Source organism: Peromyscus leucopus, chromosome 1 (genome assembly GCF_004664715.2).
Source record: "Peromyscus leucopus breed LL Stock chromosome 1, UCI_PerLeu_2.1, whole genome shotgun sequence".
NCBI classification, from domain to species: Eukaryota; Metazoa; Chordata; class Mammalia; order Rodentia; family Cricetidae; genus Peromyscus; species Peromyscus leucopus.
The window spans coordinates 186,327,841-186,399,929 of NC_051063.1; the positions used below are offsets into that span (position 1 = coordinate 186,327,841).

At 41.9% G+C, this 72,089-nt stretch overlaps 1 protein-coding gene and 1 long non-coding RNA gene across 3 annotated transcripts; both read right to left on the reverse strand.

Annotated features, from left to right (window-relative positions):
- Positions 1 to 8,613: 8,613 nt before the first annotated feature.
- Positions 8,614 to 31,919, reverse strand: LOC114686727. Of its 2 annotated transcripts, XR_005090729.1 has the most exons (6): positions 31,755 to 31,919; positions 31,572 to 31,607; positions 30,686 to 30,991; positions 19,981 to 20,019; positions 19,653 to 19,837; positions 8,614 to 8,681 (listed from the first exon to the last, which is right to left on the reverse strand). It is a non-coding gene; the product is annotated as an uncharacterized LOC114686727 (long non-coding RNA). The 2 variants fall into 2 exon arrangements; XR_003733611.2 differs by lacking the exon at positions 8,614 to 8,681 and having other exon boundaries at positions 16,377 to 19,837.
- Positions 31,920 to 39,180: 7,261 nt separating this feature from the next.
- On the reverse strand, positions 39,181 to 45,420 carry LOC114686724 (leukocyte immunoglobulin-like receptor subfamily A member 5). The gene is made up of 6 exons (XM_028861391.2): positions 45,136 to 45,420; positions 44,950 to 44,985; positions 44,478 to 44,762; positions 44,033 to 44,338; positions 39,811 to 39,861; positions 39,181 to 39,682 (listed from the first exon to the last, which is right to left on the reverse strand). The coding sequence occupies exons 1-6, from the start codon at positions 45,167 to 45,169 to the stop codon at positions 39,501 to 39,503; spliced, it is 894 nt and encodes a 297-aa protein (XP_028717224.1). The 5' UTR covers positions 45,170 to 45,420; the 3' UTR covers positions 39,181 to 39,500.
- Positions 45,421 to 72,089: the final 26,669 nt, after the last annotated feature.

The window sequence follows — 72,089 nt, forward strand, 5'->3', positions numbered from 1 at the left end:
TAACTGTCAGGCTTTATTTATGACTCAAGGTGGGAGTGACTTGTAAGAGCCTCAGTGAACTGTTAAAGGGAACAGGGTGAAATGGAAGAATGGAAGGGAGTGAGACCTTAAATCAATTAGGGAAATCTAAGAAGGAAAAAAGGGGGATTCATGTGTAATACTGCATTTTTAAGTGTGGTTTGATAATAAGCTAATTAATAAGCCAAGATGAGAGTGAGTACAAGGAGTTAAGAATTTGTTAGCATGAGGTTAACTTGGGTCAGCACTTTCCTATCTGCAAGCAGGGTAAGCCCAGGGCACGTTTGTTCTCTATCTTTCTAAAAGCTGTGAACCAACAAATTCAGACATGTTATAATTCTATGTTCTTGGGTGTCTGAGAATGTCTCAAATGAGATACTTTTGCCTGGACACTTAACACTGGCCAAATGCCTGCCAATGAAGATAATTGCAAGAAGGCAGGTCTCTATGTTTACATTGGAGAAAGAAACAAAGACTTGGGTGTGGGAAACAGGTTCTGACTGTGTGACTGTTTTCAACATAGCTAGGGAATATTATCAATATACCTCAAGTGCATAGGGGAAATTGTGCCCAGTAGATGATCAAACACTTCTAAACTGTGGAAAATAAATTCCAAATTTGTAACAAATGAAAAAAGGCTACAGCACAAACCTACAGCAAGAAAACAGTCAATTCATTCATTCAAAAGGCAGTCATTCCAAAATGACTTGTGTGATGGTTTCCTCCAACAGAACCTTTAGTTCTGACAGGTTGACCTTTATCAATGACAGCTGAATCCCTACTGCATATTCCTACTGCCTGTAATATCTCATGATAATGGCTCCTGACACAGGAGGTTACTTGATTCTGTGGGTTTCTTGTGGTCTCCTTGGCCCCTCTGGCTCTCAAACTCTTCAGAAGATCTCGTGCACAATGCCTTTATTCTGGAGTTCACCTTTCCCTGAATGAGAACTCTCTGACCAAAGGAAAATATGCACAGGTTGCTATAGTAAGAATATAACCACTAGGTAGGTAAGTGGCAAAAGTACTGTAATGTTAGACAATGGATAAAACTCCCATAGCAGTCTGAACACAAATGCTGTGGGCATCAGTATTGTAAATGGTGTGTGGATTCCCATGTGTACTCAAAATTATAAGACAAGGTACATGGACACTTTTATGCTTGAGCAGGTGTTTAACCCTTATCTCATTGAGGATGTTGGGGAGGTGTTTACTTTACTCCCATTAGCCTGCCACAGCCACACAGTTTGTAAACAATATAAGTCTCTGTGTTTACTTGGTTGGGTCTGAGTGGCTGTGGGACTGGCGGGTGACAAGGATTTGTCCTGACTGTGGGCCAGGCAGGAAATCTCTAGCTACAAATGGTGCTCAACGGCTCGAGTTTCCACCTTAAACCTGATAATATTTAATAACCAATTCTAAACAGAGCCAAAACCAGGTTCCTGCTTCTTGTCTCATATGGACAGCTAGACGCCACAAAACTCAGGTTTGAACACTGGCGGGTTCCTGGTGTGTGCGTTTGACCGGCAGTATGGCGGGAATGAGGCATCTGCCAGCGACACATTAAGCTGTGTGGTAGATTTAGTCTTTACTAGTATTAAAAAAAAAAGAGGTTTCTGGGCTACACGCTGCTTTGATAAGAATCATAGACCCACTATTTCTGAGAATTAATGGCTCCCGGAGCTGGCAGAAAACATACCACCACCATGTTGGGAAGCTGAAGTGGGCAGAGCCAACAGCCACAGCGCCATTTCAGGCTTAAAAGGTTACAGTTTAAAGCAATAAGTTCTCAATAAGACTGATTCAGATGAAATAGTTTATAATACATGTAAAAATGTACGTAGGCTTAAAAGAAAAAAAATATATACCGTTATATAAACAAATAGTATCTAAAAATAAAGTGTTTAAAAAAAACAGTGAAGGTAATAAGCCACATAAAGATGGCTATCACACATAAAATCTGGATTATGTTGTCTTTGATATTCGTAACTAAAGAAAAACATTTGATTATAAAAGCTGTTCAGTTATGCCAAAATGTAAATTTTAAAAGTACCTTGACTTCAAAATTTGGATATAAGGATATGTTACTTTGGAAAAGAGGTTCTGCTTTTGTTTCCACAGAAAGCCAGAGGCTATGGATTTGTTCCAGATTAAGATACATCAGGTTTCACCAGCCAAGACCCCCTGAAAGATCTCCGATGACACCATGGCCCAGATGATCCAACATCCAGAATGGTTTCAAGGCAACTGGCTCCCACAATACAGCCTCAAGGACTACCCCATAGGCCTAAAATTTTCTTTGCCTCCCCATAAAATACAGCGCCCCCCCTCCAGCAGGAAGTAGTAAGAGATGCTACGCCCAAATTCCCAAATATACCAAGCTGGCTTTAGAGGTGGAATTGGCTCACTCCCCCTCTAAACCCAGACATATTGCTTTAAAAAAATGGTTAAGAGATTCTTGTGTCCCAAATCAGAAGAGGCCTCTGGTGTGGGACAGAGAAAAACCAATATTTTTATTTAAAACAGTTTATATTTTAAAACAGGTTGATTATAAATGTGATCTCTTTCTAAAAAAGAAAAGGGGATATGATATAGATATATAGGAGGATATAGAAATGATAAGATAAAAGGATAGATTAATCAACCTACTTTTAAAGAACAACTTGTTTAAAATGTTTTACATTGGCATAAATTTTAGTTTATTGATACAAACTTGAAGTTAATTTTGTTATAATATATATATATATATTCTTGTTTGAGGTATTATGTTTAACTCATTTAAAATTGTAATGGATAATTAAAAATAGATTAATAATTAGTCATCTATGATAATCATATTTGTAGCCATGTTAGTTAAGTCTTCTAGGTATACATAGATATATTTCAGATAGATAGGTAATCTTCAAACACTTCATAGACCTAGAGAATATGGCATTTAAATAACTTAGAATTCTGTTGACATGAGACACAATTGCTCCTGGCTGCACCATTTGATCCTGAGAGAATGTTGGGCTTCTAAGACATTTCCATTTGGAAGTTTGTCTTCTTGGCACAAAATGGCCTACTGGGCAAAGAACTGCCCTTGCCTTGACGGCTGACAGTACGAATGCAATGCTGTCCTTCCTGGACAAGTGGGACACAAGGAAAGTGACCACTGTACTCTGCCAAGACAGGGTAAGATGGTCTTTCAGAATTCCTGCTTCTAAAGATGGTCTGTCAGATGCTCTAGGCCTGTAGCCAATTTGAATGCACCAACAATGCTGAGAAACATTAGGTGACTGTCCAGGCTGCCAGCTGTCTTGGTCTACTCTTGCAAGATTCCCGAAAGTTGCTTGCATGCATCTACCATTTCTCAGGTACCATTATGTTCCTTCTCAGGTCTTTGATGTGGTTAAAGACTAGATAGTTGTAATTTCCTCAGTTATGATAAAAGATAAGTTAGATATAAAACCTTAAACTCACAAATATAAAATAAATAAGACATCTTCTTTAATATTGTAACTGTAATTCTTGCTTGATAATTGTTTTGTTATATGTAATTTTACTATGTTAAAGTTAAAACCTTCCTTTTTAAAAAAAGAAGAAAAGGGGAAGTGCTGTGGATATCACTCTATATAAATAAAACAGTGATGGCCAGTGACCAGACAGGAAGTATAGGCGGGACAAAGAGAGAGGAGAATTGGGGAAACAGGAAGAAGGAGGGAGAGACATTGCAGCCACCGCCAGGAGAAGCAGCATGTAAAGATGCCGGTAAGCCACCAGCCACGTGGCAAGGTATAGATTTATAAAAATGGGTTAATTTAAGATATAAGAACAGTTAGCAAGAAGCCTGCCACGGCCATACAGTTTATAAATATTATAAGCATCTGAGTGATTATTTTATATGTGGATTGTGGGACTGCAGGGCTTGGGGAACCTGGAGAGAAGCCCTCCAGCAACAGGAGTATATTCACTGATTTCCCTTAAGATATGGGAGGAACATTTATCAATACATAGGTAACAGCCTCCATTTTTCCTCCCAAAAGCCATGATGGTGATATCCTTTATTTCAGTGATAGTGTGAAGGTCAGCTCTCCAGTGATGTGGAAGACTTCACTTCTGCATACTAATCACTCAAAAATGAAACCAAGATACAATATCCAATGTGGTGGCAATGAGTCACTGATGTCCCATATCTGTGCCTCACTTCTACAAGGGGACAGCAGAAACAAGAGCACATCCTGGAAGCAAAGGCAGGTGATCACAAAGACTTACAGTATATGAGAGTACTGGACACTCAGGGAGGTCTGCATTCAGAGAATGATCCATCTCTAGTCTAGAAATTGCCATCACCTCCAAGAGAACCACATGCAAATTCCACATTCACTTCTATTGCCTACTCTGCTCAGAACCTAATTTCTGCCTCTTTGGTTCTGAGTATCCTGGGTGTGTCATAAGGCTGTACTTACCCATATGTGACACTGTGTATTCCAGTCATTCATTGAGCACATTACAAAGCCCACCCTACTTTAATATGTAACAGTGTTTTTCATATTTTCATGCTTCATATCAACACTTTTAGCAGTTTCTGAGAACAGAAAATCAATGTCTAAAACAGAAGACAAACTGACCTTTCCCCTGATAAGACATCATAAGCAGACGGTGGCCTGCCCCATCTCATGAAACTCATTATGAGAACCATACAGAGAAGACAGAGACTGAAATTTCTGCAACAGAAACTTCCTCTTCTCTGATCTCTTTCATGGAACTGGCTAACTTGGTTATAAGAAAGCCTGCCTCCCCCTCCCCGCCTGCCACCTGCAGTAAGTAGGGAAGCTGACCCAGGCTCTTACCAGCTGCAACACTCAGGAGATCAAGCCCTGCACTTCCCCTGGAAAACACAGTAGACTTTGCAGGGGGAGCTGGCAGTAGAGCCCACAGTAGGCTAACCAAGAATGTGAGCATGGAAGATCTGTTCCCCACCTCATCTGCCATATTGTGTTGTGGGAAAGGGATATATAACCCTCCTCACTGCCTGTGGTGGGAGGGAGAGCAGGCCCTGAGGTCATGAGAGCAGGAGAGCTGTCCCTGCCCCTCACCAGCTGTAGCACTCAGGAAAGTGGCACATGAGCCTGGGCTGGACAACACAGTAGAGCTGGCCCTAATGGCACAGCAGTGGGTGAGCCAGTCCTGAGAGCATGAAAACAGGAAAACCAGCCCTGCCCCTTGCTCCTTGCTGCATCGGTGAACGAGCCGGGGCAATGCTGGAGAGGCCACCCTGGTGGTGAGGATGGGGGAGATCTGGTGGGCTGACCAACCAACCCTGCAACTGCCCAAGCCCAGATCCAAGGCTTTTAGTTGGCCCACCCCAACATTCACCCCATCTATGATCTACTGGAGCACATGAAGGGGCTGGATCTCCACAACACAGGGCAACAACAGAACATCCAAGAGGAGTCCCAGTATTGATAGTATAGCAGAAACCAGAGGCAGTGAACCAGACCAATGACTCTTTGGAAAGAACACTTAAAGTAAAAATATATGAGTACACAGTGTGACTCACTGTGTCACACTACTGCTTATACGATGAGAGAGTTTTAGCCGGGCGGTGGTGGCGCATGCCTTTAATCCCAGCACTCGGGAGGCAGAGGCAGGTGGATCTCTATGTGTTCAAGGCCAACCTGGTCTACAAAGTGAGTTCTAGGATAGTCATGGCTGTTACACAGAGAAATAATGTCTCAAAAAACCGAGAGAGGGAGAGAGAGAGAGAGAGAGAGAGAGAGAGAGAGAGAGAGAGAGAGAACCCAGTTTTCTCTTTTCCATCAATCCATCCCTTTGTCTCTTGGTTCACTTTGTGCACTCCCCATCCCACTTTGCAAGGCAGTCTCTGAGTTACTAAGAAGTGTCAGAAGTGAGTAAAGTTAAAATGATTTTATTTTCTCCCTGAGACAAAAACAATTAGTTTCCTCCTTTCACACACGTTGTGATTCTTAGAGACATGTTCTAACCATAAAGTGGGTGAGGAAGACCACAGTCTCTGGGCTTAGTGGGTCCTTTGTGGAATCCTTTTGCATCTACACTGCTTGTTCAAAGGTTTGTGTTTCACAGAGTCTATTAGAATTCATGGCCATGAACTGTGAGGTGCCTCCTTCCTCCACAAGATCAAAGTATGAGACTTCCAGCCTCTGAGTAAATTAGGATAGTATCAGGAAGATCTTTCCATAGAGGAGAGTGCATGGAAGGTGCCCACAAGCCTGTCCCATTTGGGAAAGATCTGGCCAAATGATAGAAGAAAGCCCAAGAAGATAACTGGGCACTCAAAACCTACAATAAATACACATAAGCTAACCCATGTGAGGCCATCATCTTCTAACACCAAATCCATACAAACACATTATAAGAAATGAAGATGGATGGTAGTGGTGCATGCCTTTAACCCCAGCACTCAGGAGGCAGAGGCAAGTGGATCTCTGTGAATTCAAGGCCAGCCTGGTCTTTAGAACAAGTACCAGGACAGCCAGAGCTACACAGAGAAACCCTGTCTAAAAAACTGTATGTGAATATCTCCTATAAACATAAATACAAATACTTGTCCTCAACAAATATCATTTATATGCCACTTAACAAAATCCCAGGAAATGACAAACCACTCATAAAATGGAAATCCTGCAGGATCTCATCACCTGTCCAACTGTATCCCTGTGATATTCTATGTTTACACAATGAAAAATATTCCCTAGTGTGCTTTTATCACCACATACTCTAGAGTACATCATACAAGTTTAATCCAATGATGTGTAAAAATATTAATACATCAAGAACAAACAAGATTTATCCTGTTATATAAAGCTGGTTCAACATCCCAAAAGCCAATGAATATCACCCATCATAGCAACACAGTAAAAGTGGAAATAAACATGATAAAGGTATGAAGAGAGATAAAGAAATAACATCTGCCAATGCCCCAAATCTGTTTATTATGAACACTCACCATAAACTAAGGATAGATAACTTTCTCCATTGAATAAGATCATATTAAAGAAACCTAGAATTAACATCATATTTGGCAATGCAAAATGAGAGATTTCACTTTAAGTTGGGGAAAACACAGAAATGCCCAGTCTCTCTAGGAAAATTCAGCCTTGTACTTGAAGTCTCAGCTAATGAAACAAGACTGGGAAATGAAAGTTTACATACTTGGAAGGAAGATCTACAACTGTGGTTGCACTGCCACTGAGCTACACCTGTCCTGGGTGCCAGAGACTAGTACCTATCCCTAATCCATCTTTTGTTTAGCAGACATTGTTTGTCTCTCTTGTTGCCCTATATGAATCCTGTCTTAGAGTTTCCCAAGGATACAAAAGCCTATGCAAAACTTGGTTCAGGAAACCCCAAAATTTGCACTTGGCATTATATTTTTGGGAGTTTCTTTCAGGTTGTTTTGAACATATAAAAATCAACTGGCTAAACTGTAAATATATAGAAAACTAAAAATGTCCTGTGTGAAGGGACTGGATCCTTAGAGACTGGATCCCCTGCAGCCATGAAGGCTAAATTCATTCTTAAGATGTCTCTGAATTTTCCTTCCATGGATCCACTTGAACCCACACACCAATGCATCTACACTTCAAAACATTTGGCACCAAACATTGCAAATGGGCGATAACACATGGTTTGAAGGAGGATAAAGGATCCACTGAAGAAGTTCAGAGGAGCTGGTCTGTTATTCCCAGATCTTGGGGACTGCAAAAGGCCATATGGAGACTGAATCCTGTATGCGAAAGCAAAGAGCCTTTATTTTCAAGCTCAGAGCCTGGACTCTCTTTTGGACACAGGAGTGAGAGCAGAGAGTCAAAAGTCCAGAAAGGGTGGGGGTTTTTTTATCATAGCAGAGGTTGTGGTGAGGGGATTTCCAGGGTTCTGGACCCTGATTGGCTGATATTTGTCTAGGGGTAAAAGGAATATTTGGAATGTCAGGTATTTCCCCTTAGATGCAGGCACTCCCTGGGTGGAGTCAGGTTATGACTTTTCCTGCATGCAGGTGTTGCCTACCAGAAACTATGTCTAGGCCTCTAAGCCTGTCATTGCAGCTGTGTGTTCAAGCTGTTTTACTGCCCACCACTATATTCAACCCTTCACAAATGCCAACGACAGAAATCGATCATGAGTTGTATCTGACCAGGGGTTTAAGGGTATTGGACCTAAGAACTATTAGCTAACAAATTTTTCTAGGGCACTGACATCTGTGTATATTGCCACTCTGAAGACCCTGTAGTTCTGATCTTTGAGTCAATTGACAACTCTGAACCTGTTTTCCTTGTATGTCAGTGGGCATTATACTTAACCATTTTGTCCCCTATGCCAGGGAGTTTCCTTTTTGATCCAGCATTTCAGATTATTCTGGGCAGGGAACATGGGATGATGTATTCTCTTCTGGAACTGCTTTGAGCTGGCATTGGGACATTGGTGTCAGGGCCTCAAAAATGCTGAGAGGCTGGTCAAAGGCTGGGAAATGGGACATTGCTCAGGAGCACGTGGCTATTGGACCCAGCTGTAGAGACAGGGAACAATCACATTGACTGGGCTGGTCCACATCAGCTTTTCTCAAGTCCAGAGCTCATAGTCATTCAGAGCAGTGTAGTCAGGAACCGAAGCTTGGAGGTGTCTGCCAGCCAAGTAGAAACCTATTGAGACCAATTTTAAACTAGAAACAGAAGTTAAAAATTATGAACTTTTTTGGAACTTTTGGAAACTTTTACTATTCTTAGTAATTGGGAAGAGAAGGCATACCAAGATCAGGAGAGGGGAAAAATACCATCCTTAGTAATAGACAAGTGGGAAAATGTAAGCTGTACTTATCTGGAGTCCTTCCGACCTCTGTGAAGTGGATCCAGGTTTTATGACTATTTTAATCCTCTGAGGCCTATATGAATTATCTTACAAAATGACATAAAAGTTTTAGATACATTACTATTACCAATCTGTACTGAAATCCACATCATAGACAAAGCAGGTGATGGGTATCTGTAAAACAGCAGAAGTGGACTCACATCTTTGAGTCCCAACAAAAACTACAGATTTGAGTTAAAAGCTCGTGCATTTTCCTTCTGTCCAGAGAGCCAGGTATAAATTGGACAGAGATTTCTTTTGGTCTGATAAGAAGTACCTTTGAGTTTATATTTAGAAGATAACCAAAATAAATCTAAAATGTTGAGCCTGTGACTGAACAGTAAGTAGTCATTGTTCTGCCAGCTTATCGGAACTCTATTAAATGTTAAACTCTGAATTTTTATATGATAGAAAGGAAGATCAATCTGAAACATTTCTCATAATTTAAATCATTTATTTACATCTTTACAAGTTGCATTTATATCTTAAATCATTTTCTGAGATCCCCAAAGTTTATAAGCTTTTTCATATCCTCAGATATTAATATATATTAAAACATTCTCAGTCCCTCAAAACTTGCACAGGCTTTCATGTCTTCAGACCTTTATATATCTTAGAACATTTTTTTAAAAAATAAGCTAACAAGCTGGATATAACGTAGTGGAAGGATCTGGTGGCCTGATGCTGACAAACTGACAAAGTTATAGCTAGCCTAACCATCAGTACTATCAGAGATCTGAGAAGGATAAATTTGAGTGAAGACTAAGCAGCTTCTGATTCTATAAATGACAGGGACCAGTCCATACCCAGGTCTCCATAGCATTGGAGGCACAAGTATCAGAACAGAATCAATTTTCTTCAGCCATCAGGCATATAAGGGAGAGTGTTTCCTGTGGAAGAACAACACGGGGAAGACTGATCTTACTTTGTCTAGGCAAGTGGGGTGCAATCAATGTTCCAGTGTTCTACTGCTTGTGCACAGTTTGGGCTGGGTCTTGGCAGTAGGTGCTGCATTAGGGCATCTTGCCCTATGGTCAGCATTGCCATAGTCCAAGTGAAGATGTTGTGGTGCCCCATACATAATCTTCTTTGAAGACCTTGGGTCACTGCTAGGATATGGGTGCCTGTCTGATATAACAGGCTTTTATATCAATACTTTATATGCAGATCTCTGAAGTACAAGGGCTGTCTAGGTATATCTGAATAAACAAACTTTGTTTCTAGTTACTTGTGTTTTCTAACAGTCTACAATAAGTGGCCTTAAAAACAACAATTTTGAATTGAAGCTCTTCTAGTATCAAATACGGGTTCAGTAAAGAAACAAAAACAAAATAGCCATATGTTAATGAAAGTCCTAAGTTCCTATTACCAGAAATAATGAAGTTGACTCTTTTTTAGCAAAGAGAAACTTTCTATCAAGCACCTGAGGTAATGGGAGCTTTTTCTGAATGCCAGGCATTAGGAAAGGGACTTCTTAGTTTTATCTCTATTAAGTATGAGCCTTAAAAAATAATTTCTCAATTGAATGTCATTTTAGCATTAACACAAAACATTGATATAACTCAGTTTATCCAAATAGCTTAAGTTTAATAAATTTAGCAAAGACAAAGTGGCTAGACATACATTCTTAAGCCTGAATAGACATTGAGTAAGGAGAAACATTCTCTAAGTCACTGGTTCTGAACTTCCCAAGTACGATTTCATAACTGCAGTTTTGCCACTGTTATGAATATCAGTGCAAACATCTAACATACAGGTGGTCCTAGGCCACCCCTGTAAAAATCTCCTTTTAACCTCCAAGGGGTTGAAACTCATGGAATTAGAAGCTGTTCCCAGCCCTTTGCCTAGGTCATTGTCTTGCTGCATCACAAGAAGTGAACATCCCAGTTTCTGGTGACTATCACCTGAGTGACTCTTAAATTACAAATTTTAGCTGCTAGAGCAAGGTATATTCTTGTGTATAAAAGTATTGAGGTGCAGCTTTAATATTTATCAAATGTCTTGTTTATTAAACACTTGTAGCCATCTATTTAAATTCTCTAGAAGCTTGCTGTTGAACACTTGGTAGAGACATAAGTACTTAGGTGTTAATCTCTAAGTTAGCCTTTGTTAATCTGAATAGATCTTTATGACCTTAGTAAAAGATGGCTACCAGCCATGTGGCAACCTACATCATGATGAGGTCACCAGACAAGATTGAGTAAAGTCACATGATTACTGTTTAAAACATGTTTTTCTAAATAATTATTGCACACATACACACAATTACATACACATACATACAGTTAAAGCTTACATACATTCGCACATATAGAGTTAAATCCAAGTCACATACATGGCCACATACATACAAATGTGTCTCCATTTTTACCATAAACACCTTGCAGTGAAGAATCATTGGCTATTGTTACAATGAAAACCAACCAGAATTAACTTCCCAATTGCAGGTATGAGAAACCACAACAGAGTTCACATCCCCTCTGGCCTTCTACAACCTTCTATGTACCTTCAGTCTGCTATTTTTTAACACAGAAACTCTTATGTAAGTCTTTCTTGTGGTTCCTCTCAGCAATCTAGAATATATTGTATAGCTACAATATTTTAAACAAGAACAGGAATACATACATATACTAATTTGCATCAACACTGTACCAACAGGAAGAATCTATTGGATCTGAAAAATCAAAGCAGCTTGGGCTTCAGCATTATAACATACCCATCATAGCTAAACAACCATAGGCAATGACATTCCATTCTGCCCTTGGAAGCAAACTTTGGTGAGCTTTGGTAGGCAGCCCCCAGGGCAGGTCTTGGGAGCCCCACCCATCAGGATGGCAAACATTGTGAGAACAAAAGATTGTTGTTAACTCCAGATTCTCAAGTACACAAGAACAGCAGACTGGAGGTGACCACATGCCCTGGCCAGGCCCCTCTGGGGGAGGGTTTCTGTAGGACACTCCTCAGCTGTCATCCCAGAGGGGTAGTTCTCCCCCAGGCCCAACTGCCTCAGTGCACCTGGGTCAGAAGTGCTCTGAGCTATAGGAGGCCTCTGCTAGCTCCTGCTGAGCCACAGTCTCCACCCTGCAGATCCCCACATGGGGGCCCAGCCATGAACCTGCTGTTTCAGGGCTCTGTGGTGCTGATAGCCCACCCTAGTGCTCAGCCACGCCAAGTCTTTGTGGCAGCCTCTGGGCTGCCCTGGCCAATGCCTGTCTGACAAGTCTGTACCACAACAGTGCGCTACCCCACCTGCCGCTGCCTGTGTTCCCGGACAAAGAGCAAGGAAGCAATGGGGGTAGGAGAACTCGTAGTCAGTCCTAGTTCTACCAAAGGGATCCTCTGTCCCTTCTGCTGGCCATGCAGCCCCAAAGGCTGTCCATGTACAGTTTCTATCAGGAGTCACAACAAACACAAAAGCCCAGGCATAAAACACGCATGCTTTGTTGCACATTTTTTCACAAATTCACACATTCATATCAGGAAAAGAAGAAAATTACAACCTACAAGACAACATCTTGGTAGTGAGTTAAGAGTAAGCCCAGAGGAGAAGAAGTCATCTGTCCCATAGTGTTCATCATGGTCAGAAAAACAAATACAGGGAAACACAAGACACCACAGAAGACCAAGGGCACAAGAGAAAAGCTTGCCCTTATACACCCAAGTATTGTCCAGATCTGAGGCTCTCCATCCTCAAAGATGTGGGGCTCTCTTTCCCATTCACTGGTATCTGGAATGTCTTCCAGCCCCTTTTGATCATGGTTCTCCTTTAACCATTTCTAATTACAACCACTCACTTGGGTGCTGTGGGATGTTCTGTATGTCCTGTGGGAGCCCTTTCTCGGGTTCCTCGTGGCTTTACCCAGCAGGTCCACATAAAGGGTGATTAGGACCATCGGCCTGAGTGCAGGTGTCTGAGATGGTCTGCGCTTGGCTGTGCTAGGGGATGGTCTGTATGTCAAGTTGCTCTGAATGGTCAATAAATAAAGCCTGAATGGCCATGCCTAGGCAGGAAGTATAGGCGGGACTAACAGAGAGAAGAAATAAAAGAACAGGAAAGCAGAAGGACTCACTGCCAGCCACCCCCTGACAAGCAGCATGAAAAGATGCCCATAAGCCACGAGCCACATGGCAGGGTATAGATTTGTGAAAATGGATTAATTTAAGCTATAAGAACAGATAGCAAGAAGCCTGCTACGGCCATACAGTTTGTAAGCAATATAAGTCTCTGTGTTTACTTGGTTGGGTCTGAGCAGCTGTGGACTGGCGAGAGACAAAGATTTGTCCTGACTGTGGGCAAGGCAGGAAAACTCTAGCTACACTTAGGTGTACCACAGAAATGAACACAGACAGACAGAACAGACAGACACTTAGATACACTAACTAGCCAGCTTCAGGCTCTACAGGTGGTGATCCTGATGGGCTAGGGTAATCCCTGACAAGCCCCCAAATGTTATGCCCAGATCATGTGGACCCCCAAAAGACCACCATGGAGACCAAATCCCATATATAAAAGCAAAGAGCCTTTATTTTCAAGCTCAGAGCTTGGCCTGTGATGCAGAGGTGAGAGCAGAGAGCCCCAAGCCCAGGCAGGGTGGGGCTTTTATCATAGCAGAGGTTATGTGAGGGGATTTCCAAGGTTCAGGACCCTGATTGGTTGACATTTGTCTAAGGGTATAGGAAATGTTTAGAATGTCAGGCATTTCCCCTTAGATGCAGGTCCTCCATGGGTGGGGTCAGCTTATGGCTTTTCCTGGGTCCAAGTGTTGCCTTCTGGAAGCTGTGTCTAGGCCTCTAAGCCTGTCATGGCAGTTCAGTGATCAAGCTTCTTCTGGGCCTCCCCTACAAAAACTGTAGGGATGTGCTCTAAGGTAAGAGGGCTCCAGGATCAGCGGGGTCATAGTGAATTTAAACTCCCCATTTCAGGAGCAACAAAATGAACAGTTGTTAAAATGTCAAAAGAAAAAGTGGTAATTGCATAATTTTTAAAGATAGAAATAGAATGACTCTGTAGACAGGAAATAAGTAAAGGGGAAAGACCTTTCACAATAGAGAAGGGGGAAGGAAAGAAAAGGGAGAAATGCTTAATCAAGAAAGGAGGATTTCCGCCATTTCGTGGACGCCAGGGAACAGAGAGCATCTGCGGATGCAGATCCCGAAGGGCGCGGGTGGGCCTGTTGGAGTGTTGGAATTTGAGCTTCGGCTTTTTGAACCCAGGATCTCAAAATGCATCGTGATTCCTGTCCACTAGATTGTAAGGTGTATGTGGGTAATCTTAGAAACAATGGGAACAAGACTGAATTAGAATGGGCTTTTGGCTATTAGGGACCACTCTGAAGTGTGTGGGTTGCTCGAAACCCTCCTGGCTTTGCGTTCGTTGAATTTGAGGATCACCGAGATTCCACTGATGCTGTCCAAGAGCTAGATGGAGAGCTTACAGAAGTTGTTTTTCCATTAAATACAGGTAAATTCTTTGATCCACACTGTTAATAATTGCCAAGTTGCATTAACATGTTACTTGGGATCTATGAAAAAGGATCCTCTTTTTAAAATTTTATAAAAATACTCCAGAGTATTGCCCAAAGTTACTCTTAAAATCCTGCAGAGATTGTCTTTAATGTCTTTATAGATGGCATATGTAAAAAGGCCCATGGAAATAGAAGCCAGTGGTAAATGTGCTCAATTTTTATTGCTTCCATAGCTTAAAGGCAAAATGACATCTATATGTAGAACTGGAGATTTTGGAAGTACAGGAAAAAAGGTATTTGGGCAAACAATTATCAATGATGAATGGCCTAAATTAAAGATAAAATTAAATGGGATTTAGGTTGAAGGATTATTGGTTTCTGATGCTGATGTATCTATAATTTCACAAGAATCCTGGAATCCCAAGTGGCTTTTTCAAGAAGTCTCCAATCAAGTAAAACAAGAGTGTAGAATAGATTAAATGTATTGGGCCTGAAGGACAGGTAAGAATGTTAAAGCCTTATGTGGCTGATAGAGCCATACATTTATGTGGGAAAGATTTGTTACAACAATGGGGAGTTCAAATTAATATTCCTACAATTTCAGAATCAGCTCATAAAATGATGTTTAAAGTGGGGTATGTTCCTGGTAAAGAATTATAAGGGAAAGTCACAGGCTATGCAGGTTGTACAAAGGCAAGTTAAGACGGGAGTTGTCTATTCAAATTTGGAGTAGGGGCCTCTGCCAGTAGCCCAACTACTGTGGCTTTAAAAATCAGAGCTGTATGTCACTCTGATGGATTTATTAGACTTTAAAGAACCTCTCAACATAATTACTGATTCTCAATATGCTGATAGAGGGTTGTATTACATATAGAGACTGCTGAATTTATTCCTGATAATTCAGAATTAGCTTTATAATTTGTACAACTACAACAGACAATCCAAGAAAGAGATTGTCCACTTTATGTTACCCATACTCAGTTGCCTAGGCCATTGACAGAAGGAGATGTGGAAATTGATCAATTATTGATAGGATCTATGTTGGAAGCCTCAGACTTTCACTAAAAACACATGTTAATAATAAAAGCTTAAAGAAAAATTTCAATTACTTGGCAAGAGGCTAAGGAAATTATAAAAACTGTCCTGCCTGTTCTTTTTATAATCAAGTTGCTTTACCTGCAGAAACTAATCCTAAAGGTACACAAAGGAATGAAATTTGGCAAATGGATATATTTCATTTAGTAAATTTTGGAAAAATTAAGATATGTTCATCATACTATTGACACTTATTCTGGGTTCCAATGGATATCTGCCTTAAGTTCTGAAAAGGCATATTTTATAATTACACATTTATTAGAAACAATGGCCATAATGGACATACCAGTACAAATTAAGACTGATAATGTCCCAGCTTATTTTTCCAGTAAAATGAAACAACTTTTTGCACATTACAACATAAAACATGTTACTGGGATAACATGCAATCCTACAGGACAAGCAATTGTTGAGAGATCTAACTGCACCCTAAAAGAGATGCTTGCTGAACAGAAGTGGGATATGAGGACCCCCAGAGATAGACTGCATAATGCCTTGCTAACTTTAATTTTTTTAATTCTAATGAAACAGGAACAACATTGAGTTTTGGAGAGAGTTGCTGAATTGAGTCAGCCCATGTATTATAAATTTTAAATGAACCTGACTGGCTACATTGGCAACATTATAAGAGTGAGAAACCTCGGGTGCTAATTAATATTTGATATTATTAATATCAAAATAGTTCAGGAGACGCTCTAAGTTAGGGCCAAGGTTATGTTTATGTTTCCACCAGAGATAATAAATTGTGAATTGCATCAAATTGATAAAAATCTCAGCATGAGCAAGAGAAATCTCCTGGATGCTGCAGCTGCAGAGATGCCTCTGTGAAAGACAGGACACAGGAGGCCTTTGAACCAGACAACAAACTCTCCCCCCCACCCCCAACTGGGGACAACTGAAGAGTTTGAGTGACAAAGAAGAGATGACACCTTGCATGACTCACAAGCCTCTAAATGCTACAAATTTATTTCTTGCCATGCTTTCTGTGTTAACAGTGCACATGAAAGGGATGGATCATAATCATTGGGCTTTATTCTCAATCCTCCAATTAACATATCAGTAAGTTGGGGAGATATGAATATTTCTGTAATGGTTAGTGGATCTTCTTGACTACCTGGCTCTTATGACAACCTAGGTCCTGCCCAGCCAATGGAGAAGGGTAAAGTGATTGACAATTACATTGTTGGAGTACAAGGAATTTCTGTTTGCATGGTAAATGCCTAAATATAACCCCTAAAATATGGATATCCATGGTCAATAATACCCAAGATTATCATAATAAGTTTTATATGCTTCATGCATCCAGTTTTAAAGGACAAGAGATTAATACTATTAATTCCATAAATCTGCATTCTGTGAAATGAGGGTTACCAACAAGGAACCTGACTGGGTACATTGGCAACAGTGTAAGAGTGAGAACCTTGAGTGCTAATTAATGTCTCCAAGGGAGACATCACTGATTGGAACCCTTTTGGCTCCCCTCAGGAAAAATATTCTCACTCAGAGTTAAGATGGAAATGGTATAATTTGAATGGAACTGTGAAAATCAATGCTTCTGTTAATGAACCTATTCAGTAGCATGGAGTTGGAATGGCAAGTCCTCTCCTGCAATTTGACAATTCAATTCAGACTAACTTATAGAAATTGGCAAGTGCCTTCCACCCACTTAAGTCATGGGAAAAAAATTAAACATTAAGTAAAATAAGTATACTCTGTCTTTTAGACTAAATTAAAGCCATCCTTTTATGTCATGTGTACTTACTAGCTTTTGAAAGGGCCTGTACAATGGAATCCTAATAAATACAGCATCGCTTATGAATGCTGTACCCTTTGTACCTGTGTTAATTCTAGTATGTTTTTAAATTTGACCTTTGAAAATTTATATATTCTTAGAGCAAGGCCAGGAATCTGGATACCAGTGAAGTTGTCAAGGCCATGTAAGAGTCTCCTGTGATGATCCTGGTACAGAAGCTCACTGAAAGAAGAGTAAAAAGAACATGTTGAATGGTTGGACTGGTGGTTGTAGTTATTATGGGAATCATTGCATAGACAGCTGTGGCAGCAACAGCTGGAGTGGTGCTTCATAAAGAAATTCAAACTGCTGAATTCATTAGAGACTAGCATAGGGATTCAGAAGAACTTTTGACTGAACAAAATCAGATTGATAATGAGATAGTAAATGAATTAGCTGAGTTAAAGCAAGCCATTGTATTATTGGGGGATCAATTAGAAATTTTGAAGTAGCAGGTAAAATTAAAATGTGATTGGAATGTTTATTGTTATTGTATCACACCCTTAAGATTTAATGAAAGCAAGAATGATTGAGATAAGGTTAAGATGCACATGTTGGGTCACCCTAATTCTTCTCAAACGATTTACAGAAAGAAATTAAAGAAACCTTTGAAAAAGTTACATGATATGACAGGAATGGACATTATGGAATGTCCAGCAGATACCATAGCCTCATTCAATCCTATGAATCACTTTAATAGATTTCTTATCCCAGTAGATGTTGCTCTTGTTCTAACAATAGTAACTTATTGACTTTAAAATGTATTTTGGTATAGTTGCATAAGATTGTAAGACAGATAGATAGAAAAAAAGCTGTATTTACTGTGAGGCTGAATAACCTTCAAGATAACTGATTTTTGTATAAAAGAAAGGGAGATCTGTGAAGACTGCATTGCCACTGGGCTATATCTGGCCTGGGTGCCAGAGAGTAGCACCCATCGCTAACCCATCTTTTGTTTAGCAAACACCTTTTGTTTGTCTTGTTGCTCTATGTGAATCTTGTCTCAGAGTCTCCCAAGGATACAAAGACATGTGCAAAACTTGGTTCAGAAAACCTGGAAAACTGTGGTATCTGATGAATTGAGTAATTTGTACTTGGCATTATATTTTGGGGAGATTCTTTCAGGTTGTTTAAGAGATATGGAAATCAACTGGCTAAACTGTAAATATAGAGAAAAATAAATATGCCCTGGGCAAAGGGAAAGTGTTTCAGTCCTTAGAGATGATCCCCTGCATCCCCAAAGGCTAAATTCATTCTTAAGGTGCCTCTGAGCTATTTTTCCACAGCTCTGCATGAACCCACACACCTGTGCCTCAACATTTCAAGACATACAACTGTCATTTTTGCTTGTTTCATGATTGTTTATGTAGACATTATAAATTATTTTACAAATTAACTTTATAGAATTGAGCAGTGATTAATTTTTCCTATTTTATTTATTTTTGTTTGTGTGTGGGGGGTGTTTTTTCTGCATGAATGTTCATAGCCACAAAGGCCGGAAGATGTCAGATTCTATGGAACTGGAGTTGTGAACCATCAGGAAGATGCTGGAAATTGAACGAGAATCCTCTGGAGGAGCAGACAGTGCTCTGAACCTCTGAGCCATTTCTCCAGTCCCCAAAGAAATGATTATATCAAAGGCATTAAATGTTGATTTATTTACATGTTAATTGCTTTTGCATGTGGCAGCAATTAACAGATAAATTTGATTAAAAGTACATCAATATCACGTATCATTTCCAAACTTCTCACACATGGTTTTACGTGTATGTCATGAAGTTGGCCAGGAGGAGATTATATTATATACAGCAATCAATAAATGTCACATATTGGAACATGTTTAGAAAATGATATTTACAAAGCCCATGTCAACAGTACCCTTCTAGAAAACTCCTTCAAACACCAGTGTGTTGATGGCTGGTAAGTCTTTATATTTTAGGAGAAACCATACAATGACCATGTAGTGAAAATTGCAGGGTTTCAGGATTTGACTTTTTTGTTCAGTCATTTTTCTTTCTAGAATCTGATTTATGCTCATAGTTATTGTTATTGAGACAGATAGCTTGTTATCATTAGAAAAAACAGAATCTCACAGTGCAATGGAGAATATGATGATATATAATTAAGGAAAATGTTACATTAAGCTGAGAGAAATTAGAAGATGGTTGAGGTTAAGAACCCAACCAGGCTTTAGGACATGATTTTTCCTGTGTCTTGTAGTAAGAGAGGAGGCATCACTCAACAAAAGCTCCCAACACAGTAAATAGAAACTTAATCTGGTAGAGGAAAGCTCTGTACCCCAACATCCAGACCTCTCCTTCAACCCAAAACACACTTGCTCCCTGAACAATACTGAAAACAGTTTCAAACATAAACCCCAGATTTTCTTACAAAAACCCTTTGAATCCTCAGACCTATTTCTCAGAATCTGCCAACAAGAAGGATGCCGCTGTCTCTTCTGTTCATCTCCCAGGTGCTTATCAGATCTGTCTGTGGCTGTACCAAGTCTTGAATTGCAGAATCCCAAAAACCAGGAAGACCAAGCCAACCATAGCCATCCGGATGAGGTTGTCCATTGTATGATCCTGGGGTTTTGAGGCTGGAGATTGTACACAAACAGGTCAGGGCAGACCAAAGTCACTCCCAAATGAATAGATTTCCACCCTCAGCCACTGACTTCACTGGAAAAGGAAAACTTGATTCTCTGCATCCATCCCTTAATGACGAACTCCTATTACTCACCTATCTTGACTTTTGATGAGTTGATCATCTCAGATGCTCCTGATAAACAAGGAAAAGAGGTAGGCTGTATGAAGTACTTAAGAGACCTGAGCCTTTCTCATGGGCTTTATGTTACTTCCTTTATTCCTTGCATAATTTTCTCATCACATAGTTTCTTGAAGATCCTTTCCCTGATATGGCAGAGCTCCCTCTGGTTGTCTTAATGAATTCTACAGCTCCAGTGCTCCCTATTAAGTATAAATTGCTTTGGAAGAAAGGTATCTGACTCCTAAGAGCTACGGATGAAAAAAAATACTCTCCCACTCTTCAGAATTAATGAAGCCTCCTTTGATCTCTGCCCAGTGTGGAATACAGGGTGATGAAAGCTAATCTCCTTTGAGATGACTTTTCACTGAGTCACCAGCTAAGGACCCAGGATCCAGGGGTAAAGGGTGCTTGATCAGGTGGTCCTGAAGTCAAGAGATCAAAGGAGTAACAGTATGAGACTGTGTGCACTTTATCTACCACAGTTAATTCTAGTAGTGCTTCATAATCTATTCAGCATCTTGTTAATTAAAATAACTACATTGCAACTCATAAAGATACATAGTTACCTTTACAACACACACACACAAATACACACATGTTGATGTATTCTAGTTATAGGTGATACATGTCTAAAGAGAGTGGAAAAATAATAAACTCATAAAAACATATTAACTGGATATCTTGGTAATGAATGCTTTGTAATAATAGATATATTTAAAAATACAATATATATATATAATTATCAATGTACATGTGTATGCTTACACTTTATTTAATATTGCAGATATAAACATTTGAAGCAGGAAAATGGTGTGAAAGATACACTGCTTTCAATAGGTGCAGCTAGAGATCATTATATTAAGCCAAGTAACTCAGAAGAATGAATATTACAAAATGTGTCTCACTTATAGGTGCTACATAGACATACACAAATTCATTCACATGATACCTTTCATGCCTTATTAAAGAAGCATCATTTTGCAGTAGATGGAGGCCAATACAGAGTTTCAAAACTGGTCAAAATGCAGAGAAGTGACCATGAGTGTCCAACCCTAATTAACACATATACAACACAATCCCTATTTGGAAGTCCAAAGGAAAATCATGGAAAACATATCAAAAAGATTGCTTAGAGCCAGATGAGCAGAATACCTGTGGTGATATTGTGTCTTCTAGACATAGTAGGGTAGCTGCACCCATGATATATCAACAATCGGGCAGCCTAAACAAGACCTGAATAATGACAATACAGTTGATATGCCAATGTGGATGTGGAAAATTTCACAAGACCCCAACCCTAGATGATGAGTTATAGACAGGCAATGGCTTCTAGGATAGAGAATCAGTTTTCTACAGGGAAGGACTTCCAAATAGATTATTCAATCCCAAGTGGTCAGTCTTAAACAAATGTACATAGAAATAACAACAAATTGACCTAGTAGGTTTGTGAGTGTGTGTGTGTGTGTGTGTGTGTGTGTGTGTGTGTGTGTGTGTGTGTAGGGGCGTGAGAGAGAGAGAGAGAGAGAGAGAGAGAGAGAGAGAGAGAAGAAGAAGAAGAAGAAGAAGATGATGATGAAGAAGAAGAAGAAGAAGAAGAAGAAGAAGAAGAAGAAGAAGAAGAAGAAGAGAAGAATAAAAGACCTTGAATTTGAGAGGGATATAGGAGGAGTTGGTGGACGGAGACAGAGATAGAGAGGTGTAAATGATGTAAACACAGTATTCATCTATGAAATTCTCAATAAAAATTTTAAATTAAAATACATACATGAGGATGGCAAGATGATTCAACAGCTAGGAGCATTGGCTGTTCTTCCAGAGGACCCAGGTTTGGTTCCCAGCACCCACACAACAGTTCACAACCATTTGTAACTACAGTCCCAGAGGATCTGAAGTCCTCTCCTGGACTCCAATTGCATTGATGTAAGTAGTTGATAGACATATATGGAGACAAAAGACCAATATACATAAAACAAAACAAAATCATACACGTGTGTGAGTGTATGTTGATGTGTGTGAAACTAAGTATGAGTAGAATGGGGAAATGTTTGGTAATAGAGGGATGAGATAAGAGGTCATGGTGTGAGTATGGTAATACTACCTGATATCCTTGGATGAAAACATCTTTCAAAAAAGTACCAATTTCTACAAAGGACATACGAGAATAATAATTTTAAAGAAGCAAAATATTTGCCTCAATCAAATTGATATGCCTTTTTTAACAGTGAATCCAAAAAAAACTGAAAAGCCATTGAAAAAGAAATACTCTACATAAATATGAAATAAAATAAGATAAAGAAACAAAATTTTTTGTATGCTTCATTATTTAGAAAATATAAGGCTCTAAAATGTAACTTGAAAATTATTAAAGTCATTGAGTAATTCACTCATTTTCCCTTAAACATATATAATTTTATGAAAAAATTTATTTTGGGTATACAATTAATTATCCGTTTAAAATATCTTGGAAAGATTTGATGTTAAGACAAATTTTTCTCTCTAACTGATATATAAACACCATCCAACCACCTGAAGACAGTAGATTTACTTTCTTTTGAGATCAAATCTTAAGTGAAACTTCTATAAGAATGTTATAATTTATAAATTTCCAGAAAAGAAGAAACAATATATAAGCTTAACAAAAAAAAAAAATACAAAGTAAACAATGCCCACCCATCTCTGCCCCAGCTGCCAGTCAGCAGGGAAGACTCCTGTGGGCAGGCTTCCACACCAACACCAACTATTGGACTCTGCCATCTACAAGACCCACTCACTAACCCAAATCCACCCATCCCCCTGTGACCTCAGCTGCAACCTGAGAAACATAATCCACCAGCTCTGATTGGACCAAGAGCAGCTCCCTGAGACACAGAATCTGCCAGGTCCAATTAGACTAAGAGCTACAATTGGACCAAGAGTGGCCCCCTGAGACAGAGACACAGCCAGCACAGACTGGACCAAGAGCAACTCCCTCGGACACAGACACATCATGCATTGATTAGAGGAAGAGATGGGTAGATGCCAGTACAAGAATTCGTACAACATCATAGAGAGCAATATGGAACCATCAGAAACCAGTGTTCTACAACAGCAAGACCTGATCATCACAACACAGAAGAAGCAAAAGAAAGTGACCTTAAAAATAACTTTATGAAGATGACAGAAGCCTATAAAGAAGAAATGAAAAATTCACTTAAAGAAATTGAGGAAAAGACAAACAAAAAATTAGAAGAAATCAATAAATCCCTCAAAGAAAGCCAAGAAAATCAAGAAAAAGCAATTAAACAGGTGAAGGAAACAGTTCAAGACCTGAGAATTGAAACAGAAACAATGAAGAAGACACAAACGAAGGGAATACTGGAAATAAAAAATCTGAGTCAACAAAAAGAAACTGCAGATGCAAGCACAACCAACAGAATACATGAGATGGAAGAGAGGATCTAGGGCATGGAGGGTACAATAGAGGAAGTAGATTCATCAGTCAAAGAAAACACTGAAGGCAAAAAAGCCATAACACAAAATGTCCAGGAAATCTGGGGACATCATGGAAAGAGCAAACCTAAGAATAATAGGGATAGAAGAAGGAGACAAACACTATTGCAAAGGAACAAAAAATATATTCAACAAAATCAGAAGAAAACTTTCCGAAATTAAAGAAGGAGATACTATGGAGATACAGGAAGACCATAGAACACCAAATAGAATCAACCCCCCCCCCAAAAAAAAAACAATCCCCAGCAACATAATAATCAAACCACTAAACATACAGAATAAAGAAAAAATGTGAAGAGCAGCAAAGGAAAAAGGCCAAGTGACTTATAATGGCAGACCCATAAAAATAACACCCAACTCTCAATGGAGGCTCTGAAAGCCAGAAAGTCCTGGACAGATGTTTTGCACACACTAAGAGACCATGGTTGCCAGCCCAGACTACTGTACTCACCAAAACTTTCAGTCACCATACATGGAATACACAAGACATTCCAAGAAAAAAACAGATTTAAGCAATACCTATCCACAAATCCAGCCCTACAGAAAGCACTAGAAGGAAAACCCCAACCTAATGAAGTCAGATGTACCCACAAAAACACAAGCAATAGTTAACCCCACAGCAGTAAATCCCAAAGAAGGGAAACACACACTCACTAATACCAAAAGATAACAGATATTAACAATCACTGGTCATTAATATCTCTTAATATCAATGGACTCAATTCATCTATTTAAAAAAGGCTAACAGAGTGGATACAAAAACAGGAACCATCCTTCTGATTCATACAAGAAATACATCTCAACATCAAAGACAAACACTATCACAGAGTAAAGTTGGGGAAAGACTTTCCAATTAAAGGAACTTAAGAAGCAAACTGGTGACACTATCCTAATAACTAATTAAATAGACTTCAAACTAAAATTAATCAAGAGATTGGGAGGACATTACATAATTATCAAAGGAAAAACCCACCAAGATAAATTCTCAATTCTGAACATTTATGTCCCAAATATAAGGACAACCACATATGTAAAAGAAACATTACCAAATCTTAAATTTCACATCAAACACCACACACTACTAGTGGGAGACTTCACCATTTCACTCTCACCAATGGACAGATCTGCCAGACAGAAATTTAATAGATAAATAAGGGATCTAACAGATGTAATGACTCAAATGTACTTATTAGGTATCTACAGAATATTCCACCCTAACACAAAGGAATATACCTTCTTTTCAGCACCCTATGGAATCTACTCTAAAACTGACCACATACTCAGTCACAAAGCAAATCTCAACAGATACAAAAAAATTGGAATAACCTACTGTATTTTATCAGCCACCATGGCTTAAAGTTGGATTTCAACAACAACAAAAACTACAGAAAGTCTACAATCTCATGGAAACTGAATAATGCTCAAGTGAAACACCAATGTGTCAAGGAAAAAATAAAGAAAGAAATTAAAGGCTTCCTAGAATTCAATGAAAATGAATGTACAACATACCCAAACTTATGGGATAGTGTGAAAGCTGTGAGAAGAGGGAAATTCATAGCACTAGATGCCCACATAAAGAAGTTAGAGAAGTCTCACACTAGAAACTTAACAGTACACTTGAAAGCTCTAGAACAAAAAGAAGCAAACTCACTCAGGAGGAATAGATGCCAGAAAATAATCAACTAAGGGCTGAAATCAATAAAATAGAAACAAAGAGAAAAATACAAAGAATCCATGAAATGAAGAGCTGGTTCTTTAAGAAAATCAACAAGATAGACAAGCCCTTATGGAAACTAACTAAATGGCAGAGAGAGAAATCCAGAAAACAAAATCAGAATTGAAAAGAGAGACATAACAACAGACAATGAGTAAATCCAGAAAATCATTGGGTCATATTTCAAAAACCTGTACTACACAAAATTTGAAGATCTAAAACAAATGGACAATTTTTTGGATAGGTACCACATACCAAAATTAAATCAAGACCAGATAAACAATTTAAATAGACTTATAACCCCTAAGGTAATACAAACAGCCATTAAAAGTCTCCCAACCAAAAGAAAGATGTTTTCAGTGCAGAATTCTACCAGAATTTCAAAGAAGAGCTAATACCAATACTCTTCAAATTGTTCCACACAATAGAAACAGAAGGAACACTGCCAAACTCTTTTTTATGCTGCTACAGTTACCCTGATTCCCAAACCACACAAAGATGCAGAAAAGAAAGAAAATTACAGACCAATCTCCCTCATGAACATTGATGCAAAAATACTCAATAAAATATGGGCAAATTGAATCCAAGAACACATCAAAATAATGATCCACCATGACCAAGCAGGCTTCATCACTGAGATGCATGAATGGCTCAACATATGAAAATTTGTCAATGTAATACACCATATAAACAAACTGAAAGAAAAAAACTGTATGATCATCTTATTGGATGTTGAAAAAGCCTTTGACAAAATCCAACACCCCTTCATGATAAAGGTCTTGGAGAGATCAGGAATACAAGAAACACACCTAAACATAATTAGGGCAATTTATCGAAAGCCAACAACCAATGTCTAATTAAATGGAAATAAACTCAAAGCAATTCCACTAAAATCAGAAACAAGACAAGGCTTTCCCCTCTCCCTATATATATTCAATATAGTACTCAAAGTTTTAGCTAGAGCAATAAGACAACAAAAGGAGATCAAGAGGATATAAATTGGAAAGGAAGAAGTCACTATTTGCAGATGACATAATAGTATACATAAATGACCCCAAAAATCTACCAGAAAACTCCTAAAACTGAAAAACACCCTCAGTAATATGGCAGAATACAAGGTTAACTAAAAAAAAAATCAGTTATTCTCCTATATACAAATGATAAATGAGAAAGAAATCAGAGAAACGTCACCTTTTAAAAATAGCCACAAGTAACAGAAAATACTTTGGGGTAACACTAATCAAGCAAGTGAAAGACCTGTATGACAAAATCTTTAAGTCTCTGGGAAAAGAAATTGAAGAAGATATCAGAAAATGAAAAGATCTCCCATGCTTATAAATATGTAGGATTAACATAGTAAAAATGGCAATTTTGCCAAAAGCAACCTATAGATTCAGTGCAATCCCCACCAAAATCCCAATACAATTCTTCACATACCTGGAAAGAACAATACTCAACTTCATATGGAAAAACAAAACAAAAATTCAGGAAAGCTAAAACAATCCTCTACAATAAAGTAACTTCAGTAGGTATCACCATCCCTGACCTCTAAGACTACTAAAGAGATATAGTAATAAAAAACAATCCTCTACAATAAAGTAACTTCAGTATCCCTGACCTCTAGGACTACTAAAGAGATATAGTAATAAAAAACAACTTGGTATTGGCATAAAAACTGTCATGTGGACCAATGGAATCAAATTGAAGATCCCGACATTAATCCACACACCTATGAACAGCTGATTTTTTTTTACAAAGAAGTCAAAACTGTGCAATGGCAAAAAGAAAGCATCTTCAACAAATTGCACTGGCATAACTGGATGCCAACATGTAGAAGATTCAAATATATCCATGTCTGTTGCCAAGTACAACACTCAAATACAAGTGGATCAAAGAAAATAAATCCAGTTACACTGAACCTGATAGAAGTAAAGCTAAGAAGTAGTCTTGAATGCATTGGCACAAGATCACTTCCTAAATATAACACCAATAGCATAGACACTGAGATCAACAATTAACAAATGGGACTTCCTGAAACTGAGAAGCTCTTGTAAGGCAAAGACATGGTAAATAAGACAAAACAACAGAATGGAAAAAGATCTTCACCAACCCCACATCTGACAGAGGGCTAATCTCCAAAATATATTTTAAAAAATTAAATAAACTAGGACATCAAAATGCCAAACAATCCAATTAAAAAATTATCTACAGAGCTAAACAGAGAATTCTCAACAGAAGAAGTTCAAATGTCCAAAAGACGTTTAAGGAGTTGCTCAACATCCTTACTCATCAGGGAAATGCAAATCAAAACAAACCTGAGGTACCATCTTACACCTGTCAGAAAGGCTAAGATTTAAAAAAAAAAAGCACTGATGACAGCTTATATTGGAGAGGATATGGAGTAAGGGGAACACTCTTCCACAGTTGGTGACAGTGCAAACTTGGACAGCCACTTTGGAAATCAGTATGGGGATTTCTCAAAAAATTGCGAATCCATCTACCTCAAGACCCAATGATATCAATTCTTGGGCACATACACAAGGAATACTCAGTCATATCACAGGGACATATGCTGTGGGATGGTCTATATGTCAAATTACTCTGATTGGTCAATAAATAAAACACTGATTGGCCAGTGGCTAGGCAGGAAGTATAGGTGGAACTAACAGAGAGGAGAAAGGAAAGAACAGGAAGGCAGAAGGAGACACTGCCAGCCACTGCCATGACAAGCAGCATGTAAGCCACGAGCCACATGGCAAGGCATAGATTTATAGAAATGGATTAATTTAAGATATAAGAACAGTTAGCAAGAAGCCTGCCATGGCCATACAGTTTGTAAGCAATATAAGTCTCTGTGTTTATTTAGTTGGGTCTGAGCGGCCGTGGGACTGGGGGTTGACAGAGATTTGTCCTGACTGTGGCCAGGCAGGAAAACTCTAGCTACAAACATATGCTCAACTATGTTCATAGCAGCATTATTCATAATAGCCAGAACCTGGAAACAACCTCGATGCCCTTCAATCAAAGAATGAATAAAGATAATGTGGCACATATACACAATGGAGTACTACTCAGCAATAACAAATAGTATGAAATTTGCAGGCAAATGGATAGAACTAGAAAATATCATCCTGACTGAGGTAACCTAGACTCAGAAGGACAAACATGGTATGTACTCACTCATAGGTGGATACTAGATATAAAGTAAAGGATAACCAGACTACAACCCACTGCACCAGAGAAGCTAGCTAACAAGGAGAACTCTAAGAGGGACATATGGATCGCCCTGGGAAGGGGAAATAGATAAGATCTTTATGAGTAAACTGGAGGTGAGGGGGCAATAGAGAGTAGGGGTGGGGGATGAGAACATAGGGAATGGGATAGTCGAGGTTGAACAGGGACAGAGTGGGAGAGCAATAAAAGAGATACATGATAGAGGGAGACATCATCGGGATAGGGAGAAACTGGGTGCTAAGGAGGTTCCCAGGAATCCACAAGGATGACCCCAGTTTAGACTACTAGCAATAGTGGTGAGGGCACATGAACTGGCTTACCCCAGAGATAAGATTGCTGAATACCCTAACTGTATCATCATAGAGCCTTCATCTAGTAACTGATGGAAGCAGGTGTAGACATCCCCAGCCAAGCACCAGGCCCAGCTCCAGAAGGCCAGTCAAAGAGAGAGAAAAGAGGGATTCTGTGAGCAAGGGCATCAATATCATGATGGGAAAACCTACAGAGACAACCAAATCAAACTAGTGGGAACTTTAGACCAACAACTATGGAGCCTCCATGGGACTGGACTAGGCCCTCTGTATAAGTTAGACAGTTGTGTAGCCTGATCTGCTTTAGGGGGCCCCTAGCTGTAAGATCAGAATCCATCCCTGGTGTGTGAGCTTGTTTTTTGGAAAACCTATGGGGGGAAACCTTACATAGCCTTGATGCAGCGGGGGTGGATCTGCCTCAACTTAATGGACCAGGCTCTGCTGACTCCCCATTGGAGGCCTTATCTTGCCAGAGTAGGGAATGGGGGGGTGAGTTGTCGGAGGAAGGCTGGGGTTGCTGGGGGGAAGCAAGAGAGGGGATCTGTGGTTGGTATGTAAAGTGAATAAAAAAATCTTAATCAAAAAAGAAAGAGTCGGGCGGTGGTGGCGCACGCCTTTAATCCCAGCACTTGGGAGGCAGAGGCAGGCGGATCTCTGTGAGTTCGAGGCCAGCCTTGGCTGCCAAGTGAGTTCCAGGAAAGGCGCAAAGCTACACAGAAAAACCCTGTCTCGAAAAAGTAAAAGAAAAAAAAAAACAAAGAAAATACATGGTAGAAACACCAAGGATGTCATTGCCATGGAGTATGGTGGATATCCCCTGACAGCCTCCATCTCAAAAACAGTGAATATCCCTCTTTCTGACTCTCCCTAGGCCCTCTCATTTCCATCCAGACTAAGAGTTTTCCTGGGGTAGACATTGAATGAGATTTTGAGTTCTTAAATGTTGGGTCCATGCTACCTCACTTGAGACTGTAAGGACCAGGGGTCATTAGTGGGTAATTTGATGTATAGAGAATATCCTTGGGACCCATATGATATGCAGGTCTAGAGTTCACAACACTCACAGAGAGTTCTGCCTAGTCGGATTGAGCTGTAGTTTAAGGTCTTAGACATGGAGGAGCATTTGAATATAAGGAAAAAGTCTGTCAGGCTCTATGATTAGCACAGCAGTGTCATTGGATTTCCTGAGGACAGGATTGTGGCAGACAGCTCTCCTGCAAGGAAGAAGGATGGTTTGCCTTTGTTCTTACCTGAGATCTAACCATGGCTGAAATATGAAGATTTTGTCTCTGTCTATTTATTTTCTCTGACCTTTTCCTTTCATTCTCTGTCCTATCTCCATCTCTCTGGCTCCCTGAGAGTCATGTCCCTTATTTTAGCTATCACTTCTTTGACTTTCCCCATAGAGTATTGCAAGATTTGGGTCTCTGAGTGGACCTGGTGAGCCCTTAGCCTGCAATCAAGAAGTACAGTAGGTCACTGGGGCTGACAACTTAGAGAAAATATCATATGAGCTTGAGTTTCTGTAACAACCCCTCTGAGGCAGTTAAAAGGTTGCTGGGAGATCAACCTAAGAGAACCCAGCAAGAGGCTGCAAGATAAAGCACTGAGAGAAGTCACATCCTACTTTATGGAACAGAACAGTTCCATCATAGGTAATGCCCTAAGAAGAGAAGAGGGTCAGGTTCCCACAAGAGAGAGTGATTCCTAAGCAGCTCTTGGGGACTAGGACCTGGGAGTTGAGCTGGTTCCTGCCCAATAGTCTGCTTACCCCCATCATGCCCGGGAAGTGTTACTGAACTCCACACTCTGTAAGTCTGACTTAGAAGCTAGAAGTACCACTTAGCTAACCATTCCCTTGACAGCAGAGCTCCTAGCATTTACTTTAGGGTCTCAATAAGTTATTCTGTCATTAATGGAGCTGCCTCACCTGATACGTGTATTTCCAGGGGGTCACTGGCCATAGATCACTTCTGTGGATCTTTTTTGTAGTAGCCATAACATCTGAACGTCCCCCTGTCACTGAGGGTCATAGGACCCACAGGAAACATGGCTTGCAAATGCCCAGTGAAAATATACTGTGAGTCCAGGGTTCTGGAGAACTTGGGCTCTCCTTCCTTGGTCAAAATAAATCCATCATATCTCTGCCATGATATACATTGAAGGGTCACAGTCTCTCCTGCATTCACAACAGCGCTGTCCACAGCTGACAATCTAGGTTTGCTGTAGGGGTCTCCTAGGAGAGATGGAGGGAATATGTTAATGGACTTACAGTCTCACAGTAATGAGCTGTGGGGAGGCACCCCTTTCCTAAGGTCAGAGCCTGGGACTGGAGAGCCTAAATATAATCTTCTGTGCCACCACCAGCTGCAGGAAGGTCATTGTATCCTGATAAACCTTCAGAGTTTTCATAATAACAGCATATAACCCTCAATGATACTATTCAGTGGAGAAACTTGGGCTTGTTCCCAACCTCCAGTGGAATCTGTTTGCACCAGAGATCTGAGCTTCTCTTTTTATAAACATGGAACTTATGAGCCCTTGAGGTCTCCTCACATTAGATAGTCACCCTCATACCTCAGAGGACCACAAAGCCTGTCTGAGTCCTGAGGGTAGGTTGGGAATGGATCCTTAAAAAGAAATCAGAAGCTCAGTCCCAGATCCTCCCCCTGCAGATCTCACTGATGAGTCTCAGGACCCTCCTGGTTTCTGCAGTATTAGTTCACCTTTGCTGTTCTCCATTCCATTCCTAAGATTTTAGCCAGGTCCTGCTTCTAAGTGAGGCGTAAAGACCTGAGACAGCAGAGAACACTCACCTGCCAGCACTGGAGACCTGAGTCCCAGAGTCAGTCCTGAAAGAGAGTTTGCTTGTGAGTTTATTCCTCACTGATCAGTCCCTCCCATCCCTAGAGTCTCCTGAGTCCCCTGGGCCTTCCTGAAGTCCAGTCAGTGCTGGGCAATGGTGCCAAGCTTCTCTCCTACCCGTCTTCGTATCTCACCCAGACAGAGCATGGCTGTGGAAATGAAGATCATGGTATCTCTTCCCAGAAGCTCCAACCGTGCTTAGGAATAGACAACACACACAGAGTGTTTGGGTCCTTAGGGCTGAGCATTTCCCATGAGCTTGTCGAAAGATCAGTATTCACACAGAAAAGGGAAGTGAGAGCAGTTGGCATTCACCTCCCTGCTAATTTGACTTGGACAGACTCCAGACTCGGCAGTGACTTCTCACAGAAATGTCACCTCCCCCAATACCACTCACATGTGCCTGATGTTTCCTCAATGCAGTGTGGGCCCAAAGGCAGCAGCCTGCAGAACTGGTGCTTCTCTTCCTTTGCTGGCCCCTTCCTGTTGAGGAGGGCTGAGGGCAGGTCCTTCCCCTGCACAGCTGCAGAGTGTGGTTTCCTTCAGGCTCACCCCACACACTTTGTCTGCACACCACTGTGAGTTCCTCGCCATGGACATTCATCTACCCAGCCTGGGGATACTTTATAAATATCCAGGTTGGTGATGTAGGGCAGACATCAACAGCAGAACAACAGGGAGCTCCCGACTGCAGCTCACATGGGGTTTTATCCTGGAGATGGGCACTTAAGAAAACATCTGGAGATGGGAAAGGAAACACAGCTGTTCTCTTTGTTCTGGGTGTTGGTTTCCTCTGAAGAGAACCTGCATGGAACAGCGGACTTAGCAACATCATCCACTTCCATCTCTGTGGGAACAATATTCACAGTTGTTCTTGCCTCCTCACTGTTTGCGTTTCCTGGAGCAGATATCTGGGGCTGATATCTCCTTAATATCTATCTGTCACTCACTCTCAAATGCCAGTTTGAACACATATCATGTCTGAGGTTCCTCATATGGAGCCCTCTGTGAGCATTTCACTCCTTAGATTGTCCATGGTATTACGGTGTCTGGGACATTCAGAAGTTCAAACATCTGCTGATTCTCAGCACAGGGTACAAGATGTGTTTGGAACAGGAGATGTTTATGCTGTTGCATGATGGAGATGCCCACGAATTGTCTGTATTTCTCTCCTTACTATGATAACTTACAGATTGTCCATTATAATCTGTGTGAAATATGGTCATCATGGTCAACCCACTGATGGGTGGGTTTTGAGATCATCATGGTCAGGGGAAGAAAAGGAGAAACAAAAGATCCCGGGGTGGAAAAGGAACCATTTCACAGAACACAGCAGGGGCGGTAGATGTAGGATCTTCAGAGGTCAGTAGGGGAGGTTGCTCTCCATGTGATGGAAACAGTCAGGAATCCTGGCAAAACCAGGCATCTGTGACTCTGATCCCTCTCTTTTTAGACGTCACTGGGATGCTTCAGCTTACTTCCCACTGATCTGCCTCCCCTCTGTGTGTGAATAAAACAGATTTACATGGGTATTGTCCCCCAGGGGCATCTGTCTCCACTGGGTGTGTGTCACACTGCTGCCATCCTTGCCAGATGATAAATTTGAAAGATGATAAATTTGAGCAGATGATAAATTTGGAAGAGAGGATGCTGTAATGCAAGGATGTACACTCAAAACTGATCCCCAGGTCAGCCCACAGAGAAACCTCATGTGGAAGGTCAGGAGCAGTGGGGGAGAGAAAAAGAGACAGCTCCCAGCATGTCAGAGAACAACTGGGAGCAAGATCTGAAGTGAGTTGGTGTTATGGTGGTGTGAAGTAGTAAGTTGTATTTAGGTGATTAAAAATTGATTCTGGGTGCTGGCTACATGGCCCCGTGGCTAGACTTCTTGCTGCACAAGCTTGTGGATCTGAGTTTGAATCTCCAGAGCTCATGTAAAAAGCCAGGCATGACCACACAAGGCTGTAACTCCAGTGCTGTCTAGAATAGAGATGTAAGTATTGTTGGACTTTTCAGCCTAATTCCAAGTTCAGTAAGAGACCCTGTCTCAAGGGAGTAATGTGGAGAATGATAGAACAGGACACCAGCCTTCTCACGTGGTTGTGCACACACAAGCGTGCATGTATACACACATGAGCACACCACAAATTAATTCTGGTAAGTGGAGGCTTGCTTTGTTCTACCCTTTATTGGTGGAAGGACCAACATGTGATGTACTTGCCTCTCAGCTGACTGGTGGCCTCACGGAGCATCCCATCAACCCTCTGTGGTATGTCTGATATTGAGTCACAGCAGTAACACTATGTGTCACTGTAACATAAAAAATAAATAAATAAAAGCAACTCTCTGGGAACTGGAGTCTGTGCTGGTCTGCCATTCTTTTCCCATGGCTCTGAATTCATAGTCCACTCTTTTTGTATCACAGTCACTAAGAACATAGCTGGGTGGACTCTACTGGCTTAGTCCTATAGCCCTGTGTGTCCATCAGTGCCCAACGAGCTGAGGATTATTGCTGTCACTACTTACTGAAAGGCTCATGGTGGAAAGTAATCTTTCTGTCCTAACATGACCTCAGTCTTTGTCAGGATTTATGTGCATTGTCTTGAATGAGGAGGGGCTCTCAGTGTTTGTGTGATTTCCCTGGCAACCACTGTGCTCTTTGTGTGTTTGATCAGTTTGAGCATCCAAGGAGTACAAATCTCCAATATTATTTGTGCAAGATCATGAGAACTCCCTGAGACTGCTGATCTTAAATAGTGGCTATCAGGGTCCTGTGAAGTCCTTGAGGCTGTTTGAAATCAGTATTTATAGGATCATAGGCCTGAAAAGGTTTACTGAGGCCCTTCTGGGTAAATAACCTAACTTTTTAGCCTAACTTCCTAACCATGATAATATTATCAGTTGGATTTGAGACTAACATGTTTGCCAATATCTTAAGGCTTTGCTCTTTTTGAAAGAATGATCTAGGGAGGAATGTGTTTCCAGATTTGATACTATGCCAACCAATGAATTCAGCACCACAGACCTGGATTCACTTCTTCTTCCAAACATCAGTGTGCTTATCTGTGGTGGTTCAATAAAAGTAGCCCACATAGGCTTTTATATTTGAATGCTTAGTAACAAAGGAACGGAAGGAACTCTTCAATTAGATTAGAAGAATTAGGAGATCTGGCCTTGTTGAAGGATGTGTCACTGATGGGTGGGTTTTGAGATTTCAAAAGCCTATGGCACACCCAGTTACTCATTCTCTCAGCCTGTGGACCAGGATATAGCTCTTAGCTGCTGCTCCAGCACCATATGTGTCCATCCCACCATGATGACAATAGACTAAACTTCTGAAACTGTAAATGATCCCTAAATTAAATGCTTTCTTTTATAAGAGTTGCCTTGGTCATGTTGTCTTTTCACAGCAATAGAACAGTGACTAAGATAATATCTAGGAGAAAGATTGAGAACATGTGTATGAACAAGTACATGTGGACCCTCTGCTTGACTTCTGCAGGTATACCAGTTAACTTCAAGCCCAAAGACTCATTGCAAAGTTGCTAGGTTTCTTCTGTTCTTTTCATTGAATTCTTCAGCCTCATTGTACTGTAGGTGTTCAGTACATCGGAGAAAGATTAAAGAGAGTGAGGGTATCGTAGTTTTAATATATCCCCCATAGTCTCAGGAATTTGACTCCTGATCCTCAGGTGATGGCACTGTTTGGAGAAGTTGAGAAGGTGTAGTCTTGTTGGAGGAAGTATGTTGTTGCTGGAGGATCAGAGCTCACAGGAATAAGGGTCCTGAATGGTGAAGGGTAAAGTGGGAGGACTGGGGATTGAAGAATAAAGGAGACAAGAAATAAAGAACACTAAAAGCGATCACTGAGACCAGGAGGCCCTGCAAAAGCTGATGACTTATGCTAAGCAATTTTAAGAAGTATAGCATCATATACACTGTTTGTAGGGGGAAATGGGTCAAGGTCAGCAGAGAGCTAAATCACACAATGTTGGCAAAGAGAACACAGAATACCACAGATGCAGCTTCCCTGGGACTGATAATCACAGCCCAGAGTTGGGGGAGAGTCGAGTCCCCAGAAACCACAACCTTGACCCTTTAGAGAAACTGGCTGTATCCCCAGACCAGCCTTGCCAAGACTGTTCCTGGACAATGACACAGAACTAATTCTCCCTTTGTGCTTTCATTGGGGCCTCTGAGAAAACCTTGGGCTGGTCTAGCTCTCAACTATTGGAGGTTGGCTTTAAAAGTTTAAAGACTTGAACCATTTCCCTTTCCAGTTTGTTCTTTTTGTGTTTGTGGTTCAAGAGGTGAGCTCTCAACATCTTACTCCTGCCACCATGCCTGCCTACTGCTTCAGCCCTGCCATTATAGATTCTCTAACCCTTTGGAACCATAAGTCAAAATAAAATCTTCTATAAATTGTGTTTTATCACAACAACAGAAAAGTAACTAATACATAAGCTGGTACCAGAGTTGGCTGTTGCTGTGAAGAACCTGAGCATGTTGGGTTTTTTGAAGGAATGTGGAAGACTCTGGGACATTGGGCTAGAAAAGAAATTAGATTCTATAAGCAAGCTTAACAGGCCATCCTAGTGCAAGCCTGGCAAACAGTTCTGAGACTAAGGCAAACTGAAGAGTTTAACTGTAACTGGGAGAGAGACCACCCCTGTGATATTTGGGCAATGATCTTGTTTTATTCTGCCCATCCTAAGAATTTGTCTGATGCTAAATTAAAAAGTAATGGTATAATTTCTTTGGTGGAGGCAATTTTGAGACAAAATAATATTGAACCTGTTGTGTGGTTGTTATTAGTGACTGTTGAGAAAAACTCTATAGAGAAGACAATCAGTAGTACTCTCCCATGCTTTGTCAGTTCCTGCTCCAGCTCTGCCCTGCTTGAGGTCCTGACTGCCTTTCATTGTGGACTGAAACCTGGGAGCTGTAAAATGAAGTAACCTTTCCTCCCCCATGTTGTCTTTGCTCATGATGCTTTATTACAGAAATAGAAAATTAACGAGGACTGGGGGTTACAGTAATCAGCATGAACCTTATACATGATGAGAATCATGTGTGAGAACGTGTTTTATTGTCAGTGGTGCATACATGCATTAGCAAATTTAATCCAATGTGTGTAAAATATTTATACACCATGAACAATGGGGTTACACAAACTTGTAAATCTGGGTCATTCAGAAATTAATACCATCCATTACATCAAAAAGGAAAAAACAAAAACATATATGATGAAGGCATTCATGTAGATAAAGAAACATCAATTTCTCACACCCATTCATTATAGTCATAGAAAATTAGGAATAAAGAAGTTTTTCCATCTGAATAAGATAATACACTAAGACTGAAGCTAACATTATATTTAACAATAAGAACCATAAAACCTCATTTTAAATCAGGAAAAAGACAGCAATATACCTTCTCTTCATAGGTTGCTCAGCTTTGCACTTGAATTCCTAACTATTACAGTAATTAAGGACAGTAAGTAAATTAAAGGCCCATATTAGGAACAATTGCTTGTATCAATGCAGATAACACAGAAATGAATTATTTTTCAAAAATGACTTCATGGAACTAATCAGCATTTATAGCAAAGTGGATCACAATTGATTCATTTGCATGCCAGCTGCTTTTATAAATACTAGCAGTGAACAATGGAATTTTAAATTTAAAAATACATCTGTTTCAACACAGACAATGCCTGCATCTGCTGTGGGTAAATGATTGATAAATAAAACACTGATTGGCCAGTAGCCAGGCAGGAAGTATAGGCAAGACTAGAAGAGAGAATTGAGAGAACAGGAAGGTGGAGAGGAGGAGATGCCAGCCTGCCGTCCAGGGACCATTATGTAAAGACAACAGATAAAGCCACGGAACACATGGCGACATATAGATGGACAAAATGGGCTGAGTATAAGAGTAAGAGCTAGACAATGGTAGGCCTGAGCTAATGGCCAAGCAGTTTAAATAATATAAGCATCTGTATGTTTATTTTATAAGTGGGCTATAGGACTGCCGGGGCTTGGTGGTACCCGGAGAGAAAAAAACTCTAACTGCATGCATCAGTTGCACAAAGTGAACCATCCAGGGACTGATGGAAGCAGATGCAGAGACCCACATCCAAGCACCAGGCTGAGCTACAGTGGGAGTCCAGTCGATAAGAGGGAAGACGGATTATAGGAGCAAGGGGGAGTCAAGATCATGATGGGGAAATCCACAGAGACAGATGACCCAAACTTGTGGGAGCCCACAGACACCAGACCAACAGCTGTGGAGCCTGCATGGGATTGAACTAGTACCTCTGCATATGGGTGATATAGTTTTGTTGCCTGGTCTGTTTGTGGGACCCCTAGCAGTGAGACAAGAGTCTATCCCTGGTGCATGAGCTGACTTTTTGAAGCTCATTCCATACGGTGGGATGCCTTGCTCAGCCTTGATGGGGGTGGGAGTCTTGGCCCTGCCTCAGCAGAATGTGCCAGGCCTTGTTGACTCCCTACAGGAGGCCTTACCCTTTCTGAGGAGTGGATGGGGGTAGATTGGGGGAGGTGGGGAAAAGCAGGAGGAGGAGAGGGAGGAGGTTTGGTATGTAAAATGAACAAAAATAATTAAATTAAAAAATATATCTGTTTCATACATCACTTCTAAACTCCAAATAAGTGATATTCAATTGGTATTATGAAGTTGCCTATAAAGTGGCTACCATAATTATAGCCAATAATTAGGCAAGGCTGTGTGCACCAGGATTATGGGAGGAGTTATTTAATTTTCCCCAAATGTATTATATGAGTACTATATTTACATCATTTCTACCCCTCCATCTTTCTCCTCCAATTCCTCCCATGTCTCCCCACACTCTGTCAAATTCATGGCCTCTTCTTTAATTATTATTAAGAAAAATTATATTTTCAAAACCATGTCAGCAGTATTCCCCACCAGAGAGTTTCTTCAAATACAAGTGTGTTGATTGCAAGCCTCCATATTTCAAGAAAACTACATGAAGAGTATGTGTTGAAAGCGTAGGTTTCAAGAGACAGTGCCAGGTCACCACATGCATTTCAGATCTTGTTTTCCATTTTGAAATGTCATTGTTGAGCATGACTTTTGCTACTTGAGCCAAGTTCTTGGTACTCGTTAGAGAAGATGAATGCTCGTGATGCAGGTGGGGAATGTGGAAGCATAGAAAAAGGAAAATGTTACATGACAGGGAGGAAAAAGAAGCTACACAAGGGTAGTGACTCAAACCCAACTTACAGGACAGAGTTATCAACCCCCGAATCATTGGAGATGTGAAGAGATAGGAGATAGTCAGCTAAAGTATACATCTAGACCTTTGTAATGCTGTGACCCTTTAACACAGCTCCTCATGTTGTGGTGAGACTCAACCATAAAATTACTTTCTTGGGAGCTGGAGAGATGGCTCAGAGGTTCAGAGCACTGGCTGCTCTTCCAGAGGTCCTGAGTTCAATTCCCAGCAACCACATGGTGGCTCACAACCATCCGTAATGAGTTCTGGTGTCCTCTTCTGGCCTGCAGGCATATATGCTGTATACATAATAAATAAATAAACCTTTGAAAAATTACTTTCTTTGCTACTTCATAACTGTAATTTTGCTACAATTATGGATTGTAATGCAAATATGTGATATACAAGATATCTGATATGTGACTCCCAAACGGGTCACAAGACACAGATTGAGAACCACTGATATAGGTCGAGAAATAACATCATGATATGCTGTAGAAGACCTCTCCACCACAACACCCAAATGTTTCCCCACATTCAGATCACATTTGCTCTCGGGATATTCTCTGAAAACGGTTCTCCACTATATGTCCCAGCCGTTCTTACAGAACCACCTGAGTCCTCAGACATATCCCGAGGTCTCTGCCACCATGACAGATGTGCCACTTTCTCTCCTGGCTGCGTGTTGGGTCTGTCCTTGGCTGTGCTGAGCTTCAAAGAGCAGAATGCCAAGGAGTACAAGGACCAAGACAGATACCCCCATCCTGATGAGATTCTCCTTTGTGTAATCCTGGGGCTTTGAGACTGGAGATTATAGAAAAAGAGGTCACAGAGGTCAGGGCAGATGAAAATCACCCCAGAAGACTGCTTTCCCCCGGACAGAACTTGATCTTCTGTATTGAGTTCTGTGGCTAAGAATTCTCCTTACTCACCTGTCTGGGGGTCTGACATGTTTGATGATGGCCAGAGGGGCTGAACTGCATCTAAGAACCAATAAAAAAAAAAGTAGGATATAGGGGGCTGGAGAGATGGCTCAGTGATTAAGAACACTGGCTTGCTGGGCAAAGGTGGCGCATGATTTTAGTTCCAGCACTCAGAACCAGAGGTAGGCAAATCTCTGTGAGTTCCAGTCCAACCTGGTCTATAAAGCAAGTTCTAGGAACTTAGAGAAACCTGAGTTTTACACAGGGAAGCCCTGTCTCAAAAAACAAAAATATAAAAAATTTTAAAAAGCACTGGCTGCTCTTCCAGAAGACCCAGATTCAATTCCCAGTACCCATGTGGCAGCTCACGCCAGTTCCAGAGCTTCTGCTTCATGCAGGCAAAACACCAAGGAACATAAAATAAAAATAAACATTATTTTTGGAAAAGTAGGATGTGTGAAATACTTGAGACCCAAATGTTTTTTTCTAGTTCCCAAGTTTTTATTTTCTTCCTTTCTCCTTCCCCTGCACCATTATTTTAAGAGAAGGGACATTTTTTTTTTTTCGAGGCAGGGTTTCTCTGCGTAGCTTTGCGCCTTTCCTGGAGCTCACTTGGTAGCCCAGGCTGGCCTCGAACTCACAGAGATCCGCCTGGCTCTGCCTCCCGAGTGCTGGGATTAAAGGCGTGCGCCACCACTGCCCGACAAGAAGGGACATTTTTAAAAAGCCCAGTCATGCCAGGCAATGGTGGCGCACGCCTTTAATCTCAGCACTCAGGAGGCAGAGGAAGGAGGATATCCATTCGGGAGGCTGAGGCAGGCAGATCTCTATGAGTTCAAGGCCACCCTAGTCTACAGAATGAGTGCTTGCTGGGACAACCAAGACTGTTACACAGAGAAACTCCATCTCAAAAAAAAAGCACCAAGTCAGGTGTGGTGGCACACACCTTTAATCTCAGCACTCAGGAGGCAGAGGAAGGAGGATATCCATGAGTTGAAGGTCAAGTAGGCCTACATAGTAGGTTCCAGGCCAGCCAGGGTTACATATCACAAAAGCCTCTCTCTCTCTCTCTCTCTCTCTCTCTCTCTCTCTCTCTCTCTCTCTCTCTCTCTCTCTCTCTCTTTCTCTCTCTCCCCAGAATATATAGACCATCACAGAAATCTACAACTGGTCAAAATACAGAGTAAGAGGGCCTGGAAAATACCATGGTAGGCTCCAAATGACCCAGTTAAGAATTAGACCTCAGTTCCTGCTTCTTGAAACTGAGCAGGCAGTTTCTGAGGAAGTCACAAACAAAGTACAATCAATCTTTAATGCCCCGAACAGCAGCTCAAGTTATACAAGGCCTGAGCCAGCCCCCACAGCCTCACAGCAGCTCAAGGAAATAACCAAAAAGGACAAAGCCTGAGGCTTGTAGAGGCCTGCCCCAAAATGAAAAAAACATAGTCTTAGCTAGCCCTTACTGGTTAAAACCAATTGAGAATAAACTAACATAATTGCCACTTGCTTAAGCCAATCATATCTAAAGTGACCTTACTGCCCTAGGAACGCCCCTTGGCTATGCTTAAAAGGAGTTCAGACATCCCTCTTGGGGTCTTCATCATCTTGCCTTTGTATGGGATGGCAGGCCCCAGCAAACTGGAATACAAAAGCTCTTGTTGAATGTATGGTGATATTTTGTGGGACTTCTCCAGAACACCAACATTAGGGATTAGAGAACAGCTAATCATGAGTTGCACACCCCTGACACAGCTACAATACAATCCCTATGCCTAAGGCTCAGGGAATATTTCAGAAGAGAGGGCAGAAAGATTATAAGAACCAGAGGACTAGGACACTGGGACATCTGCTGTGAGAGAGTGTCTTCTATCTATGGCAAGGAGTTGTACCCATGAATTCAATATATATATATAGTTGCCTAAACAACTGATAAAACCAGTTGATATTGACATGCTGGTGTGGGTGGGTGAAATCTCACAAGATCCCACCCCTAAATGAGGAAGCTGCAGGCAACTGGTGGCAGCTGGGGGAAGAAGATTCAGTCTTTTCCAGTCTCGAGTGGTCAGCCCTAAACACACACACACACACACACACACACACACACACAATGAGCAACACTAAATGTAACACTGTGTTTATATACAGCATGCTGTATTTATATATACACACACATAGCATAATAATTACAGAAAAGGCCATAAATTTGAGAGGAAGTGAAAGATACATAAAAGAACTGGAGAGGAAGGAGCAGGGGTAGAAATAGTGTAAATACAGTTATGTGTGAAATTCATTTTAAAACTGAAATCAATAAATACAAAAATAAAGAAGGAAAAATATTTGAAGTTTTTATTTATGCTGATTTCACTGTAATATTTTTATAGAATAATTTTATGAAATAGTCCAGTTTTTTAGGGTTTTCTGTTGTTTGTTTGTTTGAGACAGAATCTCTTTCTGTAGCCTTGGCTGTCATTGAACTTTCATTAAGCAGACTAGCCTTGAACTCACAGAGACCTGTCTGCCCTTACCTCTTGAGTTCTGAGATTAAAGATGTGCACTACCCTGCCTGGCAAGTCCAAATTTCTTAACTTAATTCCTTACTCTGTTTCTTCTCCCCCTCATTCATTCATTCATTCATTCATCTCTTTCTTTCTTTTGTATGTCTGTCATTGCTTTCCGTCCTTCCTTCCTTCCTTCCTTCCTTCCTTCCTTCCTTCCTGTCTATCTGTCTTCTTTCCTTCTTTCTTTTCTTTAGAATAGGGTCTCATGTAGCCCAAGCTCATCCTCAACTCACTATGTAGCCCTAGGATGACTTCGAACTTCTGATCCTCCTGCTTCCATTTTCTGCATGCTGCAGTTACAGGTACCAAACATGGTTCTGAGTTTATTTATAGTTCCAGGAGCTCCTGCATGCTAGGCAATAACTCTATACCCATAGGCCCATTTCCTGTGTTTCTTCTTTCCTGTAAATGTACATTACTCTCATCCCATAACTTCATGCAGATCTGGATGAGCCCTCCCTCTTGTAGGGGGTTCCCAATGGTCTCCTTGCTGGATGCTTCAGACCTACTCAGATCTTTGTGTTCCAATTTTGCATCCAAGTCCCTTTAGAACAAAGTTTTCCTGAATTTCACTAAAACATCTCATTAGAGCCAAGAGTTCTCCGGGGAGTAGGGCAATGAGTGAACCATTGAGCACAGACAGACAGGTAAGATTCCTCTGATCTAAGACCTTGAGTTCCACAGGGGGATTGTGGTATGACAACAAGTAGGGTGACGAGTTCCAACAACTACAGCATCTTTAGGTGTCTCTAAGAGGGGAGGTCAGAACCCTTATTCAGAATTCTGCCTGATACTGCTGAGCTAGGAAACATTGATCTTAGACACAGAAAGGAAGTAGGTGCCCGCCCCTTGGTCAGAAGGAAAGTGTCCATTATTTTCAATGATTGACATGGCAGAGTCACTTTCTCTCCAGGACATCCATGGGGCTTGGCTTCCACTGAGAGGAGAGTGTGACAGAGAACTGTCCTAGAGGAAGAAAGATGGGTGGAGGGCTGCCTATCTTGTTCTGAACCCGTCTCTGAGGACTTGGATCTCTTTCGGCTTTCTATGACTTTGCTCCTACCCGACTTCCTGGTCTTTGGATCCTGAGATCCTCATCTTTCATCCTAACCATCATCTCTGCAGTTCTGAGTCTCTGAGTGGAGCCACTCGGCTCCTCAACTAGGAGGTCCACTGACCTCTTGAAGGAGATACGTTGTACACCATGACATCTGTACCAGCCCCTGTGGGAGTGCTTACAAGGCACTAGGGGAAGTTGACCCTGAGAGCCCAGCTTGATAAAACAGGCCAGGGCTGTGGATGGGGTCAGTTCCTCATCCTGTGAACCGAGAAAACCTTTCATAACCTATGTAAGAGCAACACGGAAGAGTCGGGTTCTCTCCAGGGGAAAGGGCAGGGGCCTTGCAAAGTCAGCCCCGAGAGCTTACTGGGCAGCCCTGCAGGAAATGGGCTGAGGTTTGGTGGAAAAGCTGGCGTCTGTCTAACACCTGTCTCCTCACATCCTACCTGTGGGTGCCACTGCCACCACCCACACATACAAAGCTCTGGTTCAGTTTCCCTCATCCTCCTAACTCCTGGGACTCCCTTAGGAAAATCAGGGATCATGGCAAAAAAAAAAAAAAAAAAATTTACCCTGTCAACAACTAATTGAGTCAATGACGGAGCTTACTTACCCGAGACATGTATTTCCAAGGGATCACTGGGTTCCGACCACACCTGGGGACTGATGACATGATAGCCGTAACATCTGAATATCCACCTCTGGCTGGGGGTCACAGGGCCCACAAGAAACACGCCCTGGAATTGCCCAGTCGAGTTTATAAACACTGAGTCCAGGATCAAGGAGGGCTTCTGATCTCCTTCCTTAGTCAGGACAAACCTGCTAAATCTCAGCTCTGAGCCACACTGAAGGGTAACAGTCTCTCCTGAGGTCACCACAGCACTGGGCTGGACAGAGAGGCTGGGTTTGCTATAGAGTCCTAGAAAAGAAAGTAATAACATCTTAAGTGGACTTAGAACAGCCCACATTGGCTTCCAGTGTTGGGCTGTGAGACAAGGAAACTTCTGAAAGCAGACCCCTTTCCTGAGGGCAGAGCCTGGGGCTGGGTGTTCTCTCACCTGTCACTACAAGCTCCAGAGGGTCACTGTGCTCCGACCATCCCGCGGGGGTCTTACAGTAACATCGATATCTTCCTCCATATTGTTTTTCCATTGATGGGATCAAAAACTCAGCCTTGTTTGTGGCCTCCAGTGTGTTCTTTGAGCGCCAGGGATGTGGACCCCCTTCTTTGTAAAGACGGTATTCCCGGGCCCCTGTGGTCACCTCACATGAGATGGTTACCTGCTTCCCTCTGGCAACCACTGGTCCTGACTGAACACTGAGGGTTGGCTTGGAAGGATTCCCTGAAAAGAAATGAGGGGTTCTGTCGTAGGACATTCCCCCTCAGATGTCAGCCTTCATTTCCAGCACTCTCCTGCCCCCCTCCCCGCCCCCCGCCCAGTATCACCTGATGTTCTCAAGTCCCGCTGAAGAGGGATATCTTCAGGTCCCCAGCGAGCAGAGATCTGAAACAGCTGGACGCACACTCACCTGCCAACACTGAGGTCTCTTGGCCCAGATTCAGCCCTAGAAGAGAGTCCCTTGTCAGAACTTTGCACCTAATGCCGACATAAGCGAGCCTTCCAACTTCACTAAAACCACTTAAACACCCCGGAGTTTCCTGACTGGCTAGAGCCTGGCTGTGTGGACCGTAATCCCCTTCTCTTCAAATCTTACCCAGATAGAGCAGAGCTGTGAAGGTGAAGGTCATGGCGCCTTCTCTCAGGGACTGCAAGCGTGCTCATGGAAGAGACCACGGAGTCTGGCCAAAGAGCCAAACAGCACAGAGTATGAGATCTTCAGAGAGAGAGACTGGATGCCTGGCATCACATGGGTGTTTCTTAGGAATACTCACGGGAAGAGGAACAGCCCTCCCTAGGCGACTGTCTCTCATTTCCCTAGGGCTGTGGCTTGGATGCGCTCCAGAACGTCTTACAAAATTGGCCATCTCCCCTAACCTCTCTCACTAAGAAGGTAGCAGCAAATAGATTTGTTACCTCCTTTGCTGGGCCCCCTTGCAGTTGAAGGTGGCCGAAGACTGACCCTTCTCTCTTAAGAACTCTCCGTGGAGAATCCACTCTTTGAGCTCATCCATCTGCACAGCACGGTGTCTTGACAGTGATCAGTCATCCCCAGCCATAAAATCGTTTCTGAGACGATACATGGTGATGTTGCAGCGTGGGTGCAGAGGAGCGTGCACACTGAGCATCTAACTGTGCCCGGCATGTCGCGTTTCATCCTGGGGATGGACACTGAAGAGAACGCAGCTGTTCTCGGGGTTCTGGGTGTGGGTGTCCTGTGTCCTTAATGCCTGCATGTTACTCACTGCCGGTGCCAGCTGGAACACTGGCGTCTCATCTCTAAGGTTCCTCATTTGGAACCTGTTGTAAGCACTTCACTGCTCAGATTGTTCATGGTGCTGTGCTGTCTGGGACATTCAGAATTTCAGTCATCACTGATTTCCTGCCCGGGGTGCAACATGAGTTTGGGGCGTGAGATGTTCATGTTGTTGCACAGTTTAGGTGCTCACTAATGTGTGTGTCTCTCTTTCTGCTCTGAGTATTTACAAATGGTCCATTATAATATGTGTGAAAACTGCAGATCATCATGGGTCAGGGAAAGAAAAAGAGAAATAAAAAAACCCTGAATGAAGAAGAATCCATTTCACAGGACACAGCTTGGGCCATGGATGTAAGATCTTTGGAGGTCTGTAGGGGAGGTTGCTCTCCATGCAGTGGAAGTAAGGTTAGGGTCCTGGCAAAGACAGGGATCTGTGGCTCCAATCCTTTTGTTTGCAGAGGAGCACTGAGATGTCTGAGCTGGTTGTCCAGGCTCCATAGTCAGCACTAAGCTGCCAACCTCTGTGAGTGCACAAAATAGATCCACTCCAGTATTGTCACCCATGGATGTCTGTGTCACATGAGACTGAGTGTGAGTGTCACACTGGAACCATCCCTGACAGTCACAATTCTGAGCAGACGCTAGGTGTGGAAAATAGATACCACTGTGCGGAACTGGTGGACAATCTCCTCAGTCTGAACTGTTCGCTGGGTCAGACTGGGAGGAACCCTCTGTGGGCAGTCAGAGTCAGGAAACTGAGATTACTAACAGGAATGGGTAGAACATAGTATGTCAGAAAAACGGGGCGCTAGAAGTAGGCAGTTATTATTTCAGTGAGAAGTTGTAGGTTGAATTACTTCATTTAGAAGTAATCCTATTTAAGTGACAGAGGCCATGGTGGAGTGTGAGGGGACTACCAGGAAAGAGCACCCCCTCCCCCACACACCAGAGCTCCACAAACACTGAGGCTACAAGAAGGAACATTCCCCACACTCACATATTCCACTCTCCCCCCCCTCCACAAAGCCAAATGGAACCTATCAGAGCTAGCAGGGGTGGGCTGGGGGTAGAGGGTGGTGGTGGGACGAGTCTGAGAACATCTCTTTTCAACCCGACAAAATCATGCCAATAATTCACTCCATAAATGTGTGCTTCTCTCAACCTTGGTCAGAGAAGCTTCCTTTTGCAGTTGCAGTGGGTTCATACCTGATCAAAAGGCTGCCAATACATAACTGTAAGTGCTCAGCTCTGTAACACTTCCTCCTCTGGGGCTCAGGGAACATCATGAATGAAGGGGTAGAAAGAGTGTAAAAGTCAGAGGCTGGGGAGGAGTGCTGGGAAAGGATGTCTTATGGACATGAATGCCTGTCACACACATGAACCTCCAGCAGGTGTGGTTCCCTGGTTCCCTGCAGAAGATCTGCACAAAATCAGGACAGCTAAAATCCCAGTGTGTGTGTGCGTGTGTGTGTGTGTGTGTGTGTGTGTGTGTGTGTGTGTGTGTGCGTGCGCGTGCGCGCACACACGCGCTATTAGCAGTTGCTGGCTGCTGTACAGGAGATGGGGGAAGTCACTTTTCTTTAGAAGTATAGCCACTGCAAGATTGTCCATGTTGTGTGTGGTGTATTACCCCATGCCAGTGAACACATGTGCAGCATTAACTGGAATCCAGTAACTTAAAAATAAAATTATAAAAAGAGAACATGAAATTGGGAGGGAGATGTGATGAAGGGTTCAGGGGTGGGGTTGGAGGAGAACTGTGGAAATGAGGGGTGGATATATGATCAAGACACTTGGTATGCATGCTTGGAATTTTCAAAGAATAAATTAGAGGGAAAATGTGATTAATAACTAAAAATTTTTCCTATCTTTTCCTAATATTAAAATAATTATTACATTAAAACTTACTATTTGTAAATCTATATATAAAATATTTATGTTCACATATATACATATGTAGTGATAATCAAAGAAAAATAAATTATCAGTTTGGAATGGGGGGATATGGAAGGAGCTGGAGGGAGGAAATAGAAGGGGAATGGTGCAATTATATTGTAATTTTAAAATGTATAAAAATGAATAAATAAATTGTAGCAAATGAAACTTTACATATATAGTCTTTGTCAGACTGAGAAAGTCTGCTTATTTTTCTAGACTTCAAATGTTTTTTAAATTACAAACACATAAAATTTTAAATCAAAAGCTTTGTCTGTGCCTCCCAAGATAATCACATGTTTTTTTTTTTGTTTTGTTTTAATGTAATGGGCCACATGTACAGACTTTTTATTTAAAAATATCTTTATTTTTTTAGTTAAGTCCTACTTAATCACAGTACACTTTTAAACATATTGTTGGACTCAACTAATTGTCCCCTCATTTTTAATGTTAGTGTTACAAAATAAAATGGGTCATGTGAGCCTATAACATTATACAGAGTATTTTCCTTCAAACTTAAAATTCCTTAGGATTACTAAGTTATATTTTTCTTAAGCTATTTTAGGCATTTTATAGTTTTCAAATACGTCACTTAGGTGTTAAAAGTTTTATAATTTAAAAATAAACTTCAGCCAGGCATGGTGATTCAAGCCTTTAATCCCAGCACTTGGGAGACCAAATCAGGTGGATCTCTGTGAGTTCAATTACAGCCTGGTCTACACAATGAGTTCCAGGCCAGGAAACACTATACATAACAAGACCTTGTCTCAAAATGCAAAACAAAACAATAAGAACTTTAAATTTGTTTTTTAATTTTTTTTAATTTTGAAGATCATCCCTTGTCTCCAAAATATATAAAGAACTCAAGAAATTAGACATCAAAATACCAAATAATCCAATTAAAAAATGGGATACAGATCTAAACAGAGAATTCTCAACAGAAGAATTTCAAATCACCAAAATATTCATCATCCTTAGTCATCATGGAAATGAACATCAAAATGACTCTGAGATATCATCTGACACCTGTTAAAATGGCTAAGATCAAAAACACTGATGACAGCTTATGTTGGAGAGGATGTGGAGTAAGGGGAACACTCCTCCACTGTTGGTGAGAGTGCAAACTGGTACAGCCACTTTGGAAATCAATATGGCAGTTTTTTAGAAAAAAATGGGAATCAATCTACTTCAAGATCCAGCAATACAGATCTTGGACATATGCCCAAGGAATGCTCAATCATACTACAAGGACATTTGCTCAACTATGTTCATAATCAAATTATTTGTAATAGCCAGAACCTGGAAACAATCTAGATGCCTCTCAACTGAAGAATGGATAAAGAAAATGTAGCCTGAACGTTTCTCCAGTCCTAGCTGGCCCATGGTCCCACGTTTCTCAGGTCCTGCCCAGCCCCACAGTCCCACACCAGCTTATAAAATAATCATTCAGAGGCTTAATATTATTTACAAACTGTATGATCTATGGCAGGATCCTTGCTAGTTAGCTATTTCATCTTAAATTAACCCATTTCTATTAATCTATGTTTTGCCACTTGGCCATGGCATTACCAGTCTGCTGGCATCTTGCTTCTCCATGGGCAGTGCCTGTCATCTCTCTAGACTCTGCCTTTCTCTTTCCTGTCTCTGCCCTTGGATTTCCCACCTGCCTCTATGAAGCTTTGTCATAGGCCAAAGCAACTTATTTATTAACCAGTGGGAGCAACATATATTCACAGTGTACAGAAAGACATCCCACAGCAGGAAAATGTGGTACATTTACACAATGGAGTATTACTTAGCTGTGAAAAACAATGACCTCATGAAAATTGGAGGTAAATGGATGGAACTAGAAAAAAATCATTGTGAGTGGGGTAATCCAGACCCAGAAAGACAAACATGGTGTGTACTCACTCATAAGTGGACATTAGGAGTAAAGTACAGAATAACCAACCTACAATCCACAGCCCCAGAGAGGCTAGATAAAAAAGAGGGCCCAAAAAGGGATGCAAGAATTTCCCTGGGAAAGGGAAATAGAAGAGATCTCCTGAGTAAACTGTGGGTGGGGGTGAGAGGGTGGGGGAATGGGAATTTCAGGGAGTGGGTTGGGTGGGCTGAGTGCATGAGGTGGGTTGGGGGGGCAGGACAGATTGGGGAAATAAGGAAAGAGACATCTTGATTGGGGGTTTATTTCAGGGTTAGTAAGAAACCTGGTGCCAGAGAAACTCCCAAGAATCCACAAGGATGACCCCAGCTAAGACTCCTGGTAATAGTGGAGAGGGTGCCTGAACTAGTCATCTACTGTAATCAGATTGAAGACTACCCTAATTGTCATCAGAGAGCCTTGTTCCATTAATTGATGGAAGCAGATGCGGAGATCCACAGCCAAGCACTGGGCAGAGCTACAGGAGTCCTCCCAAAGAAAGGGAGTAAGGATTGTAGGAGCCCAGGAGAATGGTGAGGGGAGGCAAGATCATAATGAAGGAACCCACAGAGACGGCTGACCTGAGCTCCTAGGAGCACATGGACTCAGGACCAACAGTTAGAGAGCCTGCATGGGATCAACCTAGGCTCTCTGCTTGTGTGTGACACTTGTGTAGCTTGGTCTGTCTGTAAGGCTCCTAGCCATGAGATCAGGACCTGTCCCTGGCACTTAACTGGCTTTTGGGAACCTGTTCCCCATGCTGGATTGTCTCGCCCAAACTTTATGCGGGAGGAAGAGCTATGTCCGGCCTCAACTTGATGTGCCATGCTTTGGTCAAGCCCATGGGAGGCCTGTCCATTTTGGAATGGAGAGGGAGGAGGAGTGGATGGGGAGGAGGGTAAATAGGAGTTGGAAGGAGAAAATGGAAAGAGAGGAAGGAGGGGAAACTGTGGTCGGTATGTAAAATAAATGAAAAAATGTTAGTTAAGTAAAACAAATGTTTTAAAAAAGAATTCAAAGACAAAAAATACAATTTTGGACTTACAGAAAAAAATCTACAGAGCAGTCAAGACATAGCTCTTTGGTTAAGAGCACTGGCTGCTCTTCCAATGGACCTGATGTCAATTCCGAGCACCAGTTCACAACTGTCTATAATGGCAGCTCCAGGGATAAGCTACACTCCTGGCCTTCAGGGGCATTTTCACTGATTTCACATAGTCACATGCACTCGCACTCACATAACTGAAAATAATTTTAAAATAAGTAGAAAGAAAAATCTCTATATATTTAACAAACATAACTTGACAAGATTGAATATACATATATCTTATGAAATTTTCAATATAACTTATATTATAAACATACCTGTCTCCTTTAAGTTTTCTCCTACTGTCTTCACTTTCTACTGCTACTAATTTTTTTAATAACATGATGTTGGCTCATTGGTTAAGAACACTGAGTGCTCTTCCAGAGGTCCTGAGTTCAAGTCTCAAGAACCACAATCATCTCTAGTGGGATCTGCTGCCCTCTTCTGGCATAAAATTATACATGCAGATAGAGTACTCATATACATAAAATAAATCTTTAAAAATAACAAATATCAAAATATTGATACCTATTCTCTTAGAATAATAGTCTTTGAAATGGGGTCCACTTAGTTCATGCTGGGTTTGAACTCGTGGCCTCAAAAGACTCTTTGGCTTCAGTGTTTTTAGTCAAGTGGTACTAGGTATGCACAAGCAAGCCTGATTGCAGTTGTCTAATTATTACTAAACACTTTTAATAATTATATAGTTCTAGAACTTATTCAGTTAATACAAAGGGAACTTTCACACTTTTTTAGTCGCTGAATAGGTCTGGCACTATCACAGTAAGCAAGTTTCTGTATTAAAATACCTTCAAATTGTGCAGAATGCTGAGCATGTCAAAGGCTTCCCTGCCACTCTTTCATGGCATAGTCTGAGAATGCCCAGTGTTCCTGTCTGCTGTACGTATGATGTAAGCTGAGTATGCTTTGAGGAATTTCTCTTTCTGACAGAGACCATCTTAATGACACATACTGAGCACGTCCACATGTAGACATTCTTCCATTAGTGTTGTGCTGCAAGATGAATATGTCCCAAAGAGTTTCTGATGACGATTGTAGGTTTCGAGTCATATGTTCCATTCCATGATGTTCTTGGGCTACCCAAAATATATCTACAATCTTCCTGTCTTGTACTTCCTTTCTTGTACTCTGACCTTACATCAAGAAGCTGCACATCCCTAAAGCTTTTTCGGACTTGAGTGTGTATGGGCTCGCTGCATAAAATCCGATGCCTCCTTTCTTCAAAAACTCCTTGCTCTCCTCTTCTGCTGTGTGTAATAAGCCCATCTTCACTATTTCATTTCCTGGCTGTTTGTTTTTGGATTTCCACCTACTAAATGTGGTTCAGATCAAATGTTTTGCTGAAAGGCTGGGCGGGGGGGAGATTGCTATTAACTCCCAACAAGAGAAAGCATGAAGAAAAGCATTATGTACTTCATTGACACCTGCACTGGAGGAAATGGGTCTTGAGTTGGCATACACTCCAGTTTTATCCATTAATAAATTCGTGTGCTGACATCTATTTAGGTTGTTGCCATTGCTTGGTGATTGTGGGTATTAATTTCACAAACATGAGCATGCTTGAGATCTTGACATCAGTATGTTTGCATATGAACCTAGAGAGGGAAGTACAGAAACTTTAGGCAGCTCCATTTTAAATTTATTTATTTTACTGCTTTTGTTACCATACATGAGAATAGGTTTCAATATAATAGTTTTGTTTATTTATATCATTGTACATTGCTCATACTCCTCCATTCTGTTATCCTCTCTTGCTCTCTCCAGTGTGTAAATCTCCTTTCTCTGCCTAAACATAACCTAAATATAATCATTATGCTCTCGTTTCATTCTCTGGCTATGGCAAGCTTGAAACACCAAAATTCCAAGAGTCACTAGAACCAAAGCAGCCACAGTGATCTGAACAAGATTCTCCACGCTGTGACCCTGGGAATTAGACAAAGAAATCACAGAGGTCAGAGCCAACCTGAATGTCCACACAGGGCACATGCCTCCCATGGACAAAGCTGTACCTTCTTTATCTATCTATCTATCTATCTATCTATCTATCTATCTACCTACCTACCTACCTACCTACCTACCTACCTATCTCAATATCTAAGAATTCTCCTTGATCAGGTGTTTTGGTGTCTTACTTATTCTGTAATGGTCTGAGCTGTTCTCAGGAAATAAAGAAGCAGAGGAGAATTTTCATTCTGAGATGCAAAATATTCTCCTGGGATACACTTCCTTATGTCTTATTTTCATGACTTAAGGTAGACTATTATTTTTATTTTATGTGAATTGGTGTTTTGCCTGCATGTGTGTCTGTGTAAGGATGTTCAGTTATAGCTATGCTAAGCCTTCTGCATTGATACTGGAGATCCTAACTCAGGTCCCCATGCTGAGCAAGATTCATTTAAATTATTGAGTCATCTCTCCAGCCCCCTTTTTAGAAAGGAAATTCTTATGACTGGAGAGATGGCTCGATGGTTAAGAGCACTGGCTGCTCTTTCAGAGAACCCAGTTCAATTCCCAGCACCCAAATGATGGCCCACAACTGGCTGTAACTCCAGTCTCAGGGGTTCCAATGTTCTGTTCTGTCCTCTGTGGGTACTGCATGTGGTGCAGACTTACAGCTCACAGCCACCTGTGACTCCATTATCACGGGGATAGTATGCCTTCTCCCAGCCTCTGTAGACAAAGCACACACATAGTGCACAGGCTATGTTCAGGCAAAATACCATGCATGTATTTTTCAATCATTTTTAAAGGTTTCAAAACTAAAGGAACAAATACACAAGAGTGTAAACAGAAAATGTAGAGTAGAAACAACTGGCTTTTGCTTTTAAAAAAAGAAGTGCCAGGCAGTGATCCCTGTAGTCACAGCATCAAGCAGCTGCAAATCCCCTCCTAAGTCTAAGTTCATGAGGGGCCATGCATAGTGGTACCCACAGTATGGATGCCTCTCTCAAAAAAGAGCATGTCTTTTGGGGGTCTCAGGTTCACCCACAATAAGACCTCACCGTGACCTGAGCAGCCTCATCTCCTTATCTGAGGGGACACAGGAAGACACCCCAGACTTGAGTGAAGGGTTGTACCCTCAAAGTCTCTCAGCAACAGGATACAAGAGCTGCTAAGGTAGTATCCCTGTGTCCTGCCCTGTACTCACCCAATTACCTGTGTTCTCTATCAGTCCCCAGGACCCTCTCTGAGTCCTGGTCAGACCTAGACATCACATCCTGCTAACACAGTGTGTTCTCTCTCCTCTTCTTCCAAAAATTACTTCAGGATTGGTTGGTACCAGTGTGCCATACAGTGTGTTATATACTAGTGCACTGTTGTGCACTAGTGACTCATAGAGTGAAAAAAAACTGAATGGATTTTATGGCCCATGGAAGAGGAATGCTTCTAAATGAGTAGGTTTTCACAAATCTTTACTGTTCCCGTAATATTTTGGTTTCCCCTTATCCAGCTGAGACTCAAAACTGATGGGTAAAATCCCATGTTCCAGTTCCACATCTTTTAGGTTTTTTTAATCTTTTAATGAGATTAATTTTTTAAATTATGTGTGCATTGAAGCTGAATGTCATGACACATTCCTTTGACCCCAGCACTCAAGAACCAGGGGCAGGAAGATTTCTGTGAGTTAGAGACTAGCCTGGTCTACATAGGGTGTTCCAGGCCAGCCAGAGATGCATAGAGAGACCCTGCCTTAAAATACAAAAACAAACAAACAAACACCACAATATTTGAAAAGAAACCAGAAGCTAGTTACTAGGATGCTTATATCTCAGATAATTGTTCTCAAGTCCAGGACCCTCCAGCCATCCCCAACATCAGTCAACAACCACTGCTTTCCATCCAAACTGCCTGGGTGTGACACAGTATCCCAAGTAAGGTAGAGGGACCCAGGACATCTGGGAATACACTCACCTTCCAATACTGCTTTCTTATAGCCCAGACTCAGCCCTGAGAAAGAATGTCCTGTGAGAAGTTTGTCCTGAAAGCTGCGGAGGTCCCCTCTCCTACCAAGAGCTTGCTGAGCCCTTGGAGTCTCCTCACAAGCCAAGTCCTGTCTATGGAGTGGGGTCTCTCCCAGATGTAAGTGACTCCTTCCCGTTTTTACATCTCACCAAAGCTGAACATGGCCATGAGAGTGAGAGTCATGGGGTCTTCTCTCACTTCCTGCTGTTCTGCAGGCAGTTTGAGGAACAGACAACACAAAGTGTGGCCTTTGTTGTCTTGTGTTCCCAGCGACAAGGTTGGCACACCACCAGCCCCACAGGAAGAGGAACTGACCACTTCCAGAGCTTGGTCTTTATCTTCTTGGGGCTGAGGCACAGGCAGTGGTGGGGACAAGACTGTTGACACTTTAAGTAGGAAGGCGTTCTCCCCCAGGTCTATGGACATATGACTTAATGGTCATCATAAGAGTCAGGATATAAACCCCTCTGGTGAGGGTGACTGAGGGCTGGTCCTTCCATCTGAGAGGCTCTCCATAGGGTCTCTTTCCTTCCTTCATCCTGTCATGTATCTACACAACAGTGTGTGGTCCTTAGTATGGCCAGCATCCTCCAAGCCCTGAAGATATTTTGAAGGAGATATAGGTTGGTTTTGCAAGGAAGACACAGCTTCATTCTGGGGATGAGCCCAGAGGGATCCAGAGGAATAGAAAAGGAAAAAAATTTGTTATATGGGCTCTGTATGTGGATTTCATCAACTACTCCTTTCTCATTTATTTGCTTTTCTTACCAAATCACACTTGGCTGATACTGGAGTTCTTGGGTTTACAGTCTGGACGCTAAAATCCCTCACAATCCAGGTTCAAGCACTTGTCCTCTATAGGACAAAGAGATAGACAGAAATAATAATGAAAAACAAAGAGGGGGAGAGTTATTCACTGTTAGAACAGAGACGATCTAACTGATTGGCAGAAGGATGCTAGCCTCCTTCCTGGAATGAGGTTGTGGTTTTTATTGCCCCAAACTTCCTCCTTCTGACTTCTTCATTTCTGTAAGACATTACAGCTCCTCCTGACCCTTCTTCATGGACCAATCCATGTCATTTCTTCTTCCCATTCCCATTCTTGTGTTCCTTTCTCACTTTTTCTTCTCTTCTGACCACAAACCGTCGCCTGATAATGTCTGCCTGTCTAGACACTAATGCTCACTAGAAGAACTCTCTCGTTTCCCACTGAGACGTGGGGGAAATATTTACCAATGGCCTCCATCCCATATTCTTCAAGGTGAAAGCATTGTGACATCTCCTCTCAGGTTGTTGTGAGGATTGTCCAGTATAGACACATTCTCATTTTTAGAATAAGACACGGGATCAAGAGTGCTTGTGGTAGGAGTGATACGTCAGTGCTCTACATCTGCCCTCCTACTACAGAGGAACAGAAGATGCCATACTGCATCCTGAGTAGAAAGTCAGACGTTGTACAGCACAAACTCTACACTCAGGCAAAGTATTAATCAAATCTTATTTTAGGAATTTTATCAAGAAGGCTGGAGATAAGGTTCAGGAGTGAAGAGTACTGCCTGCTCTTCCAGAGAACCTGAGTTTGATTCCCAACACCCACATTGAGTGGCTCACAACTGTCTGTTACTCCAGCACCAATAGATCTGGCACAATATTCCAGCCTCTGTGAGGACACACACACACTCACACTCACACAGTGTGAGTGTGAGTGTGTGTGTGTGTGTGTGTATGTGAGAGAGAGAGGGAGAGAAAGAGAGAGAGAGAGAATGCATTCACACATACACATAAATAAAAAGTAATTTCTTAAAGTTTCATCAAGGAAGCAAGGTTTGATTGCTATGACTTCTGAAGCACAGCACACCTCTATGGTAGTTTCAGTGAGAACCACCATAGACCTGTGTATTTGAACACGTGGTCCCCAGTTGGTGGCATCATTTGGGGATGATTATGGAACTTTCATGGGAGGCTTTCTGGAGGAAGTAGGCCATTGGAGGTGGACTTCAATAATTTGTAGACTTGACTCACATCCAGTTCACAGTCTCTGCTTCTTGGTGGGCATCTTATTTCCACAGCCTGCTGCCATGCTGTCCTCTCAATTATGGATTATCCAACCCTCTGGAACCATAATGAAAAACAAACCTTATTCCATAAGTTACTTCTAGTCATGATATGTTATCAGAGCAAGAGAAAAGTAATTAATGTGATCTTCCTTCTGCTATAAGGAATGTGTACTATTGTTTCTTCATTTCCCTTTCTGGACTATAACTCATAAAACATAAATTTAACCGCTAAACACTTTACAAGTATGTAATTCAGTGACACTGAGTAAATTCTCAGTGATACACGGCCACCACCGGTATCTAGTTCCTAGACATTGTCCCCAGTCCAAAAGAGAACGCCAATGTCCACAAAGCAGTCATTGTCCTTGTCCACTCAGTTAGTGATTTCTGCAACTGTGGAGCTGTTGGGTACAGCTGCATATTTTTAATTAGTTTTTCAAACTAGTTTACAGAAGCAATTCCGGTTCTGCAAAGCTGTATTTTTTGTTGTTATATTATTATTATTATTATTATTGGTATTATTATTATTATTATTATTATTTTGGGTTTTTTTGAGACAGGGTTTCCCTGTGTAGATTTGCGCCTTTCCTGGAACTCACTTTGTAGACCAGGCTGGCCTCAAACTCAAGTAGATCCACCTGCCTCTGCCTCCTGAGTGCTGGGATTAAAGGCATGCGCCACCACCGCCCGGCCTATTATTTTTAATTATGGGTGTTTGAGGGGAGGTGCACACATGAGTGGAACAACCTTGGAGGCCAGAAGAGGGCACTGTATCCCCTGGAGCTGGAGTTACAAGTGATTTTGAGCCACCCATTATGGATGCTGGAACCGCATCCAGTCCTCTACAAGAGCAGTCTGTCTTCTTCAACTCTGAACCATCCCCTCATGCTCTGTCTTTATTTATCCTCTCCATGCACTTTTTCAACCCTCCTATTCCCATGCTGTTCTACATCTTCTTCCCTAAAATCCCTCTCCTGTGGATGCATCTTATAGATGAAATGCAGAGTAAATAACACTATTTAATCATACTCTATCATCTAGCACATTTCAGCCATCTCATGTATTATTATAGGATGTATCACAACTTAATTCCTTCTAGATTGAATGTAATGTACACTGCATTGGTAAATTGTCATTTGCTGTTAAGCTTGTTGAAAACTGGACTCTGGGAGTATGGAGGGCTCTCCTGTCCCAGATTCTAGCATGTTTATTGCAAGTGTCCCCCAAGTGTCTTCATGGACTTCTCTTTTCTTTTTTTTAACTCTTTAATGATTCCATTTTATTGAATTGTTATTTTTTAATTTTTTTCATTATACATACCAACCGCAGTTCCCCCTCCCACCCCGCCTCCCACTTCTCCCATCTAACCCCCACCCACCTCCACCCACTCCTCAGAGAGGGTAAGGAAGGAGGGTAAGAGGGAGTCAACTAAGTCTGGTACATCAAGTTGAGCCCCTCCCCCTTGTATCATGGCTGAGCAAGGTATAGGGAATGGGCTAAAAGCCAGTTCATGCACCAGGAAAGAACCCTGGTCCCATTGCCAGGGGCTCCACAAACAGATCAAGCCATACAACTGTCACCCATACTCAGAGGGCCTAGTTCAGTCCCATGCGGCTTCCCCAGCCACCGGACCTCTCTTTTCTTACCAGCATAAGTCATATTTGTATCTGTATGTGTCTCTATAATAATAATGTACATGTAATGCATTCCATAAATAAAAACAACTTACATGTTTATCTTCTTTATTTTCTTCCATCATTATCTTATCAGTTGTATTAGTACCTGTCTCACTGATGCAATAAAACACCCTGTCAAAAGCAACGTAAGAGCCTGAAGAGATGCTCAGTAGTTAAGAGCAGTTGCTGCTCTAGCAGAGGACCCAGGTTCAGTTCCCGGCATCCACGTGGTGACTCACAACCATTTATAACTCCAGTTCCAGAGGATTCAATGCCCTCTTCTGACCTCCGAAGACATCAGGCACACATGTAGTGTCCATACATAAATGCACGCAAAACTCTTATAAAAGAAAATACATAAATCTTTTTAGATGAAACTCAAGGAAGGAAGAGTTCATTCTGGTTCATCATTCCAGGGTACAGTCCATCTTGGTCGGGAAATCCTGGTGGGAGGAGCATAAGCAGTGGTCACATGGCATCCAGTCAGGAAGCAGGAAGAGACCAATGCTGGTGTGCTGCTCACTTTTTCCTTGTTATGCAGTGAGGGATCCTAGCCCATGGCATGTTACTACTCACATTTAAGACGAGTCTTCCTTATCTCAACTAAGCTAATCTAGATCATGCTAATAGACATGCCCAGAGGCTTGAATCTATGGTAACTCTAGATACTGTCAAGTTGACAATCAGTAGTAACTGTAAGCCATGCGGAGAAAAATGTAAATTTAGAGCACAGTTTGTAAAAATTGTCAACTTTATTTCTTAGAAGTTTAATTGTAATATATTAAGAACATAGGTGGCATATGGGCACCACTAATTGGATTCAGTAGGGTGTGTGTGTGTGTGTGTGAGAGAGAGAGAGAGAGAGAGAGAGAGAGAGAGAGAGAGAGAGACAGAGAGAGAGAGAGAGACAGAGAGAGACAGAGAGAAAGATTATAGAAGAAATAAATTTGAGATAAGGTTATGAATTTGAGCCAGAGATGTGGGGGAAGGATATTAAAGGGGTCAAAAAAGAGGAAGGAGTAGATACAATGAAAATAAATTCTACTCATGTATAAAGTACTCAGAAATTAATTTAAATGAACAAAATGCCAAGGAGAAATGTAATCATCCCTCAGAGACTTTGAACTCTCTTCTAGTAAATTGATACCCAATTGTCTTGGCTTCTTTTCCATTTCTGTGTTAAATACCATGACTAGAAACAATTTCAAAGGAAAGAATATATTTCAGCTTACACTTCCATCTAAACAAATCACACATACCCCATAATGTGAGCACACTGGCTGGTTTTATGTCAACTTGACACAAGTAAGGCTCAACACAGAGAAGGGAGCTTCAATTGAGAAAATGTTTCCAATGGGCTGCAGGCAAGCATGTAGGGAGGGCATTTCTTAATTACTGACTGATGTGGGAGGGCTCAGGCCATTGTGGGTGGAGCCACCTGGGCTGGTAATCCTGGCTTCTATAAGAAAGCCATGTGGAGCAAGCCAGTAAGAAGCACCTTTTCATGGCCTCTGCATCAGCTTCTCCCTCCAGGTTCCTGGCCTGTTTGAGTTCCTATCCTGACTTCCTTCAGTGATGGACTATAATGTAGAAGTATAAGCTAAATAAATCCTTTCCTTCCCAAGTTCTTTTTGGTTGGTCATGATGTTTCATCACAGCAATATTAACCCTAACTAAGACAGTGAGTGAGCTTCATATAATCATGTGCTGGTCTGGATGAGACCAAAGAATGATGTTCTCTAAACAAGAAGAAACTCTACTAGCAGGCAGCCTCTGCTCTGAACATCAAGTTTATTTGTCCCTGAGTTTTCCAACTTGTTGGGTCTACATGCCAATTTGAGAGTTGCCAGTCTCAATAATTGTGTGATCAATTGAGTGTGTGTGTGTGTGTATGTGTGTATGTGTGCATGCACACGCAAGCACAAATTCAGTTGGTTTTGAGTCTCTACAGAACTTACTACAATAAGTGTTTCTTCTTGGTAAAATAAAAATGTCTTAGAACTTGATAGGTAGAGCTAACGATTACACAAAATACCAAATGCAGAAAATGTCACTGACTTATACAATTCCAATGAGTAAAGGGTTAATTTTGACCAATGAAAATATAAGAGATATAAGAAACTCCTATTCAATCCAGTTAAGCAATTGACAGACCAGAGAAAGGATTCCATGCTCGTCCAGCTTGGGAAACTATTGAGTTGCTCAGGGTCACTTACAGAAGCACATCTGAGACATCATTTACAAAAACATGTCATTCTCAGGCAGCTACAACACCAAGATTTCTCTTAAAATATTACATAACCCACTCCTAGCAACTGTGTCCTTCTTATATAATCTCTGGAAGGGATGGGACCCCATGAGCCTCATGAAATCACAGATACTCTGCTTCAAGATCTCAACATTACACGCTGACAAAATTCTGATGTGTTATAAACACTCTTATTACCAGTAATATACACTCATAGACAATGAGAGAAGATGTACTATCTAGACTGATGGAAGCCCACATCTTCCCTGTTAGCCTTCTCTCACTTGGCCTGGAGCAGAGCAATATCTTATAATTGATCTGGACCTCATCCATGTCTTAAGTTCTTCACCTCCTGCTAAACTCTGAGTCCATCTGTGGATGTACCCAGAGTCTGGATGCCTTCCCTTGTTTTCTCTTCAGGTGCAGCCTCAGGAGAATGGCTTTCCTGGTTGCTGCCCACAGTGCTGATTGAGATGTTGACATTCTGCTCTGAGTTCAGCACCATGGTCAGAATCTATAGGTTCATGCTGCTTCTTCCAAGTTCTGCTGTCTGAGTTGGAAGTCACACAGGCTAAACTAGGTGTTTTTCATACACATAGTCTTCCTGAAGGACTATCATAAGAAATATGCAGTTGGATTAAGGGTATAGCTCAGTTATCAACGTGCCTGTCTATCATGCATGAATACTGGGGCTCTAGCATCTTACTCACAGAAACAGCAGGGTTGTACGTACCTGTAATCCCAACACTCACAAAGTAGAAGTGAGAGAATCAGAAATTCAAGGTCACCTTCACTACTACATAGAGAGTTCTAGGTCAGTCTGAGTTACGCAAGACCTTGTAGGGAGGGAGGGAGAAAAAGATAGAGTCATGGCATGAGCATAAGCTTGAAATGTGCAAAGAGATGTCCATCTTTAGCATCAATTTAAATTATCTTCACACTCCATGGATTCTGACTAGAAGAAGAATTTAGAAATTCAGTTGTCCCCTTATGCCTCAAAATATTTTCTTTTGTTAATTATACAATACCACAGACCTGGTGATCTATAAAAAAAGGTTTTTGGGGGGCTCATTTTTCCAGTATAATATTAAGTCCACATTTGGAGACAGCTCTCTTAATGTCAGAGTCTTGATGTAACATTTGACATCAAGTGGTGACAGACAAGGAACACGTGACAGACCTAGCCAAACCAGCTAGACATGGTCGTGCACATCTGCAATCCCAGAATTTTGGGAGGTGTATGTAGGAGGATTGGCAGTCTAGTGCAGTCTTCTGCTTATAGCAAGTTTAAGAGCAGCCTAGAATACATGAGACCCTGTCTCAAAAATTGAAAATAAAAGAGAGACAGACAAAGAGAAAAGAAAGGAGGGAGAGAGGAATGGAAGGGAGGGAGGAAGGGACGGAGGGAGGGAGGGAGGGAGGGAGGGAGGGAGGGAGGAAGGGAGGAAAGTGGGAAGCTGTTCTAGCTATGACCTTGAAGCACCACCCCTAGTGAGGTAGCAGGTAGCTGTTATACCTGCCTATGACCTTGAGGTACATGCCCCTGGGGCATGGCCGCTTGGGGACCCTTAGGACCTGGGATGCACTTTTGTGGCTCTCTCTTCACTCCATCAGGGTTTGGATGATGGAACAGACCAATCAGCTCTCAGGCAGAAGAACAGTGTGAGACCATGCCTCACCCTTCTAGGATCCTGCAACAAATTTCTCTATTCTGTCTTGTGAGTTTTCTTCCCCAAATAAATTCCTTTGCCCTTAAATCAGATTCCATGGATTTCTCCCACTAGAAGGAAAGAAGAAAGGAAGGAAGAAAGGAAGGAAGGAAGATGGAGTGGAGAGATTGTGAGATGAGTAAAGACACTTGTATTACAGCCTTACAAGCTGATTTTGATCCCCAGGACCCTCATGGTGGAAGAAAATAACTAACTCCTTCTGGTTGTCTTTTGACCTCCATATATACACTATGGCATGGACATGAGCTCAAAGTGTGTGTGTGTGTGTGTGTGTGTCACACAAATACATACACAAAAATAAATAAATAAATAAATAAATAATAAAAAGTTTAGTGAAAAAAGGAAGAGGAGAGAAGGAAAAGAAGTCAATTCTAGAGGTAGTTTGCTAAACCTGTTTTAAAGTATGAGATCCAAGAGACGGAAGAGACTTGGGAAAATGGATATTACCTTCTATTACCTTCTATTGTGTATATGGTAAGAGGGTCCTAAATGGAATTCTTCAAGGGACAAAGAGTATTTAGAATGAACAAGATAGAGTCCAAGAGAAGAAGTACAGGTACAAAAAGGTGAGTCCCAACATATCTAGAATTACTGCTATCATTGTTTTCTTTTTATTGATGTGATAAACACTATGACTGTGGTGGTTTGAATGAAAATGCCCCCCATAGGCTCATATACTTGAGTGCTTGGTCCCTAGTTACTAGAACTATTGGGAAAGGATTAGCAAGTGTGACCTTGATGAAGGAGGTGTGTCCCTGAGGATGGGCTTTGAAGTTTCAAAAGCCAAGCCAATCCCAGTCCAGGCCCAGTCAAGAGAGAGAGAGAGAGAGAGAGAGAGAGAGAGAGAGAGAGAGAGAGATCTGCCTGAAATTTGTGGATCAGATGTGAGCTCCCAACTACTTCTCCAGCACCGTACCTACTGCCACACTCCTCACCATGGACTTAATCCTGAAAACTGTAAGCAAGCCCCTAACTAAATGCTTTCTTTTATAAGAGTTGCCTTAATCATGGTGTCTCTCCACAGCAACAGAACAGTACTAAGACAATAACCAAAAGCAAGTTGGGAAGGCAAGAGTTTATTTCGTCTTGAGGATTGTACTCCATCATTCAGGGAAGTCAGGACAGTAACTCAAGCAGGGCCTGGAGGCAGGAACTGATTCAGAGGCCATGGAGGAGAGTGCTGATCACCGGCTTCCTCCTTATGCCTTGCTCAGGCCACTTTTTTATAACTCCCAGGACTACCTGCCAGGGGGAGCACCTCCCACAGTGGGTTGGCCCTTCCTGAACCAATCACTAGTCAAAAAATGTCTCATAGACTTTGCCTACAGGCCAATCTAATGGAATCAATTCCTCAATTAAGAGTCCCCTCCCAGGTTACTTTAGCTTGTGTCTAGTTGACACAAACCCAACCAGCACAACTGCCTCTCCTTGACACTCTTTTTTTTTTTAATTCATGTATATGTGTGCCCTGTCATCATGCACACCAGAAGAGGGAGTCAGATCCCCTTAGAGATGGCTGTAAGTCACCATGTGATTGCTGGGAATCGAACTCTTGACCTCTGAAAGGGCAGGTAAGTGCTCTTAACCACTGAGTCATCTCTCCAACCCCGCAGTGCTCCTGACTCCCAATATTTCTGAACATGGTTGGTGTCTGGGAAGTCACCAGCTGAGTCTATACCTCTCAGGGTGAAAATAGAAACTCAAGGCCCCTTCAGGAAAGATGCAGATAGGCAACCTAGACACCATAGGTCAGATACACCAAACATGAGGCATCAGTTTGGGAGTTGGTGATGTGGCACATTAGACTGGATGAGGAATCCCCTATAATAAAGTGAGATCACACATAAGGCTTTCAAAAAACATCGAAGCACCGTGATGATGTGGTCTGTGATGTCACCCAGTAGAGAGACAGAGAGAATAGCTCTTTTTCATTCCACTAGAGGGCAGCATCGTTATACCGGATACCAGTTAGTTCTCTGTTGCAAATCTTTACAAAGCCTTCTTCATTTTTGAGTCTCTAACCCTGTAGGGGTGCTGAAGGCACTTAAAATTATTTCAGACATTTATTTTCCAACTCAAAGCCATGATGAGAAGCCGCACTACATTTGCTACCAAAGAACAAATATTAACAGTAGTTGATGAGGCGAAATGTCTCCTCAGAGATGGTGAAATCAGAATCCTGAACTGGGTGTGGTGGCTCATGCCTGTAACGTCAGCACAAGGGAAGCAGAGACCGGCAGACCTCTATGAGTTGGAGGCCAGCCTGGTCTACATAGTGAGTTCCAGAACAGTCAGAGGTACATAGAGTGACACTGTCTAAAAAAAAAATAAATAAATAAAATAAAATAACTTAGAACACTAGGGAAAAACATAACAAATCTTTGAAAATTCAGATATAGTGATGCACACCTTTAATCCCAGTACTGGGGAGGTAGGCAGATCTGTGTGAGTTCAAGGCCAGCCTCATCTACATAGTGAGTTCCAGGATAGTCTGAGCTGCATTATGAGACTGTCGAAGCTGAAGGAGGAGAAGGAGGAGACAGAGAAGGAGAAAAAGAAGAATCACAGTGTTGTTGTTGTTTTTATGTTTGTTTTTTGCTTAACTGAGAAACACGGATACTTGTGTGGGGTGGAGTCAGGAGTCATGAGCCAGCCACTCTGCACCCAGGCATGCAGGGCTCTCCCTATAACCCCATCTGCTTGAATTTAGAGTCAAGCAGGAAGACCCTGGTGAAATGGGAAGACCTCACACAACCTTCTGTGTAGGGGCTGTAGCCATTGTCTCTTGAGGATTCCCTACTTTCTCAAATTCCCCACTCATTACCAAGGCATCCAATGCTCTTCCCAGGTCCTCAGTGAGCTTTTGGAAGTCTTCCTGATGTGAAAGGTGGAGGGGGCTGGGGGGATGACTTCAGGCTGCCTGTGCTTTGGGGCAGAAGCCTCAGCTGAAGGAGTAAAGTACCTCCGTTAGAACAGAGTGCTCCAGACTTAGATCACTGACCCCAGAGCATTGACTCTCTCCTCCCCCACTCTCTCTTCCTCTCTCCATTACCTTCTTCCTTCTTCCTTATGCCTCTCTCTGTCCTCTTGGAACCTGGACAGTGTTCTCACAAAGTCCCTTTGTTGCCGGGCACCGCAATCTCAAGGTACTCTGTCTGTGGGTGGCCCACACCTAACAGTGAGTTGTACAAATTCTGGAAGCCCCAGGCGCCAGTCACTTATGGCCCCTGGCTTTATGGACTTTGGTACAGGCTCTCCCTAGATGACTCAACTTGGCTGATATGATGGAAAGAGATAACATACCATGTGCATAACACACCTAAGAAGCATATTTCCTTGTTTCCTGTTTGCTTTGTTTTTTGAGTCAGAGTCTTGCTGTGTAACCCAGACTGGCCTCAAATCTGCCATCCTCCTGCTTCCTGCTCAGAATACAGGGATTATAGGCATGTGTCACCAGACCTAGCTAGATGAGGGAGGGCCTTGCATTCAACAAAAGCTCAGTAGATGCTGCCCTTCTGCCATCCAGGGCCAGGGTCGACCTGCTTCTGCTTCCCCCCTCCCGCTCAGGCAGAGTCCCTTCTCCTTCTCTGAGACCAGCCCAGACAGTAAGTGGCGTAGGGCTGGGTCCTAACCCTCTCCTCCTCCCTCCTTGCCCATTTCCAGAGGAGACTGACCCCTTGTTCCCAGCCAAACCCTCTCTAAATTCTCTGGGCCTGAAACTGTCACTGTAGGATGGGGTCCAAGCCAGCAGTGACTGTTTCAATTTGAATAAATTAAAATAACTAAATCAATCTAAAATTCCATTTTCTCAGCCCTACCAGCCACGGGTGACCATCATCTTAGACAGTGTTAAAAGTCAATCTCATGCCCACCCCCAGTCCTCTCCCATGCAATAAGTGAATAAATATGTTAAAAATAAAATTTTAAAAGACGCTCATTTTTTCAAGGTTATAGCTAGAATAATCTTTTTCTTTTACTCTTTGGAATTGTACACAATATACAGTGTATGTACCTTAAACTTTTTTTTTTTAATGACAGAAAGGAGGCAGGAAGGGAGGAGAATGGGGAAAAAGAGATAAAAAAGAAAGGAACATGACTGCTCCTAGGTATGGTGGAGGAGAAAGTCTATTATAGATGTGTGGAGAGAATAGCCAGAGAGACGGGGACATCTAGGAGAGTCCAGAGTGGACATGACCCTGAGCCACGTGTGGAGAGGGGGCGCGGAGAGAGAAGGGAGAGAAGAGGGGCACCAGCTTTAGTAGTCAGGAGGCCCAAAGGTACAGAGAGCGAGAACCAAAACGGTTGGATTATAAGGGAAGAGTAGCCCAGTCCCCTGGGGTGGGGAGCTCAGGGTAGGGGGCGGGGTGTGCAAACCTGGAGGACCCCCGGAACAGGTAAGGACTGAGGGATGCTGGCAGAACCTGGCAGGAGCACCCACTTTGAAATGTTAAAAAGGCACCTCAGCCCTTTGTCCCAGGTTTGAAACCCGAGAGAAGGAAGGGAAAGAAACAGAAGAGTGGCTAATGTATCCAAACTACGGAAGAAGGAAAAGAACAACCTTTCCTAATCTTACCTACCCCTGTAGATAGCCTATCTCCCTGCCCAGCCCTTCCGGTCCCGCGTGGTGCCCAGTGTCCTCTTCTCTGCACTCCCTTCCCTCTCCTGACACCAATCGCCTCCACCCACACAGCCCTCGGGTCCCAGCTCCTACTCACAACCGCAGCAGTCTCTGGGCTGTTACCAAATCCTTTGAACATTTTGTCTGGTTGTTTTGTTGTCCTTGGCCTGATTTTGAGACTGGCGGCGGGCCTCGTGGTTTTGTTTTCATCAATAGGGTCAGGCTAAAGGAATAGCAGCTTCAGATCTGAAGTTTTAAATTATTATAACCGGGCTCAAAGACATCTTTATTAATCAGCCTAGGAGCAGGGATGATCCACGCGTTTTTGCCAAAGGGAAGTCTGTTTATTCCTGTGGTTTTGGGACTTGACAATCTCCTGGTTTTCTGCAACCTGCTATTTGTGGAAGTGTTTTCCCTGTAAACTGATTGGGAAGCTTGAATGCACAGTAGAGAGTTGATGAGAGGTGATAGATGAGTCAAAGGCTGAGTTCAGTCTCCACATCCCATAGCAGCAAGACAGACCTTGACTCCCTTTATCTCTACATGTGGATTGTGGCATGCATGTGCCTGCACACACAAACGCTTTAATAATAATCAGAAAATGATAAAATTATGTATGATGTAATCATATATATTAGTTTAGTTGTTTTTAATAACAGCATTATTAAGAATGAATTCCAGGGCTAGCAAGATGGCTCAGTGTGCAGGTACTTGGTGCCAAGTCTGACAACATGAGTTCCATGCCCAGGACCCAGATGGCGGAAGAAGAACCAACTCCCACAAGTGGTCCTTGAGTTTCCATACATGTGCTGTATTTATGTGTGCACACACACAATAAAGGAATGGATATAAAATAAATGATGCATTCCAATATCAAATGGCAAATAGCAACAACAACTATAAGCAGTTACTTTAGCAGTAACTGGTCAAACTCTCAACGTTGCTATAATTATAAGAAAGGGACGTAAGATATTCCTGGGAGGTTTTGAGTCTTGGATAACTCTTAGACACTATTGTGGATTTGTTTTAGTTTGGGTTTGTTTCTTTTTTATTCCTTACTTTTGTAACACTAAAGTTTACTCTCTCTTTCTTTTTAAATCTGTTTCTATGTATGATGAATGATACAAAATAAATAAATAAAATGGAGGAAGGAAGTATAGAGAGCCACAGTCTCCTCTCTCTCTCGCCTCTCCCCCCACCTCTTGATTTATGCCCCAGACTGGCCTTGAACTTGCTATGGGCTGAGGATGACTCTAAACTGATCCTCTTGCCACCTGAGTGCTGAGATTCGAGGCTTGTGCCACCACACCTGATTTTCAAAATCATCTCATAGGATTTAGGCTTATTTAAAGAACACTGCAGGTGCCTTTGAGCACAATCAATATGGGTATCAATTATCACAAAGGTGATTTTCTTACCCGGGAATATTTGGCACCAGAGTCTGTGTTATGATCTGAATGTCTCTATCCCCCAGACACTGAAATCCTCACCCCCAAGGTTATTGAGAGAGTAGGTGACAAAATGCTTAGAATTTGTGTCTTTGGAAAAGAGACCATTGCCCCTCGCACCTTTTAAGGACCCAGACCCAAGAGGCTGTGTGTGAGCAGCAGCCTGCCATCACACCCTAGATCAGTTCTGATCTTGGACTTCATGATTCCAGAACACTGAAAAAAATAAGTGTTTTGGGCGTCTGTGGCGTCACACATCTCTGAACCTACCACTGGGGAGGCTGAGGCAGGAGGATTGTGAGTTCAAGGCCCAGTTTGGGATACTTTATTATAGAAATATAAACAGAGGGAGCCTAGGAACACTTTAGACCTTTCAAATGAGAAATGTGGAAAATATGGAGGAGAATCTCATAGTCAGAGCCCAGGGATAGCTGCTCAGCTCCCATGGCACTCAGGGTGACCTTCATGACAAAAAAAGTATCCAGCCCCACACAAATGTGGATGGAGAGAACCAGCTATATAGGACTGTCCTCTGACCTCCATACACATACTCCCACACACACACACACACACACACATACACCATACACACAAATAAGTAAATGTTAAGATGTGTTCTTATCTTATTTTTAATTATGTGTGTGCATGTGTGCCTGTGCATGAGTCTATGTACTTGATTCTGGGGACCCACAGAGGCCATGAGACTGGACACTGGATTCCCTGTAGCTGGAGTTACAGGTGGTTGTGACCCACCTGACTTGGCTACTAGGAAGGAAACTTGGGTCCTCTGCTAGAATGGTACATCTCTTAACCACTAAGCCACCTCTCTAGCCACTATAAAAATTAATAATAAATAAATAAATAAACCTTTTCCAAAGGCCATGCAGAAATAACATGTGCCTGTGAGCCCAGCATTGAGAGAGTAGAAATCAATGGATCCCAAGGGTTTGCTGGCCAGCCAGTCTATGCAAATGTGTGAGCTCTGGGTTCATTCTGCAAGAGACCATGTCTGAAAAAATACCAAGGGTCTGGAGAGATAGCTCAGCACTTAAAAGCATTTGTTGCTCTTTCAGGGGACCTAATCAACTCCTAGCATCCATATGGTGGCTAACAACTGTCTGGAACTCCAGTTCCAGGGAATTCAATGCCTTCTTTTGTCTTCCGTGGGCACCAGGCATGTATGCAGACAAAACACACATATGAATAACAGGAAAATAGGTAAATCTTTAAAATTAAAAAACAACAACAAAATAATAGTAACAATAACAACAATAATAATAATGTGGATAACAATAAAGATACCTGACATCAACCTCTGACCTCCAAAGGAGCATACACAGGTAGCACAGGTGCACACATATGCAAGGAACACACACACACACAGAGAGAGAGAGACAGAGAGAGAGAATAAAAAACAAAAAGAAAATTATCCCTAATAAAAAACATTTGAGAGACCATGATAAATGAAAACCACATGAGAATAGGAAGAAGCAAAGTGCTAGAGAGGTCCACAGAAATCCACAAAGATACCCCCACAATAGACTACTGGCAATGCGTGAGAGAAAGCCTGAACTGACCTACTCTGGTGATGAGATGGCCAAACATCCTAACTGTCATGCTAAAAAAAAATCTCATCCAATGACTGAGGGAACCGGATGTAGGCCCCGGGTGGAGCTCCAGGAGTTCAATTGGCGAGAAAGAGGAGGGTTTGTATGACTGAGAATTGTTGAAACCAAGGTTGGAAAAAGCACAGGGACAAATAGCCAAACAAATGGAAACACATGAACTATGAACCAATGGCTGAGGGTCCCCCAACTGGATCAGGCCCTTTGGATAAGTGGGACAGTTGATTAGCTTGATCTGTTTGGGAGGCATCCAGGCAGTGGGACTGGGACCTGTCCTCGGTGCATGAACTGGCTGTTTGGAACCTGGGGCTTATGCAGGGACTCTTGGCTCAGCCTGGGAGGAGGGGACTGGATCTGCCTGGACTGAATCTACCAGTTTGAACTCAATCCCAGGGGAGTCTTTACCATGGAGGAGATGGGAATGGGGGATGGGCTGGGGGGAAGGGAGGGTGGGAGGAGGAAAAGGGAATCTGTGACTGATATGTAAAATTAAATTAAACTATAAAATTATATATATATATAATATATATATATATATATATATATATATATAAACATTTGAGAGTGAAAAAGTTTAGGTCAATTTGTAAGTCCCTGCCAAAGTCAGGAACTGTATCCTCCCTACCCCTCCAAACTAACTTCAAGAGATACATAAGAGGGCAAATGCTGAGAGCAGGAGAATGCCTTGGGGAAGAACTCCCCAACTGGTGACCCAGTACCAATTGGTCAGCCCTAAGATGATACACATACAGGTAACCTTACTGGGACTGAACAGGTTGTATTTATGTATTTAGGAATGTATCTATTATATATTATATATATGTATGTAAATATGTAACAACCACTGAAGAAAAAAAGAGGCCATGAATTTAAAAGGGCGGTGCATGAAAGAGGTTATAGGGGAAAGGGAAGAGGTGGGGAATAATGAGATTATATTATAACTTTCAAAAATTGACTATAAATAATTTTAATAATAATAAGACGGGAACTAGATTGGAGGTTACTAAAGCTTTATTAGTTAAAGATTCCCCCACAAGAGAAAGATGTGTCTGTGTATCCCCAAAGTTACTGAAAATTACTTTAAAAAAATAAGAAATAAAACTGTTTTTTGAAATGAAATAAAACAATAGCGAATGTGTCTAAACCAAGCAAAGAAGAGGAAACCTTTCTGTGACTCTAATCCTCCCAGTCGATACCCTGCCCTCCTCAGAGCTGCCCTTCTTCACTTCTGATCCCAGACTGCCTGGCTTTCTCCTCCCACTCTGCCCTCTAAAGCTGGCTCCCACCCACGCCCCCAGCGGTCTTTGGGTTGTTATTAAATCCAGCAACCCTGCTTATTCGGTTGTGTTTTAATTTACTGTCCCGTGAAGGTTTGTTGTCTCAACCCTCCTCCTCCTCCCCTTTCTCCCAGTTCCACAACAGCCTTGCCCCAGGGGTCATTCCCTCCTCATATCACTCAGACTTTGCACTTCAAGGAGGTACTGCCCCAAGCCTTACCTTCTCGCTTTTCCTTTCCAAAGGTTTCATAATGGATGGGGTAGTGTTAGGAACCTCTTCTCTAAAACTAGTCAGTTGCCGCTGGGGACCTGCTGGGCACTAAGTCAAGCACCAGGCACTTCGGAGCATGGAACTCTGGGTGCCTTCACAAAATGCCTGTTCGTGAAGCTGGCCCTGCCCCAGCCCACAGCATCGCCTAAGATCAGCTATTCTCAACCTCTTTTTTTCTTTTTCTTTTTTTCTTTTTCGAAACAGGGTTTCTCTGTGTAGCTTTGCGCCTTTCCTGGAACTCACTCTGTAGACCAGGTCGACCTCGAACTCAGAGATCCGCCTGCCTCTGCCTCCCGAGCGCTGGGCGTGGGCCACCACCGCCTGGCTGTTCTCAACCTTCCTAATGCTGCGACCCTTTAATACAGTTCCTCATGTTGTAGTGACCCCCCCAACCATAAAATTTTTTTGTTGCCA

What these genes read in the sequence shown, in the direction of transcription:
- LOC114686724 (XM_028861391.2), bottom strand. Translation starts at nt 45,169, where the DNA reads ATGACCTTCACCTTCACAGCTCTGCTCTATCTGG. An exon ending in CACAGCTCTGCTCTATCTGG is followed by an intron (nt 44,986 to 45,135) that starts GTAAGATTTGAA and finishes ACTCTCTTCTAG; the next exon opens with GGCTGAATCTGGGCCAAGAG. An exon ending in AGAGACCTCAGTGTTGGCAG is followed by an intron (nt 44,763 to 44,949) that starts GTGAGTGTGCGT and finishes ATTTCTTTTCAG; the next exon opens with GGAATCCTTCCAAGCCAACC.